Consider the following 72,089-nt stretch of genomic DNA (forward strand, 5'->3'; position numbering starts at 1 on the left):
TGTGTTAGAAGGATTAAATTGAAAGACATTTTAAATTAGGGTTTATTCATGGACATTAGATAGTTAAGTTGAATTTGGTAGGAAATGGAGTAGAAATAAAGTATGAATTGAGATAGAAAAGGAAGTGAATTTAATTAAGACCAAATTGAAATTAAGGTAGAAAATGAATAGAAATTCAATTATTTAATATAAATTAGTATTGTATTAATAGTGTAAATTATTTTAATTTTCGTAGCTAACAAAGAACCATGGACATTGGCACAGAAGGGAAATGAGAAGGTTATCGAGGACTAAAATGAGAAAATTTGGGTTTGTATTACTATAATTCAAATTATTTATTATTAAATGCTATATTGAAATTTATACGTATGGTAAGTGAAATATATGGTAATTATTATTATTAAGTTGTAAGAAAATCAATTGAATGATGAATATATGTGTGGAATTGAATCGAATTTTGACTTAAAATGGAAAAGTGAATTTTCAATCGAATTGCGATTGAAAGTGAAAGAAAAAAGTGGAATTGAATTGAAATGTGAATTTGGAGACCCTATTAACAAGTCGGGCTGATTCGGATATAGTTGGCACGCTATAGGATTTGGAAGAGTACGGGATTTATAGGCTTTGTCGATCAGGCACTTTATGTGTCATATTTTAGGCGCCTCGTGTGTCGTTTCAAGCACTTATGTGTTGTGGATTAATCAGATCCTAAGTACCATTTTAGGCACAATGTGTCATACTGGTGTGTTTGGTTGGAATCCGTGTATCCGCCAAGGTCCGGGAATCCATGTAACCGAAATGGGGAAAGATTAAATGAATTTGATTGATTGTACTATTGAAAATGCGAAGAAGTTGAATTGTAGATTGAAATTGAGATTTGAAATGAAATGCATGAACTTAATGTTCATGTAGTGATTGAAATTGAGACATATGATATGTGAATGGAGTTGAAGAATAGATAAAAAAAAATTATATTGTTATTGTTAATTAATGAAAGTTTAAGAATGAATTGTTATTTGAAAAATTGGTTAATATATATATTTGATAATTATATTCCATTATTATTATTATTATTATTATTATTATTTGAATTATGGTAATATCACTGAGTATACCCATACTAAGCATACGGTTGTTTCCGTGAGCAAGTCAATAGAAGTCAAGAGTCCCGGTCTAGCATTTGAACGATCTCGATTCCAGCACAAAAATTTTGGTGATGTTTTCTTCCTTAAATGAAAATGGCATGTACATAGGTGTTGCAATGGTCACTTTATAATGTTATATAATTTTGGTTGTAATGAATGATATTTGGTGTTTTGGTACTAAGTTTAATAAAATGGTATGACAAATTTGGTAAGCTTGGGTAATAAACCTGGAAAGAAAAAAAATGCAGAAAGTTAAATAGTAAAATTTTATATGATTTCATGAATGTGATTTGATTACATAGTTAAGTTATAAATATAATTTAGGTGTATTTAAATGTGAATTGGATTGATTGTGGTTTTGTTTTGATTAGTTTCGATTGGAATTTGCAGAGAAGGTTAGACATTTATAAAGGGGTAATATTGAGTCGCACAAAAAAAAATCCAAGCGCCCGAATTAGTCCCAAATCACTCCTAACTAGTATTTTGGGCCTTCAGGGTCCATCTAAGGGACTTGAAGCTTATTTTATATTATGTTTGATAATTATTTGTATATTAATTGTAAACTATCCGATAGGTCCGGTAATGCTCCATAACGCTGTCCTGGTAACGGTTTGGGGTTAGGGGGTGTTACATCTTCAAACTGTTTGCATATGGCAACTTCGGTTGGGACACACACTCTGGCGTATTTACTTAATCGAACAAATTCCTGTTCGTACTCAGATACAATCATATTCCCCTATTTGAGCTCTAAAAATTCTTTCCTTTTCTGGTCAAAGATTCTCTGACTAATATATTTCTTTTTGAATTCTGTTTGGAAAAATTCCTATGTAACATTTTCCCTCAGTACAATAGAAGTTATGGTATTCCACCACTGGTAGGCTGAGTCTTTTAGCAGAGATACAACACATTTCAAACATTCATCAAGTGTGCAAGACAATTCGTCCAAAACTTTAATATTATTTTCTAGGCAAAATTCAGCCCTTTCTGGATCATCTTCAACAGTAGCCCTAAATTTTTCTACCTCATATTTGTGGATTTTATCTACCGGAGGCTTACCAGATCTAACAAGCTCTGTACCTTGTGGCATATCAGGAAACGGTTGAGGAATAGGAGGGGGAGATTGTTGTACAGCGGGATTTGTTCTCAAGTATTCAGTGAACCATTCATTCATCATTTGAAAGAAGGATCCTTTAGCCTAGTCACCTTGTCCCTTAGATACGGGCCTTCTACTACTTGATGCAGCTCTTTAAACTGAAGCTTGAGCATTACTCTCAGCTTCCTAGGATTCACCTCGGTTGGACGACATTACTATATGAAAAACATGTTTAAAATGGTCAGGAGATATCACACTATCACAAATTATATAATGACATGTATAGCTAAACTCGTATTTAATAGGTTAGTTCAAGAATCGGCTAAACTGTAGCTCTGATACCAACAAATGTAACTCCCCAAACTCATATCCGTCACAAAATAGGGTTACGAAGCATTATCAGAATTTAGACATTTAATATATTAAATCATACCATTTACTATTCATATCTAAAATCTAACCTATTCAATCATAATGTCATTTATATGGGCCCTCGAGACCCAATTTATGCATTAGAAACAAGTCGAGACTGGATCGAGAACTCAGAGAATTTTTTGCAAAATTTCAAAAGTTTTCTTAGGTGTAGGGGACACATGCCCTGTGGCAAGGCCGTGTAAAAACAAAAGCGGATGGTTCCTTCGATAGATGTCGTGCGCGGTTGGTTGCAAAAGGGTTTCATCAACGACCAGGCCTTGATTACATTGAGACTTTCAGCCCTGTTATAAAGCCGGCCACCATACGGTTAATTCTTTCCATTGCCGTCAATCGTCATTGGCCCATTCGGCAACTTGATGTTTCGAATTCCTTTCTTCACGGGACTCTTGATGAAACTATTTTTATGGAACAACCACAGGGATTTGTTGATCATTCTAAACCCGATTTTGTGTGTGGTCTAAAGAAATCGCTATATGGTTTAAAGCAGGCGCCACGCGCTTGGTATTTTTGCCTTTCGAATGCACTACAATAGCTTGGTTTTCACAGTTCTAAGGCTGACAGTTCGCTGTTTATATATTCCGGTAATGACGAGTATGCATATTGCTTGGTCTATGTTGATGATTTGGTGTTGACAGGATCATCCTCTTCGTTGTTACAACGGCTTATTGCTCAACTTGGGAAGGTTGTTGCGCTTAAGGATTTAGGACCACTATCCTATTTCTTGGGTGTTGAAGTTGCGTGGTTCTCGAGTGGCTTGCAGCTCACGCAATCCAAATATATCAAAGATTTGCTCCATCGTGCGAATATGCAAGATGCCTCGTCGGTTTCGACTCCTTCAACGCCGCAAGCCGACCTCACCGGCACTACTTCTTCTACCTTTGATGATCCTAAGCTTTATCGATAGGTTGTTGGGTCTCTTCAATATTTGGCACTCACTCGCCCCGACATAACCATGGCAGTGAACAAAGCTGCACAATTTATGCATTCTCCTTGCCTCCATCATTGGCAAGCAGTGAAACGGATCCTACGTTACCTCTGCGGCACAATAGATCATGGTCTCGTGCTTCGCTCTTCTCGCCAAGCTTCACTTGTTGCTTTTTCGGATGCTGATTGGGGTGGCGACAAGCTTGATCGAAAGAGCACTTCTGCATATGTTGTCTTTCTTGGCTCCAATCCGATCTCTTGGATTTCTCGTAAGCAAAAGACTGTCGCTCGTTCAAGCACGGATTCGGAATATCAAACTTTAGCATCAGCTGCTTCGGAGGTTTATTGGCTTCAGTGCCTTCTTCGGGAACTCAATTACAAGCTTCCAACAAAGCCGAAAGTATAGTGCGATAACGTTTCCGCTACCTATCTAGCTGCGAATCCCGTTTTTCATTCTCGTAGCAAGCACCTTGAGTTGGACTTTCATTTTGTCCGAGACCAAGTACGCCAGAAGAATCTTCTCGCCTCCTATGTTCCGACCATTGATCAAATAGCCGATGTCTTGACAAAGCCTTTATCGACAACTCGGTTTCTTACGCTTCGAGACAAAATGATGGTGACTTCCCCCATCCGTTTGCGGGGGGCTGTTGAGAGTTAACCAAGTCAAACTAGACTTGTTATCACTCCTATTCTTTAGGACCGTATTCTACTTAAAATTTAAATTCAAATTGTGAATAGTCAGAGATAACACTGATATAATCTTGTATATATTTGCTATCAATAGTCAAATTCAAGTGAGCTGAATTTACAAACCAAAATCACTATTCTTCACCAGCCCGTGTCATACCCGTGTAACTCTCTGACTTGGGTCACACGGCCAGCCACACGCCCGTGTGCTAGGCCGTGTGGACAATTTAATTTTTTAAAATTAGGTGTAGGGGACACATGGCCAACCCACACACCCGTGCGCATGGCCGTGAGTCACACATGCCCGTGTGACGAAAAATAGGCCATTTTCAAGCCGCTTTTCTCACCCAATTTTCCTTTCACCTACAACATCATCCAAACACATTCACAAACCAATTCATAACCCTCAAATCAATGCCAATACCAAGTTTTATGCATGACATATTATCTCATATGTGCGAGTGTTTAAACTTACCAAAAACACATTTATGCTTATAAGCAAACTTTATCCATTATGCTAATTCAAAACCATTCATCAATAGGTTTGTATACTTCCCATCATATCACCATTTTATCACACATCAAACTTGATAAGGCTTTATATAATTATATCAAAATATGCCTTATACTTGTCATTCCTGTAATGGCCTAAATTCAAGGTTATCAAAACAGTGGTTTCGGGACCACAAATCCAATGAGAAAAAAATTATTTTTCCTATGTTTTTATGATCTACGATTTCACAAAATAATTTTGTAAAAATTTCGTTCGAAAATTTCGACGTTTGGGCACTCAATTTAGTCAAAAGGACTAAATTGTAAAAAGTGCAAAAGTTGAGTTCTACATGTTAAAGGTGTCCAATTGTTATGAAACTTCAAATTGGAGGTCTTTATATGGTAATTAGACCATTGGTTGAGTTGGTAGAGATTTAATTTTAGTTGGGTGATAAAGTATTCCTAAAGGTGTCCCCTTGGAAGAAATTTCTTCGGTTCGGTCGAAATGGTAAATTGAGTCTAAGATTTATCGGACCATATTAAATCATAGAAAGAATTGGACCAGTTGCTTATCGATTGGCATTACCACCTGAACTCGATAGAATTCATAATATTTTTCATGTATCTATGCTACGACGGTATCGATCAGATCCTTTACATGTTCTTACTCTGACAGAAGTGGAGATTCAGCCGGATATGACTTATAATGAAGAACCGGTTAAGATATTAGCACGGGAAACCAAGAAGCTTAGAAACAAAAAGATAAAATTGGTGAAAGTATTATGGCAAAAGCACGGGATTGAGGAAGCGACATGGGAACCAGAAGAGACAATGAGGAAACAATACCCGAATCTCTTTACTGGTAAGATTTTCGAGGACGAAAACCTAAAATGGGGGAGAGTTGTAATGGCCTAAATTTATGGTTATCGGAACAGTGGTTTTGGGACCACAAATCCGATAAGGAAAAATTATTTTTCTTATATTTTTATGGTCTACGATTTCACAAAATGATTTCGTGAAAATTTCGTTTGAAAATTTCGACGTTTGGGCACTCAATTTAGTCAAAAGGACTAAATTGTAAAAAGTGCAAAAGTTGAGTTCTTCATGTTATAGGTGTCCAATTGTTATGAAACTTTAAATTGGAGGTCCTTATATGGTAATTAGATCATTGGTTAAGTTGGTAGACAAAAATGGACATGAGATAAGTGAAATAGGAAATTTTTAAGTTAGGGGCAATTTGGTAATCTAGTAATAAAAAGAATTAAAAAGGGAAAAAGATGGCCAAAAATATCATCTTCTTCATAGTGAACGAAATCAGCAAAGGGGAAGCCATAGTTAGGGTTTTCAAGGTTCCAATCTTCATAATCAAGAAGAACGAAACTCAAGGTTAGACAAAGGGAAGAATAAAGTTGAAGACTAAGTTGGTGAATTGGGCTATATTTGGTACCGAGGTAATTTTACGGTAAATAAATATAATATTTTAATAATTATTATTAATATTGTTATTTTCAAGCAATTATGCATTTATTTTATGAATTTATTTAATGTTGACTCAAGTATGAGATGACAGAGAATCGGTGTTAAAAAGCCCCGTTGAAATATAAGGGTGGTATTGGATAAAAATGTCATGACATTTGGGTAAAGAGATCCCATGTAAGACCATGTCTGGGACATGGCGTTGCCACCAAGATGAGAGGTCCCATGTAAGACCATGTCTGGGGCATGGCGTTGGCACCGAGATGAGAGGTCCCATGTAAGACCATATCTGGGACATGGCGTTGGCACCGAGATAAGATGTCCCCCGTAAGACCATGTCTGGGACATGGCATGGGCACCGATATGAGAACATCCCATGTAAGACCATGTCTCGGACATGGCTTTGGAATGTTATGATCAGAAGAGACCCAAGGATCCTTATTATTCCAATGTGGCTCAACGGGCTAGTAAACGAATCATTTACATGAAAGTTCAGTTAAAAAAAATGGCAAGCTTAGATGAGTTATAAGAGTTAAGAATTTATTAAATTAACGATTGATATTCAACGATGCAGCAAGAGAAGAGTAAGTTATGCACACAAGTATCCTAAGTAAACAAGCAAGAGAACTAGAATGAGATTAACTAAAAAGTAAACTAGAGATATAGACACTTGAGTTTAATTATTTGTGTTTAATGTTGTTATTTCTTTGCTAGTAAACTTACTAAGTTTTATGCTTACTTCTTTTATTTCTCTTTCTCTTATAGTATTTCCAAGCTACTTCAAGGATCCTAAAGAAGTCGGTGATTGTCCACACTATCAACCACAACTGCTCGGTATCTTATGATGAAACACGTTTGAGTTATAGCCTGCATAGGGCTTTTGTTATTTTGCATGTTTGTAATTATGATGTTGCTAAAGAATGGTGTGTAAGTATTTGATGATGAATGGTTATTAAAATGGTTAATTATGAAGGTGTTTGTTGTTATAAGAGTCTAGGTGATCAATTATGCATGGCAATCATGAAAGGGGTAAAATTTTGCAAAGAAACAGAATTCAGGAAGCACAGTGATGTGAATTTAAAAAATAACCTAGGATAGCATATAATGAGTTAGAATTTGGATGATATATATATTGAAAGCTTATTGAGTCTATTTTCATGGCAAATTAACGGTTTAACAAAAGGAATTTTATATTTTGAGATATGTGAAATTTAGTGAGACAGGGTCAGATCTATTTTTGGAGTCCCCTGTTCTGAGTTTAGAAAATCATTAAAAATTGTAAAAAAAATGGTTATAAGTTATATTTTATAGTTCTAGATTTCTTATTGAGTCTATTTTCTTTAGAAACAAGTGAAAATTGCATATGAAAATTCTATAGTGAGAAAACTTATATTTAGTGGCAAAAGGGTAGGACAGTTAAGTGGTGCAACAGGGAAGACTTTAACTAATAAACTGTACTAATTGGCTGAACCAAAAATTCTAAAAAAATTTATGGTAGGAATATATATGAGTCTAGTTTCAGGTAAAAGTTACAGAATTAAATTTAAAGTCCCATAGCTCAAATTATTATCAATTTAGTAACTACTGCGCGATTGGACAGATTTGCTGTAAATAGTAAAATTAATTTTCAAAACAAGTTTTTATGCTCCGAATTAGTAAGATAAGCTAAGTAATGCGTCGTGCTCGACTCCGAAAATGGTCTCGGGTAAGGGGTGTTACATTTTGTTGGTATCAAAGTAGGTTTAGTCGGTTCTCGGAAATATGCAGTATGAATAAGAGTCTATCTATGCATGCCATACTTATATATTTTGATAGTGTGACGGCTCATGACGATTTTAAAATATTTTATTTTATAGTTATGGATCCTGAACGAGCTAGTACAGATGAAGTAGAGAGTAATGCGCCTGCTCCCGCAGTAGGGACGGCGTCACCAGATGTTAAGGTTAGTGAAAGGCCTGCATCCGTTAGTCAGGGAGGATGAGCTAGAGAAGCCTTCTCCCAAGCCATGAATGATTGGTTTGCCAAGTTCATTCGTACGAATCCGGCTGTGAGAGCTCCACCCCCTCATGATTCACAAGTTCCCCATGTAGCTTCCCCAAATGCAGGTATAATTATCAGGGTGAGACCACCTATTGATAAGATTAGGAAGTAAGGGGCTGAAGAATTTCGGGCTACCAAAGATGATGATGCAAAAAAAGTAGAATTTTGGCTTGAGAATACCATCAGGGTTTTTGAAGAATTATCTTGTACACCGAAATAATGTATGAAGTGTGTTGTTTCACTTCTTCGACATTCAACTTACCATTGGTGGAAGACCCTCGTGTCAGTATTACCGAGTGAGAGGGTTACCTGGGATTTCTTTCAAGAGGAGTTCCAAAAAAGTATATCAGCCAGAGATTTATAGATCAGAAAAGGAAGGAGTTTCTTGAGCTAAAACAAGGTAAGATGTCTGTGACTGAATATGAATGCGAATTTGCCAGACTTAGTAAGTATGCCCGGGAATTTGTGTCCACTGAGTTAACATGTGCAAAAGATTTGAAGAAGGGCTTAATGATGATATTCGATTAGCAGTGGGTGTCTTGGAAATTAGAGAGTTTGTTGTTTTAGTTGAGAGAGCCTGTAAAGTAGAAGATTTGCTAAAAGAAAAAGAGAAAGGCAAAGCTGAAGCTGAAGCTGAAGCGCAGGATACAAAGAAGAGACAAATGAGTAATTTATTTCAGTCTACGTCTAAGAGGCCTAGGGAGCTCTCTAGCGGATCACATTTTCTAGTTAGATATTCTAGCCGAAGCAGGGGCAGAAGATTCGAGGGTTTTAGAACTCAACCCACTACAGTTGCAAGCACGGGCAATACTCGACCTCCTAGGCCGGAATGTCCTTAATGTGGGAGACACCACCCTAAAGAGTGTAGAGTAGGTGAAAATGTTTGTTTTAGATGTGGAGCGTCAGATCACTTTATTCGGGATTGTCCTGAAACAACTAAAAGAGAAGAGATAACGAGTGCGAGATCAAGAAATGCTCCTACCAGAGGTAGACCGCAGAGACACCCAGGAGGGGGAGCGAGTAACAGGGGTGCATCCAGAGATTCAATAGTTAGATCAGAGGTTAGAGCACTGACATGAACATATGCTATTCGTACTCGTGAAGAGGCGTCCTCTCCTGATATAATTACGGGTACATTTTCTCTTTATGACACTAATGTTATTGCATTAATTGATCTTGGCTCTACACATTCATACATATGCACAAAATTAGTATTTGTTAAAAATTTGTCTGTTGAACCTACTGAATTTGTGGTTAAAGTCTCGAACCCCCTGGGCCAGTTTGTGATAGTGGATAAAGTTTGTAAAAATTGTCCACTGATGGTAAAAGGTATTTGTTTCCCGGTAGACTTGATGTTATTGCCTTTTGATGAGTTTGATGTGATATTGGGCATGGATTGGTTAACTCAACATGATGCAGTAGTAAAATGTAAACAGAAATATGTTATGTTGAAGTGCCAGAATAGAGAATTACTTCGGGTTAAATCTGATCAGACAGATGAATTATTTGATGTGATTTCAGTTATGATAGTTCAAAAGTGTGTTAGAAAAGGGTATGATGCTTATTTGGCATATGTGTTAGACACCAAGGTATCTGAGTCAAAGATACAAGCAGTTCCGGTTGTATGTGAATTTTCTGATGTGTTTCCAGAGGAGTTACCGGGGTTACCACCAGAAAGAGAACTGGAATTTTCTATAGATCTGATTCTGGGAACTACCCCAATTTCCATAACTCCGTATCGTATGGCTCCTACAGAATTAAAAGATTTAAACACACAGTTACAGGAACTTGTTGACAGAGGTTTTGTTCGTCCGAGTCATTCACCTTGGGTTGCTCCAGTTCTGTTTGTGAAAAAGAAAGACGGGTCCTTGAGATTGTGTATCGATTATCGGAAGCTCAATAAGGTAACTATAAAGAATAAGTACCTGTTGCCCCGAATTGATGATTTATTTCATTAGCTGAAAGGTGCCCTAGTATTCTTGAAGATTGATCTCAGATCGGGTTATTACCAGTTACAGGCAAAAGAGTCAAATGTGCCAAAGACAGCTTTCAGAACCAGGTATGGGCATTATGAGTTTCTAGTTATGCCGTTTGGGCTGACTAATGCACCTGCAGTATTTATGGATTTGATGAACCGGATATTCAGACCATATCTAGACCGGTTTGTAGTAGTTTTCGTTGATGATATTTTAGTATATTCTCGAGATAAAAATGAGCATGCAGAACATTTGAGAATAGTGTTGCAAATTCTGCGTGAAAAGAAAATTTATGCTAAATTCAGTAAATGTGAATTCTGTCTTCGAGAGGTGGGTTTTCTTGGACATATTGTATCCGCAGAAGGCATCAGGGTAGATCCGACTAAAATTTTAGCTATTGTCAATTGGAGTCCACCAAAGAATGTATCTGAAGTTAGAAGTTTCTTGGGTTTAGCTGGTTATTATCAGAGATTTGTACAAGGGTTTTCTATGATAGCTTCTCCGATGACCCGTTTATTACAGAAAGATGTTAAATTTGAATGGACAGATAAATGCCAGCAAAGTTTTGACCGATTGAAGGAGTTGTTGACGAAAGCACCTGTGTTGGTACAGCCTGAATCGATTAAGGAATTTATTATTTATAGTGATGCATCATTAAATGGTTTAGGTTTTGTCTTGATGCAAAATATAAAGTAATAACTTATGCTTCAAGATAACTTAAGCCACATGAAAGAAACTACCCGGTACATGATCTCAAATTAGCTGCTATTGTATTTGCATTGAAAATATGGCGGCATTATTTGTATGGTGAAAAGTGTCATATTTATACTGATCACAAAAGCTTGAAATATTTGATGACACAGAAAGATTTGAATTTGAGACAACGCAGGTGGCTTGAATTGATAAAGGATTATGATTTAGTTATTGATTACCATCCGGGTAAGGCTAATGTGGTAGCTAATGCTTTGAGCCGAAAATCTCTGTTTGTTTTACGAGCTATGAATGCCCGGTTGTCATTGACTGATGATGGTTCAATCATAGCTGAAATGAAAGCTAAATCGATATTCCGTCAACAAGTATGTGAAGCTCAGAAAAATGATGAGAAGTTACAGGCTAAACGGATACAATGTGAGTCAGGTAATGATTCAGAATTTCAAACTGGGACTGATGGTTGTTTATTATTCAGAGGCAGAGTATGTGTACCGAAGGATTCCGAGCTTATACAAAGATTCTACACGAAGCCCACAGCGGTACTATGTCTGTACATCTGGGGAGTAATAAAACGTATAACGACTTGAAAAAAATGTATTGGTGTCCAGTTATGAAACGTGATATCTCTGAGTTTGTATCAAAATGTTTAGTATGTAAACAGGTTAAATCTGAACATCAAGTGCCTTCGGGGTTACTTTAGCCAATCACTATAACGGAATGGAAATGGGAAAGAATCACTGTGGATTTTGTATTTGGGTTACCGTTGTCTCCGAGGAAGAAAGTTGACATTTGGGTAATTGTTGATCGATTGACATAGTCCACGCACTTTATTCCTGTATGCATAAACTATTCTTTAGATAAATTGGCTGAATTGTACATATCTGAGATTGTCAGACTACATGGAGTGTCTGTCTCTATTATATCAGATAGAGACCCGCGATTTACGTCTCGTTTTTGGGACAAGTTACAAGAAGCTTTGGGTACTCAGTTGTATTTTAGCACTGCATTTCATCCTCAGACAGATGGCCAATCTGAACGTGTAATTCAAGTATTGGAAGATATGCTCCGATGTTGTATATTAGAGTTTCAAGGTAATTGGGAAAGGTATCTACCTTTGATTGAATTTGCTTACAATAACAATTATCAGTCCAGTATTAAAATGGCTCTGTATGAAGTTTTGTATGGTAGAGAATGTAGAACACCGTTATATTGGACAGAGCTCAGTGAAACGAAGATACACGGGGTTGATTTGATCCGAGAAATGGAAGAAAAAGTAAGGCTGATTCGGGATAGTCTAAAAGCAGCTTCCGATAGTTAGAAGTCATATGCCGATCTGAAACGAAAAGAGATTGAATTTTAGGTGGGTGATAAAGTATTCCTAAAGGTGTCTCCTTGGAAGAAATTTCTTCGGTTCGGTCGAAATGGTAAATTGAGTCCAAGATTTATCGGACCATATTAAATCATAGAAAGAATTGGACCAGTTGCTTATCGATTGGCATTACCACCGGAACTCGATAGAATTCATAATGTTTTTCATGTATCTATGCTACAACGGTATCGATCAGATCCTTTACATGTTATTACTCCGACAGAAGTGGAGATTCAGCCGGATATGACTTATAATGAAGAACCGGTTAAGATATTAGCACGGGAAACTAAGAAGCTTAGAAACAAAAAGATAAAATTGGTGAAAGTATTATGGCAAAAGCACGGGATTGAGGAAGCGACATGGGAACCAGAAGAGACAATGAGGAAACAATGCCCGAATCTCTTTATTGGTAAGATTTTCGAGGACGAAAACTAAAAGGGGGAGAGTTGTAATGGCCTAAATTTAAGGTTATTGAAATAGTGGTTTCGGGACCACAAATCCGATAAGAAAAAATTATTTTTCTTATATTTTTATGGTCTACGATTTCACAAAATGATTTCGTGAAAATTTCGTTTGAAAATTTTGACTTTTGGGCACTCAATTTAGTCAAAAGGACTAAATTATAAAAAGTGCAAAAGTTGAGTTCTTCATGTTAGAGGTGTCCAATTGTTATGAAACTTTAAATTGGAGGTCCTTATATGGTAATTAGATCATTGGTTAAGTTGGTAGACAAAAATGGACATGAGATAAGTGAAATAGGAAATTTTTAAGTTAGGGGCAATTTGGTAATCTAGTAATAAAAAGAATTAAAAAGGGAAAAAGATGGCCAAAAATATCATCTCCTTCATAGTGAACGAAATCAGCAAAGGGGAAGCCATAGTTAGGGTTTTCAAGGTTCCAATCTTCATAATCAAGAAGAACGAAACTCGAGGTTAGACAAAGGGAAGAATAAAGTTGAAGACTAAGTTGGTGAATTGGGCTATATTTGGTACCGAGGTAATTTTACGGTAAATAAATACAATATTTTAGTAATTATTATTAATATTGTTATTTTCAAGCAATTATGCATTTATTTTATGAATTTATTTAATGTTGACTCAAGTATGAGATGACAGAGAATCGGTGTTAAAAAGCCTCGATGAAACATAAGGATGGTATTAGATAAAAATGTCATGACATTTGGGTAAAGAGATCCCATGTAAGACCATGTCTGGGACATGGCATTGGCACTGAGATGAAAGGTCTCATGTAAGACCATGTCTGAGACATGGAGTTGGCACCGAGATGAGTGGTTCCCCGTAAGACCAAGTCTGGGACATGGCATGGGCACCGACATGAGAACATCCCATGTAAGACCATGTCTCGGACATGGCTTTGGCATGTTATGATCAGAAGAGACCCAAGTATCCTTATTATTCCAATGTGGCTCAATGGGCTAGTAAACGAATCATATACATGAAAGTTCAGTTAAAAAAATGGCAAGCTTAGATGAGTTATAAGAGTTAAGAATTTATTAAATTAACAATTGATATTCAACGATGCAGCAAGAGAAGAGTAAGTTATGCACGCAAGTATACTAAGTAAACAAGCAAGAGAACTAGAATGAGATTAACTAAAGAGTAAACTAGAGATATATACACTTGAGTTTAATTATTTGTGTTTAATGCTGTTATTTATTTGCTAGTAAACTTACTAAGTTTTATGCTTACTTCTTTTATTTCTCTTTCTCTTATAGTATTGCAAAGCTACTTCAAGGATCCTAAAGAAGTCGGAGATTGTTCACACTATCAACCACAACTGCTCGGTATTTTTTGATGAAACACGTTTGAGTTATGGCATGTATAGGGATTTAGTTATTTTGCATGTTTGTAATTATGATTTTGCTAAAGAATGGTGTGTAAGTATTTGATGATGAATGGTTATTAAAATGGTTAATTATGAAGGTGTTTGTTGTTATAAGAGTCTAGGTGATAAATTATGCATGGAAATCATGAAAGGGGTAAAATTTTGCAAAGAATTAGAATTCAGGCAGCACAGTGATGTGAATTTAAAAAATAACCTAGGATAGCATATAATGAGTTAGAAGGTTAATGATATATATATTGAAAGCTTATTTAGTCTATTTTCATGGAAAATTAACGGTTTAACAAAAGGAATTTTATATTTTGAGATATGTGAATTTTAGTGAGATAGGGTCAGATCTATTTTTGGAGTCCCCTGTTCTGAGTTTAGAAAATCATTAAAAATTGTAAAAAAATGTTTATGACTTATAGTTTATATTTATAGATTCCTTATTGAGCCTATTTTCTGTAGAAACAAATGAGAACTTCATATGAAAATCCTACAGTGAGAAAACTTATTTTTAGTGGCAAGAGGTTAGAACAGTTAACTGGTGAAACAGGGAAAACTTTAAATAATAAACTGTACTAATTGGCTAAACCAAAAATTATAAAAATTTTATGGTAGGAAGATATATGCGTCTAGTTTCAGGGAAAATTTACAGAATTAAATTTCGGGTCCCATATCTCGAATTATAATCAATTTATTAACTGCTGCGCGATTGGACAGATTTGTTGTAAATAGTGAAATTAATTTTCAAAACAAGTTTTTATGCTCCGAATTTGTAAGATAAGCTAAGTAATGCCTTGTGCTCGACTCTGACAACGGTCTCGTGTAAAGGGTGTTACAATTCCAATGGCTAGTTACAACCAAAATATTTCATCATTATGCCTAACTTAGCTTATGCATGTCATTATACCAAAAGTTAGCTTACTTTATATACCGAGAAGTTCGAGGGATAGTGTAATGTGTCTCCGGCCAAATTCCAACCTTCACGAGCTTCCAAGTATTATAAAATAGAGGAAAGAAAAATCGAATAAGCATTTAATGCTTAGTAAGTTCGTATAACGGAATTTAACTTACCATTCATATTCACTTAAAATAACATAGATAATACATCCAATTCAATATAATCAATAACCTAAACACACAAACATCCTCATCAAACATGTTAGTTACATGATTCATATTAATACCAAGGAATATAGATGACCTCATCAATGTCTCATTTCCACATACATGTGTTTATCATTTCAAGTTTCCAAGGAACATGTACATAATCATATTTCTGCATAACAAGTATTCTCATAGTATTTCATCTTGAATTCATATTATCCCTTACCGGAACGTTACCCATTGAATCATTTAAAATATCGATGGATACATGGGCAGTACATACAAAGTGTACAATATGGTAAATCGTTCAACTCATATTCGGGAGTGCTTATAAAAGCACATAAACGGGAAGCTTATCCGGGCTGAAACAGGAAGCTCATAAGAGCCATATTCAGGAAGTTCAAGTGAGCCATTAACGGGTAGCTCCGAAGACCATTTATCGGGGAGCTCCAGATAATCATATATTAGGAAGTTCAAGCGAGCCATATCGGGAAGCTCACAAAGAGCCAATTAACAGGAAGCTTACGAAGAGCCTATGATCAGGAAGCTCATAAGAGTTAAGGTGTGTCCATAACTCATGTAGGATGACAACCTATCGGGATGCTCCGAAGAGCTTTAACGGGAAGCTCGCAAGAACCGTATAATAGGAAGCTCACATGAGCTAATAACAGGATACTCCTTCGATGTGTCTGCAACATATGCAAGACCACAACCAATACGGAAGCCCTGTATCGAATCGATTTTTATGTATTTAAATGGGATTTCATATTTATCAGGCATTATCAGATTTATAATTAATTTCATAACATATCAATTATTCAACTCACATATACAACATTTCATTCAAGCATGTAAATTTACACAATTTAGTTACACGAACTTACCTCGACACTTGTTCGTATACGAGAATCTACTAATTTGATACTTTTTTTTCTCGATCCAATTCCGTACTAGGTCTATCCGAATCTATATGAGTAAATTTAACTCAATTTAATGAAATTATTATTCAATTCAATCAAATTAACATTTTAGGCAAAAGTACCATTTTGTCCTTATACTTTTAATTAATTCCAATTTCATCCCTAGGCTCGGAATATGAAATTCATGCAATTTAATCCTTATTCCAAGCCTAGCAAAATTTTTCATATAACAATAATAGTCCATGAATTTCACAAAATTAGAAATTTTCAATAAATTTTACATCTTTTCAATTTAGTCCCTAATCACAATTTCAGGAAAATTTCCTTTACAAAAGTCATTTATCTACCAGCAACCTTTCATTTTCTACCATAAATTTCAAAATTTCAGCATACTTGTCCATAGCAAAATTTTAATACTTTTGATAACTTTGCAAATTGATCCCCAAAATAGATATATTAGGTTATTACGATATCGGAAATGTAAAAATTACTAAAAACGAAACATGATTACTTACCCAATTAAGCTTGCTTGAAGTTCTCTCTCTTAGCTAGGGTTTCCATGGAAAATTTTGGGGGAGATGATGATATAAAATGATATTATTTTCTTTTAATTTAATTATTATTTTTTATTTTTCCACTTTCCAATTTAGTCATTTTCTTTTCTTAAATTTCCATGGATTAATCATCATAAATATCTACTAACTTCTCTTAATGGTCTATTTGCCCTATAAGGACCTCAAAATTTGAATTTCATAGCTATTTAATCCCTCTAGCTACTAGAATTTAACTTTTTCATTTCATGCAATTTAGTCCTTACTAACAATTAAACATGCAATCGGTAAAATTTTCTTATCGAAATTTTCATACGTTTTTCCTATCATAATGCACACCATACGATAATATTAAAATAAATTTTCTTTCTGATTCAGATTTGTGATCCTGAAACAACTATTCTGAGTTCACTAAGAACGGGCTGTTACAATAAGAGTTCGCTAAGTGGTGCATACAAAGAATTCTAAACTTAATCGAAACAAAAAAAATTACTTACTCATCTCTACTCTTAACTCACCAAAACACTATAAAGTATATAATCAGATACTAAGACTTCGTTGGGCAGGTTGTTACAACTATTGATATTGCAATGGTATTTGTACACAAAATAGATACCTCAAAATATAAAAGGTAAACAATATCGCTATAAAATTCTATCCTAAGCTAATCAAAATAAAGAGAGATAAAGAGAAAAAAAGAAAGAAAATCAAGTGAAATAGGTAAAGAGAAACTCTTGTAATAATTACAACCAAGTCCCTCATGTTTTCGTACTTATTTTTAAGGACTTCTCCCTTTTTGAATAACAGTATCTGCCCTTGTGCTTTTTAATTTTTTTTTTCAAATTTTGAAATCTTCTTGGAGAAATTTACCAAATTAATCCTTCTACTTTTACATTCTTGTAATTTCCAAAATTAAACTCCTTTTTCTTAAAAAAATTGGTCAAATTTAATCCATTTTTATTTTAATTTGAACACTATCTCAATTTAAGTGTTTGTATCTAGTTCGACCCCATTTTCCTCAGAAAAGTATCCCATAAGTGCAACCATATGGTATTTAATTAAAGTACCAGAATTTTGTTGAGAGATCATCAAGCTAGTTGTAACACCCTTAACCCGTATCCGTTACTAGAATAGGGTTACGGAGCATTACCGTCAAAATTTAACATAAAAACATACATTTCCAATCATAATATATAGTCATGAAATTGTCCAAAACCAAACCATTTCCATCACTAACCCAAACATGTTCCTACAAGCATTTTGTGCACCACTTCAAAGCTTCAAAACCTTACCAAAACATGCATGAAATGACAAGTTCAAAAGACCAAATCCATACAACCAATATGCCATACAAGACACCTGAAATGCATTCATTCATATTTTACCTAAACATGTAAACATACCATATTTCAATCATGCACATCAAGTCCAAGACCTTTCCAAAACATAACCTATCTTGATCATTTTGCAACTATTCCAACACATAGCATATTGGCCATTAAAACATGCATCAAAACTTAGCCACTTTACCACATACCAACAAGGCACCAAAAGTACCAAAAGCACATTGACCAAAATAACATATACATGCCAAACTTATCAACTAATCATCAAACACCAGTCCACCTATACATGCCATTATAACCTTGGCCAAAACATCAAAAACTACCGATATAATTGCTGGATAGTGTGATAGATCTCCGACGAGTTTCCAAACTGATCGAGCTTCTGATTATCTAAAAAAATAGGAAAGAAAACTACGTAAGCACATAATGCTTAGTAGTTCATATAAACTTTAAACATCATATTCCATTTCAATGATGAACTTTATAGGAAAAATATAAACCTATACCAATGCCATAAAATTTATCAAACTATATAACCATCAACTCACAAATGAGTAAGTCCATAAACATCACATATATTTTTCATTCCTAACATAATAGGATTTTATAAGATATATTACACAATCATTAACCTTTTCATAAGACTATTAACCACTTCACTTACATACTTACCATTCCATTTTCTTACTTTCCGTTCCATTTACTTAGCATAAGCTTAAATAGCATTATCAATTCACGAATTACTATATTTAATGACATAAGTAAATTCATTCATAGCATAAGCAAAATTTCTAACATATAAGTACGCCATTTAACTCATCAATCCTTTTATATCATCATATTACATCTCAATTATAAACTTATCGTTTCATTACCTTTTCTTACCCGTTTCATTTGCATAATACAAGACATAAGCACAAACATCAACCATAACCACAAGCTTAACACAAGCCTAAACATCATCATCGATACACAAGTTAGTGCATTTATACATAACTCTTTTTGGGATCAACCGCATGATAAGCCATTTCATAAGAGAATATATATTTTGGTTCATACAACCTTTTCATGAACATAAGCATATTTACATTTGGACACTTAGCATTTCAATGTATATCATTAAGAATAAGCATGATATAATTCAACCATAAGCTTGGCACAAGCCTAAGCATCATCAACAACACATGTTAGTGCATCAACTCATAATTCACTTGAATTGACATAAGGTAAGTCATTATACATGAGCAAATTCATTTGAAATCATCAATTTCATGAACATATATATACTTCATTGAATATTTTTTTTAATCTTTTTCATAGATTCATAACATAATTCATTTGAACACTTACTGTTCCTTTCCTTTTCATGCCCATTGAGCCATTTAGAATAACATCGGATACGCGGGAAATGGGTTTGCTAAAAATATAGTCGTAACATTTCCTTTTCCTTTACATCGTTGCTCACTTGAGCTGTGAAATAGGTCTGCTCACACAAGTTGACAGTCGGAATGTAAGCTACGCAATGCTGCTCACACAAGCTATTGAGTATCTGCAACAAATGCAGGACCTCAGCCATCGGTAGGACATTCAAGACCAGCACCCGAAACATGGTAACCCTAATGACATGTTATTTGTATCCTACGTATTCCTAAGGTTCAAACGGGGCTCGATAATCGTCGTAACATCGTTGGATTTCCATTATTTATTTACATGGTAAATAACACAATAACATATAGATCAAAATAACATTAAAACGTTATTTAATCATACGAACTTACCTGGCTAAATTGCGACAATGACTAAATACAAAGGGCTATTTTATGATTTTCTCTTCTCGATTTTCCACTCGTTCTTGATCTAAATTAACAATTTCATTCAATTCATTAATTTAGACAGCAAAACCAATCTATTTTATGCAATTTATACTTTTTAAATTTTTCAAAAAATTACCCCAACATTTTACTTTTATTCAATTTAGTCCCTAAGCCTAAAACATGCAAATTAGCCATTTTTAATCAAATTTAAGCTTAGACAAATTTATTGGGACCTTACTACAGCCCATATTTTCTATTATTACACATTAAATCCTTCTACTTTTACTATTTCAACAATTTAATCCCTAATCGTTAAATTTATCAAAATCACTTAACAAAATACTTATAAATAACAACTAATACCTCAAATTCATCATTTAACATCTAAAATCACAAAGATTCATCAATGAAAACATTCAAAATCTTTAATAGTTTCAAAAATGAAGGTACGAGCTAGCTGGACCTTGTTGCAACGATCTCAAAAACATAAAAATTATTAAAAATGGACCTCAAAATCTCCCACATGCATCAAAGATTTTTTGGCCGAACCTCCCATGCTCCAAAAATGGAGTTTTTCTCGTCGAAGAAGAAGAACATAAGAAAATATGTTTTTACGTTTCTTTTTTTATTAATTACTTATTATTTACTTTATTAATATTAAAATATATCATATAAACTAACAAAAAAAAAGTCACCAACTTCCCACTCATTTATAATATGGTATATTTTCCATTTTAGTCCATGAATTTACTTTATCATACCTATTAAACACCTTTAGTTAGTAGAATTCAACTTTCACACTTTTTACGATTTAGTCCTTTTTACTTAATTAACCATTTAAACGTCAAAATTTCTTAACGAAATTTTAATACAACCTTAATAAAACTCTATAAATATTTATAAAATATTTACGACTCGGTTTATAGAAATGAGGTCCCGATACCTCATTTTCTAAAATCACTTAACTTTAGGGTATACCACTTGAACTTAATTGTTCTCCCATTTAACCAAAAATAATTAAATCAAAATATATCATTATACTATATATAACTCATAAATATTAAATAGTAATATTTACAGACTCACACAATAGATTTGTGGACCTGAAACCACTATTCCGACACTACAGAGAAATGGGTTGTTACACTAGTAATAGCGGATTGTCGAGTTAAATCAACTTGGCCTCCAAACATATCCTCTATCTTGTCCATCATCTCTCTAATGATTCCATGGCTATTCAATTCCTTTTGTAAAGTACTTGTCACACTTGCTAGTATGTAACAACGAGATATCTCATTAGAATTCTTTCATCGAGTTCTAGCTTAGAGTTGATTTACACTAGGGCATTTAGAGTCAAGGATTCTTTTGTGTTTTTTACAGCTGATAACAATGTAAAAATTTTGTTTCCATTCCTTACAGTTGTTTCCATTCAACTTATTATCAGTAAGGATGTTAATTAATGGAGTTAGTGTTATTTTTTGAACTATAAGAATAAAATTGTCAATCATTAATTATCTTTATATTAAGGAAATATTTTGAGAAAGTTTGCAACATATGATATGCATTTAGCTGATGCATGCGTCTTACATTAAACCTTGAAAATATCTTAATTCCTTAGGCTTTCACACATATTAATGATTGTTTTACGTTTGGCCATTATTCTAACATAAGTAGAGCTTCGTGGGTAGTTACTTAATTAAAATAATCTTGAGTGTATAACTATTAACTCAACATCCATCATAAATATGTACTCTAATATGAGTCATCATACGACAATCTTAATAAGTATCATATATGACTAGTTATCCTCTTAAAGGAAATCTCCCAAATGAAATTCACATGATAATACTTACTATGGGGCACGACAAGGGTTAAACCAGCTCGAAGAATTATCATCTTATCACATAGAGAGAATTGATGGAGGTCATAGGTCTATTGAGGTTTGGCTATTGAGGTTGGGATGCTTGGGCACGACTTTGTCGATGTGCTCAATGATAACTAAATGGCATACATCATTCCCTTATTACCATATTTTCTTTTTCCGGATAGAATTGCCCCTGACCCATATGCCTAAACCATTGCATATATGTTTCAAAGGGTTAGAAATTACGATTCAGTATAATTCCTCCATATATGCAATGTTGAGCTTGTTGTTCCCAAAGCTCAACTAAAGGTGCATGCTATTAGGATCTACTGCCCTAAGTGTAGTGTATTTGTCATTTATACTTGTAATTTTTTTAGCAGATTGATTTAAATAAAATTCCATTATACATTAAATAATTTGTATTTGTCATCAATGATTTTTGCATGCAAAACAAAATGTAAGCAAACATTGGCTCATTGATTATCTAATGTTTAACTAAGATTAAGTTGCATTATGTGGTCGGATCGTAATGCAAGAAGACAACTTATATTAGTAGGTCGTCTAAATAGTCTGTAGTATAATCAAGATTGAGAAAATTTGATTGAAAGGCTATTATGTCATCCATCAAACCCAATTAAGGAGATGCCTTATCCTGGGCATCGAAGTAAATGAATCCCAAAATATAGAGACATATATATCATTGTTTGGATTGACAATACATTGAACATGACCCAAGTTGAATTTATTCTAAATTTGTTTATGGATGTATTCACTTGTGACATTTATAATGTGGCATACCTTAATCTTGAGTGGATGATGGAGTATTTATGTATGACTCATATACTTTGGTGTATTAAAAGCTTGAGTTCAAATAGATAAGGAACCAGAAGCTAGCACATTAGGCATATGACTTCTGTATGATGTAGCATAATTCCACAACAGTGGAATAATAGCCCTGTAAGGGTAAACGATATCCTCTCATTGGTATTACATGATTGATGAAAAAGGAACATGGTCGTAGGTTATTTGTCATAAGGAAAATGATTTAATTACTATTTTATTAGTAATTGACTTTTCATATCAAAAGATGTAATAGAAACCATGAGATAAAACATGACCATATTGGGAGAACAAATTTTATCCCAAAGAGATTAAATATATCCTATGAGGTTAATACACTTATGACAAGGTCATTAAATGAGCACTTAATAAATTAGCTTTTGTAATGGTATATAAGAAGGGAGAATTTAGTCATGGTACTATAGTGGAATGACTCCATGATTAAACAAGTTGTAATTAATAGGCAAAAAGTGAAACTTAATTACAAATTATTTAAGCCCTAATTATATATGTTCAATCAATCTCTCCATTAGCTCGAGATAACCCAAAATGAATTGCATGTAAAATTGATAAATTGTGGAATGAATAAAAGAGATCGATAAAAGAAATAGATTACATATATTACTATCCGCATGTGAATGCGTTTTCTCACTAAGTACAAAATGTGACCTAGAAATTAATTTAATTTGTTTGAATTATTATTTTATTTATTGTAATTAAATAATTGAATTTCGTAGTGATAATTAAATTAAAAAGTCATGATAAAAATATTGAATAAGGTAATTAAATTAATTTCCTCATGGATTCTAATATGGTAAAGTTTTCATAACTTTAACGAGAATAGAAATGGATTGAGAAAATAATTTATTTGAGAAAAATAGTTAAATTAATTAATCACCTCCCTATTGATTGGTAGGTTGGTAATGAAGGTGACATCTTCTAGAATTATTACACTTTTCTGCATGGAAAATGAAATGTATGTGTTTGTGACCTCTATCTTCTTTCCAACAAGTCCAAAAGCAATGCTAGGACAAATTCAAACTTTATCATGGTAGTCACCACTTAGAAACCTACATTCTTCAAGTGGTCTTCCTTATTATGCTTATCGAGCTTTGAGAATTTTAAATTATGTTAAGCACAGACAACTTGATCTTTCCACTATTCAAAATATCACAAAAATTAATATTCAATTTCGCAAAATCATAAAAAAAATTACAAAATAAGAAAAGCTAAAAATGTTACCATATTGACGACATGGTTTGCTACATGTTCTTGAAACCTTAAAGGGGGCATTCACCCCCCCACGAAAAGGAAGTAGAACTTAAAAATTATTTTTGGAGAGTTGGAAAGGATTTTCAATAAGAAAAGAAAAAAGAATGGTGGAGTATTTGTAGGAGAGAACATCAACACTCATGGGTGTCGAGTTCCTTGTACTAAATAACTTGGTTGAGACAACAGATAAATAAATTTTCTAGTCAAAGTTCACAACCCTAAACTTGACACTGATGGGGGCAAAGCTTCTATTGATTGTACTTTGCAACCGTTTTCTCCTAACATAGATGCACAAACTCTTGTAGTAATTTGATCATGAACTGAATTCAAACACCCATAGGTGTGAAATTAGCTCTAAAAAAGGAAAACAATATTGTATTTTGAGAATGAACTTTAAAATATACATATTTTGTAAATAATTAAAATTTTACAATAATTCAGAAGAAAATAAATACTTATGTTAAGAAAACTTATAAAAATTAAAGGAGAATTAAAATGAAATAAAAATATCTTAATTTAATAATTGCATTTTTAATTTATGAAATAAAATAAAAATACTTTAATTTGCAAAAATTTTATCATTATATTTTATAAAATCTTAGAAATTAATTTAGTTGTTGTTAAACACATGAACTTGAACTATTATTATTTTTGCTAATTCATTAAATATATATTATTGAACACATAAACTTGAACTAATCTAGTTGTTAAATTTTCAAAATTTGATCATTATATTTTATAAAAGCTTAGAAATTAATCTAGTTGTTATTCAACCCTTAAACTTGATCATTTATTTTGTTTATTTATTTCATATAAATTATTAAACTATTAATTTTTACTAATTTTTTAAGTATAAATCGTTGATTTTCAAGAGATTTAACAATACTATCTAATTGAACAAACTTTTCATTTTTGATAACTTATAATGAGCAAATATAATTTTGATATTTTTTTTATAATTAGAACCCGTGGGTTGGTTTGATGGTTAGGGTGTTCACTGCCCTAGATGTGGCTTCGATTCGAATTACGTTAATCACATTGATATCAAGGCTATGTGCTTCTCTTATAATTCACCACAAAAAATAAAAAAAACTAATATTTTTATTTTAAGTAAAATGATATTGATGAAAATCATAATTATAACATTCAATCATCACCTAAAGCCTAAATGTCCTAACAAAAAATAAGTTAAATTTCATGAAAAAAAGGGGTCAAATTAAAAAATAAAATTTTCTTTCTGATTGATGGTGAACTTTTTGAGCGATGATGATGGTGGCGATGAATCTCGATCTTTTGAGGATTGTAACACCAAGAAGGTTAGGTTTAAGAATGGTCTCGATGAGGCAAAGGTGGATACGGTTGTAGACCTCGAAGCATCCCCGAATATGTCTTGGAAGGATAAAATTTTAAGGGCAGGATTAACCGGTTCTGACAAGGATCTTATCGAATTTGGTGGTGGAAGCGATGGTGATCTTATTTTACTAGAAGTTGATGTGATAAGATCTTATTTTACTAGAATGTGGATAAGATCTTATTCTGGCAATAGATTTTTCAGACCGAATCAAACAACTTCTTTATAAGTAAATGGATATGATGGTAGTCCTGAAACTACTAGGTCGGAGCATTGGCTATGTTGCCCTCCACAACAGGATTAGGAACCTCTGGAAGCCATTAAAACATTTTCAACTAATGGATATTGAAAACGGTTATTATTTGGCAAAATTACAAAATATCGAAGACTATGAGAGAGTTTTGACCCAGGGGCCATGGATTATTTACGACCAATACCTGACGGTCCAGCCATGGACCAAAGATTTCTCCCCACTTCAACCATACCTGAGTGTTGTAATGGCTTGGATCAGGTTGTCGGGGTTGCCAAGGTTCATGTAAAAGAGAAAGATTCTTGAGGTGCCCGAGAGCATTGTAGGAAAGGTTTCTAAGTTCAAATTTAAAACTAGTAGGACTAGAGGGCTCTTTTCCAAAATGGCGGTGTTTATTAACCTCGATAGGTCACTTGTTTCCCAAGTGCTTGTGAATGGAGAAATCCAATGGGTGATATACGAAGCTCTTTTGACAATATGTTTTTCTTGTGGTAAGTACAGGCACGTCAAAGAGATGTGCCTTTCATTGGCTGTGAATCCTGTTAGCGAGAGTAAAAAAGTGGCGACAATTGGTAATCTAAGAGAGGATAAGATCGAAGCAGGGAAAGTGGTTGAAATGGCGTACGGGTCATGGATAGTGGTGGAGCGAAAATCCTGACGAGGTAAGAGTGATTCACGAGGTCTTAAGGATAAGGGTACAGAAAAGGAAACACTAGGCTCAAGATCTGCAGCCCTTAATGGAATGGGAGAAATGATAGTCGATGAAGGAGGAATTGGTGAGAAATTTTTAGGTAAAACAACTAAAAAGAATGAGGGTGCAGCTACAACTTCTAAGAACTAAGGCTAAGGAAAATTTTAAAAAGAAAGAAAGCTTAAGGCTTGGGATAAGCAAGGGCTTGGATGTGGGCTTCGAGGCCCAAGAAGGGATCGTTCAACAAGTTGAGACACGTGTTGGTACAGAGACAAGTCTGGGCTATGGTTATGCTGGGCTTACATCCAAACAATTGGGGAAAAGGCCGATGCAGGCTTTTGGTTCAATTTATGAGAATTTTGGGTCAATTGCAAATGCTAATTTTAATTCCCCACAGCTGCACCTTTCTTCAACAGGTAACGTGCGCATTAATTCCTCTGATTCTCTTATGTCTTAAGGGTTATTTGTGGCGAGGCTAATATTCATAAAGGTGGGTTGGGTTTTGGAACTGTGACACATTTTAATCCCACCTTTGAAGATACTAGAGGCACAAATGTTACTTTGGATGGGACGGTGCTCGATCCGGGGAAGCATACGGCTATTACCTTTAAAGAAAATTCATATCTTAATTAAGATAGTGTCCTGGGAGAAGCGACTTTTTCTAATAGAGGCTGTTACACCCCAAACCCAGCCTAGACGTTATGGCCGAATCTGGCGATGTCACATGGAATAGGATTCGAAGATAAGATTGTCGAGTTAAAATCGTTACAGTTAGTTAGCTTTTATGTAATTCGGAAAAAATAAGTACTAGTTGATTTGCTTTAAAACTTGTCTCTTAGCAGAAGCTTTTGTCACCAATTAATTTAGGGAAAATCATTTCTATTTACGAAAAACCTTAGTTTTTAGAAAAAAAACGTGTTTTGTGGAGTTGTAGTTTAAAAAAATCCATAAAAATAGTATAAAGTCCCAAATTTAAAGCCAACCATTCCATAGTCCAGAAGATACATCAAAAACCCCAAATAAGTAATAAATTCTAGGCATTAACGGAAAACATTCTAAAATTTTTGTGTGGCCACTGTCGAGTCCTTCGCTGCATCGACCGGTCAAGTCTGGGGATTACCTGTACAGATTAAACAGAGAAAGGGTGAGTTTTCGCAAACTCAGTGTGTAATCCCCACAGAAAACATGCATACAGATAATCAACAGAATTCAGTTAGATACTGTCTCGGGCCCGTGCCCATCACAGAATCAGTTTGGGCCTTAGCCTATATCAGATATAGAATGCAGATATAGTAAATCAGAATCCTACCCACCAGCCTCTACACACCATCTCCGTTCAACCCTACACACTATTTGGGTATTAAATCAACCCACCTATCCCTACACACCATGCTGTACCGAAATGCGGCACATAATCAGAAGGTTGCAGCTGAGCTGCCAGATAACAGGCTTAATAGCCTTTCAGATACTTCCTCCAAATATCATCAACCCAACCCGATGCAATGCAACATACAAAATATGTCATGCCATTATGCAATTAATAGTATTTACATTCAGATATCACAAGTCATGCTCGGTATAGAAATCAGACAGACAGATCACACATATAGGGGTCTAAGTAAAGCTTATCGACCCTATAGTAGGTCTACAGTCGACTTGGGCGACCCGTGCAACCTTACAAAACTTTTAAGAAAAATGGACTCATACACCCATGTGGCCCACTCGGCCCAAATTGTCCTTGGCCATGTGATCTATTTTTAATGTAACCCATGCTAGTTAATTATTCATATATGTTTTCACTATTTACTTATATGTTCCTTCAAAGTTGTCTACTTGAGTCACTATTACTAAATTATTTATATCTTGAGCTACAGAATTCCGAATTAAGATCTGCTTGATGTCTTTGAAACTAGACTAAAATACCTTTCTACCATAAATTTTTATAATTTTTGGTTTAGCCAATAAGTAAAGTAAAATCTTCAAACTTACCCCTGTTCTGATGTCTGACAGCTTCGTCCATTCTTTGCTAAAAATTAATTATCTCTTAGTACAAAATTTGGATGACGTTTCTATTTGTTTTTGTTGAAAATAGGCTCATTAATAATTTAAACATGTAAATTTTCACCCCTAATTATTTTTATCCAATTTTTGATGATTTTCTAGAGTCAAAACAGGAGAACCCAAATTCAATCTGCCCTTATCTCACAAAGTTTATTATCCCTCATGATTTACAATTTCATTACTTACACTGTTTCTTCTATGAGAAACTAGACTCAATAAGATTTAATTCCATCTTTTTTTCATCCTCTAATTTCAATTCCACAATTTATGGTGATTTTTCAAAGTTAACCTATTGCTGCTGCCCAAACAACAAGCAATTTCGACTTTTCATTGAATCCCTTTTTGTTTTGCGTTACACATCTGGTTTTGTTTGATGCTAAAATAGTCCTCGAGCACTTCAAAGCCTATAATCAAGACACTCAACATCAATTTAACAGATTTACAAGCGAATTGACAACCAAGAACGAACCGAAACCCAACTTACCACCAACGATAACCTTTCATTTAACTATTGTTAAGACGAGAACACTGAATTCACCAGTCTGAGCCTCCCCCTACGCCTAAATTGTAAAGAAAAATGTCACTTTAGTCGTTAAGAGATTCATGATAGAAACAAAGAGAAACACTTACCAAAACTAAGCGAGCACTAACCGCGTGCGAAAACGAAGGAAAATAAATGGATTAAGGAAAAATCAAGAAGAAGAAAAAGAAGAGAAAGATGGAAAAACTTAGAGAATTTTGGCAAGAAGAGAGAGAGAATAATAGATGGCAGAATTTGTTTTGGAAAAGAGAGTCAAAATTCGGTTATGGGAAAAAAATAAAATAAAATCCCGATAACCCCCAAAATCCCTTAATCTTCTCCCCTAATTCCCACTACACATCCACTACTCAGAATCCCCCTATTACACAACTCTATCCTGAAATCTGAGCAAAAATAATAATACCCTTGCCTGCATAGGGATTTGAACACAAGACCTCCACCATACTAAGACACCATTTAACCACCAGACCAGCACACTCATTCTAATGTAATTTACCCAACACTCAAATAAAAGCCTACTGAACAATAGTAAGACCTAATTCATTCAAAATACCAAAATTTGCCCAAGCGTAGGCTTAAACTTGGGACCTCCCAAACACTCTAAGAACACATAACCACTAAAGCTGATAGATATTTGTGTCATATTTTCATAATAACGAAATTAGAAATTTTGGGGCGTTACAGAGGCACTGATAATTCTGGTCTTAAAAGTAGAGGTGGTAAAGGTATCCCAATTTGTATTGGATGAAAGCTTAACCAAATTATTAGAAATTAGGAGGACAAGTTCATATTAGTTGGACCCGTTTATATTTTCTTATCAGACTCTATGAGCTCCATGGTCGAGTTAATCAATGCTCAACTTTGTAATAAGGTGGGCAAAGATCATTTATCTTTGGATGGAAAATGATTGGAGAAGCCCGGGCCTCACAAGCAATAAGGTTGATTTTTTTTTATATCTATTTAACTCTATGAACTTGTCTATTTTTTTCTTGGAATTGTCAGGGTTATACCAATATCAAATTTCCCCAATTTTTTTAGCGAAAATAATAGAGAATACAAGCCCGATATTGTTAGTTTGCTTGAAACAAGGGTTAGCAATGGTCGAGCAAATAAAGTCATTACCAGTTTGGGATTTTAATTTTCTCACAAGGTTGAGGCTATTGGGTTTTCTAGACTTATTTGGGTTGGTTGGAAATACTCGGTAATAGTGAAGATAATCCCCAGTTATCCAAAATTCATTTGTATTCAAGTTAATAAGGATACTTAGTTTTCCCTATCCATACTGTCTTTGTTTATAGAAGTCCTGATAGACAAAAAAGGAAGCAGCTTTGGAAGGATCTCTTCTCAGTTTTACCTCTGGAGATATTCCTTGGGTAGCTATCAAAGACTTTAATGCTCCAGTTTCATCCAATAACAAAAAATGAGGTTCTCGTAACAGTATTGGGTGTCCGCTATTTGTTGAATTTCTAGATAAGGCCAAGCTTTAAGATTTGGGGTTTTAGGGTCCTACCTTCGCTTGGCATCGTGGTAGAACCTTTGAGAGACTTGATAAGACAATTGGAAATGATGCTTGGGTTAGAGATCTTTCCTACATTTTTCTTTTGCTCATCTTCCCAAACTTAATTCAAATCAAAGATTGTTGTTCTTTGTTCTCAACCTAATGGTTAACTCTTCTATGGGGTGTCCGTTTAGATTCTTGGCTGGTTGGGTGGAGCATTAGAATTTTTTGGAATTTATCAAAAAGAATTGGAGTTTTAATGACAGCATGGCTGAAACTCTTCATCATTTGACCTCGAACATCAAAGACTGGAATAAGTTGTTCTATAGTCACATTGGTTCTTGTAAAAGGCATCTGTTGAAGGATTTGTCAAAAGTTCAAAAAGCTTTGGAAAAGTCAAACTCTACCACCTCGAGACAATTAGAATTGCATATTAGGGAGAAACGTGAATGTGTTTTCCACCACGAGGACTTGTTATGGAGACAAAAAGCTCGATGTGATTGGTTGTGATTTAGAGATCGTAACACTAAGTTCTTTCATTCCCGCACTATTTAGAGGAGGAAACACAACCGAATTTTTGCGATGAAAAATGATAAAGGTGATCGGATTTATGATGAAGGGGAGCTTCAATCGAAGGCAATTAAAATTTTTCAGAAATTGTATAGTGAGCTACTAGAAAAAATGATGGATTTACCTTTTAACTCATTTCCTTAACTTGATCAAAGTGATGTGCTCTTTTTGAGTAAAGAGATTTCCATCGAAGAGATTAAGGCTGCACTATTTGATATGGCCCCATTAAAAGCACTTGGTAGTGATAGTTTCGACGCCCTCTTTTTTCAAAGTCAATGGGACTGAATTGGTGAAACCATTTGTGCTAGGGTTTAGAGAGTTTTCGTTAGACATGATATAGACAAAGAGCTCAATAATACCTTGATTGTCCTATCCTTAAGATCTCGAATCTAGAAAAATTTCTCATTTTTGGTCGATCAGCTTGTGTTCGGTTCTTTATAAACTGATCATGAAAGTTATTGCAAACCGTTACAAGGTGGTTTTCCCTAAGATTATTGGTCTAGAAAAGGCAAGCTTCATTGCTGGGAGAGGTATCACTGATAATTTCATTCTAGCATAAGAAGTGATCCATTCCATAATGAGCAAAAGTAAGAACAAAAGATGGATGACAATCAAAATTGACTTAGAGAAGTCATATTGTAACAACTCATTTTTCAGTGGTGTCAGAAATAGTAGTTTCGGGGCCACAAATCTGACGAGTAAGTTTGTAAATATTATTATTTAATATTTACGAGTTTAGTATGGTATTTAAATAAATTTTGAATTGACAAGTTATGCTATTTGAATGAATAATTAGGTTCAAGTGGCATGACCCTAAAGTCAAGTGATTTTAGAAAATAAGGTATCGAGACCTCGTTTCTATAAACCGAGCCTTAAATATTTTTATAAATATTTACAGAGTGTTATTATGGTTGTATTAAACTTTCGTTAAGAAAATTTAACGTTTAAATGGTTAATTAATTAAAAAGACTAAATCGTAAAAGATGTAATATTTGATCACTATTAGATTTGAGTGATTAAATGGCTTAAAGATTATAAGTGGAAGGATTAAAATGGTAAATATACCATTTTTAATTAGTGGGACGGAAAAAGAGCTTTAAAATTTTGTTTTATTCATGTATTAATGTTAAAATAATTAAAAGTAAGTAAATAATTAAAATAAAAGATGAGAAATTCCAATTGTCTTTTCATTTCTTCTTTAACAAATCGAATACTCCATGAAAATGTTTCAAGGTTTGACCATGGTTAAGTCCTTGCATGGTAAGCCATTTTTCACTCGTTTTTAATAATTTTTATGTTTTTGAGATCATTGCAACTAGGTCTAGCTAGCTCGTACCTTTGTTTTTGAAAATGTTAAAGATTTTGAATGTTGTCATTGATGAATCTTTGTGATTTCAGATGTTAAATGATGAATTTGAAGTATTAGTTGGTATTTGAAAGTATTTTGTTAAGTGATTTTTGATGAATTTGTCGATTAGGGACTAAATTATTGAAATAGTAATAGTTCAAGGACTTGATGAGAAATTATTGTAAAAATAGACTGAAATGGAAGCTATGAATATTTAGTTGGCATGATTTTTCAATAAAATGGTTAATTTGCATGTTTTAGGCTTAGAGACTAAATTGAATAAAAGTAAAATGTTGTGGGAATTATGTAAAAATGTAAAAAAATGAATAAATTGTATAAAATGAATTAGTTTTACTATCTAAATTAATGAATTGAATGAAATTATTAATTTAAATCAAGAACGAGTGAAAAATCGAGGAGAAGGGAAAATTACCAAATAGCCCCTTTACTTTTGACATTTCTGTAATTTAGCCAGGTAAGTTCGTATGAACTATAATCACTTAATTGTTAATTAAATTTAATGTTTAATGTGTTGTTCTAATGTAAATGAATCAATATATATATATGTTATAAGTTATTATGCAATTTACCATGTAAAGAAACGATGGAATCCAAAGACGTTTCGACGACTATCGAGCCCCGTTTGAACCTTAGGAATGTATAGGATACAAATGACATGTCATCAGGGTTACCATGTTTTGGGTGCTGGTCCTGAATGTCCTACTGGTGGCTGAGTTCTAGCATTTTTTGCAGATACTCGTCAGTTTGTGTGAGCGGCATCGTGTAGCTATATTCCAACCGTCAGCTTGTGTGAGCAGACCCATTTACGGTTCGAGTGAGATTGTTGTAAAGGAAAAGGAAAAGGAATGGTTTCGACCATATGTTTAGCACACCTTGTGTGAGCTTTCCCGCATATTCGATATTATTTTAAGTGGTTCAACAGGCATGAAAAGGGAAAGAAAAGGTATGAAATGATAATGATTTATGAATGTATATCTATGTTTATGGAAAGCATGAATCCAATGGCATTATGCTCATATGAATTTACCTTACCAAGTGATAAATCAAGTGAATTATGTATTAATGTACTAACAATTATTGTTGATGATGCTTAGGCTTGAGCTAAGCCATTGTTTGGATTAAATCATGCTTAATTATAATGTTATATATTGAAATAGTAAGTGTCCAAATAGAAATATGCTTATGTTCATGAAAAGGTGGTATGAATCAAAAGATGTATTTTCTAATGAAATGGTTTATCATGTGGTTGATCCCAAATGAATTATGTATAAATGCACTAACTTGTGTATTGATGATGATACTTAGACTTGTGTCAAGCTTATGTGATTGGTGAATGTTTATGCTTATGTCTTACATTATGCAAATGAAATATGTAAGAAAAGGTAACTAAACGATAAGTTCATATTGAGATGTAATTTGATGATATAAAAGGATTGATGAATTACATGATGTACTTATACGTGAGAAATCTACTTATGCTATGGATAAATACACTAATTCAAGAATTGATGATGTTAATTAAGTTTATGCTAAGTAAATGAAATGGAAAGTAAATAAATCGAATGATAAGTAGATGGAATGGTCCATAGTCTTATGAAAAGGTAAATGATTGTGTAATATGTCTTATAAAATCCTATTATGTTAGGAATGAAAAGTGCATGTGATGTTGAAGAACCTACTCATTTGTGAGTTGGTGGTCATATAGTTTGATAAATCATGTGGCATTGGATTAGATTTATATTTATCTTATAAAGTTCATTATTGAAATGAAAGGTTATGTTTAAGTTTATACGAGCTTACTAAGCATTCATTGCCTACGTAGTTAAATTTCTTTACCTTACAGATTATTAGAAGCTCGATCAGTTTGGAAGCTTGTCGGAGACCTATCACACTATCTAGCGATTATATCGATAGATTCTGATGTTTTGTTCAAGGTTATAATGGCATGTATAGGTAGACTTATGTATAAATTTTAGTTGATGTATATGGCATGTAAAGGTTACCCTGAATTTGTGGTACTTTTGGTACTTTGATGCCTTGATGGTTGGTGTTATTATGGCTAAGTTGATGCATGATAGAATGACCAATTTGGTATATAATGGTATGTCTATATTGTAGCCATGTTAGGTTATGCTTTAAGATGGTTATGAGCTATGTGTATTGGTATGAATATGGTCAATTATGCTTATGGTTAGGCATATTTAATTGTTTGTGTTTGAGGTGCCTATATGGCATATTGGTTGGATGGTTAAATAGCCTATTGAATTGGTATTATTATGCATGATTTGGGTAAGTTTTAAGGTCTTGGATAAATGTGCAAGCTGTTTGTAGGTTCATTCTTGAATGGGTGAAAGAAATGACTTGATTTTGGTCACTTTCTTGTCTACATGGCCTCAGACACGGGCATATGTCTCATCCGTGTGTGACACACAGTTATGTGACATAGCCGTGTGTCCCTTGTATGTTTTAATGTTTATTTTTTTGAAAGTTACACGGCCTAACACTCGGCCTGGCACATGGGCATTTGAGGTCATTTCAAAGGTTACATGGCGTGGCACACGAGCGTGTGGCTTGGTCGTGTGACCCAAGTCAGAGAGCTACATAGATATGGACATAGACACGGGCTAGGACATGGCCGTGTGTCCCTATTTTGAATGTTACACGACTTGAGACACAAGCATGTGTCTCAACCTTGTGACCCCTATAGTGTGAATTTTCCTAGCTTTTTCCTCAATATTTCAAATGTTTCCGATTTAGTCCCGAATCATTTCTAAATTGTTTCTAAGGCCTCTAAGGCTCGAATAATAGACAATTTGCATGTGTATGAATAAATTATACTATGATTAATGAAATGTTTGGAAATGAATGTTTTAAGTTACATTTTTATGGTAAAGCTCTGTAACCCTATTCCGATAACGGTTACGGGTTAGGGGTGTTACATATATGATAGGGTACAATGGGAATTTATTGAAGCTTCCCTATAGGTGGCAAGTATTCCAAACTTCCTTTGAAAGGTCATTATGTCGGCAGTCAATAATGCGACTATGTAGATTCTGTGGAATGGGATTCCAACTCAAACTTTTAGTCCTATTAGGGGTATAAGACAAGGGTGTCCTTTGCCTCCGTAACTCTTTATTTTATGCATGGAATGGTTGGGTCATTTAATCCATTCATCTATCAATTCAAGTAATTGGGTGCCTATTTTCTTATCGAGATTAGGGCCAACTCTTTCACATTTGTTCTTTGCAGATGATCTAGTTATCTTTGGTAAGCTGATTTGGAACAGGCCAAACTTATTAAGGCTATTCTAGATAAATTTTGTGCATTTTCTGGACATCAGATCATTGCCCACAAAATGGATTTCTTTTTTTCTAAAGGGCTTGACGAGGACTTTGGGGCACCATTATGTGGAGTTCTTTTCTTCCGTAAAGTCCATAATCTTAGCTCATATTTGAGTGTTCCACTTTTCCATGAAAGAATCATTAACAACTCTCTGAGGTTTGTGGTTGACAAGGTCAAGTCTAGACTCCAATGGTGGGACGCGAGACAACTCTCTTTAGCTGGAAAAGTCACGTTTGCACAGTCAGTTCTTCTCATTATTCCCAGTTATTTTATGCAGTTTATGATGATTCCTCAAGGAATTTGTAAGGAGATTGACCGCATTGTCAGACAATTTATTTAGGGGAGCTCTGAAGGTAGTAAAAATATAGCCCTTGTTAATTGGCAAACAATTTGTCAACCTAAGGCATGTGGCGGACTTGGTCTTCGACAGCTGAAGGATCACAATACCTTTTTTATGTTAAAATTGGGATATAACCTCTTGTCCAACACTGATGCCCTTTGGGTTCGTGTTCTCCGTTCTAAATACAAGCTGAAGGAAGGTATTCTAAATAGTATTCATCGAGGGATTTGTTCTTTTATGTGGAGAGCCCTCTCTAAGATTTGGCCTATTCTTCGTGATTCTGGTCAATTATAGGAGACAGATCTAGCATAAGATGTTGGAAGGACAATTGGATTCCCAATATTAGCCCCCTTAATCGATCTTCTTCCAACTCATATTAATATTGATGCTGACTATTTTCTCAAGGAAATGGTTACAGATGAAGGATTGTGGAACCTTGACCTTTTCCAGATTTGGCTATATGAAGATATCATCAATTGTATTGTAAGTATTCCACCTCCATTTTCTTCTACAGGTCTAGACACTGTTGCTTGGGGTGGGCACCTCATCAGGCTCCTTTTCCATCAAGAGTGCTTATAGGATGCCTAAGGAAGATTCGTAGAGTTTGAAGGATGAAGTGTGGAAATTGGCTTGGAAATATCAAGTTCCTCATAGAGTTCGTTTCTTCATTTGGTTGGTTCTTAAACAACATTTACTTACACAAGTGAAGAGGCAAAGATAAGGTATTGTTCAAGATGATCGTTGTCCAGCTTATGGAGTAGAGTCAGAGAATATCATTCTTGCTATTCGAGATTGTGGTGCTGCAAAAGGTTTATGGACCCAGATAATCCCATCCGAGAGACACCCCCATTTTTTCTTTAGAAATCTATAGGAATGGCTAGTGTCAAATTTGCAAAATAGCCAAAAGTTTTGCCTTTGGAAAGACTGATTGGCTAGTTTTCTTTGGCCTTGTTACTTGGCAAATCTGGAAGAATAGGAACCTCATCATCTTTCAAGGAGTGACATGGAGTACAGAAGAAATTATCAAAAAATCTTTTAGTTGGGCTAAGCAATGTGTGTCTATTCGTAAAGGCAATTCTGTCGCGAGACAAGCCAAGAGAGGTGAGCCCGATTGGGGTGGTAATTGGGTGAGATTACAAACTGATGGTGTGGTAAAGATTGAATCCGAACATGCTGCTGTAGGGAGAGTTTTGAGAAGTGAGCGAAAGGAGTGGATTCTTGGTTTCAACAGACGTTTGGGGAAATGCTCAATTTTTTATGCTAAGTTATGTAATATTTTTATTGGATTATCAATTCTACACGGAGAACAATGTGACAGAGTCTTGTTACAAACAGATAGTTTGGAGGTATTTGAAGCTATTCATGTATCTAACTTGAAGTCTTCAAGATTAGTATTAATCAGACAGATCAGTATTAATCAGACGCATTAGTCAGCTTCTAGCGATAGTTAAGAATTAGAGACTAGAATATATTCTCAAAGAAGATAACAATGACCAAAATGGCGTTGGATAGGGGAAGAAAGTACTTTGTTTTAGGTTAATTGATTGTAATAATGCTTAAAAAAGAAACAGGGTCAAATTCAATAAAAAACGGAACGAGAATCAAACGGAACACTAACGGATTTTCTGTCAACCCTTACCATAAATAAAGCACAAGACAAACTCTTCCACCGCTTCAAAATTTTAATATTTATTTTCTTTTACAAACATTTTACTTCATATTCCGGGTAAATAAATAAACCACTATAAATAGAGCGCAAATCTGTAGCAGAAGTTATAAACTGCTTGATACATATATCTATTTTTCATCACAAATAAACAGTATCAACTTATCTGGTTAGTGAATTCAATCTCCTTTTTAGTCCTTCCCAAATTCAGAATCAGTAAATGTTTTTTTTTCTTTAATAAAGAAAGTATCATTAAAGATAAATGGATTCTTGTTCTTTTCTCTTTCCGAATTCTGTTCTTTAGTATTCCTTTTAATCTTCTGTTTATGCGTTGATCCTGATTCAAATCACATCTCGAGACTCAATTTTCTAATAAAATTAATGATTTATTTCTTTTTCTTTTTTAAGGAAGTAGATATGGGAGGTGAGTCTTACGAGGAGGCGATTGCAGCTTTGTCGAAGCTTCTCAGGTAGTGTTACGGTCCGTCTTTTGTTTAAACGATTCTTATTTCTGGTCCGAACCGGAAGATAAAACAAAACCGAAGATTTCATTTTCCGGCACCTATACTGATCAGAACCTTAAAGTCTGTAATGATGGCTTGCAGTGAGAAAGCTGATCTCGGAAGTGTTGCCGCTGAAAAAATCAAGCAAATAACAGCCGACTTAGAGGCAGCTGGCAGTTGCGACACCGACAACCGGATCAAAACCGGTTTCCTTCATTTCAAGTCAGAAAAATTCGAGTACGTTCCTATCTTTATATATTTAAGCGATTATGGATAAAATAAAATTTTAATAATTGGTTATTATAAATATTAATTTATGTATATTATCTAAAATTATAAAGTGACAATATACTGAACTCACATTATTCAAAAAAAGAAAAAAGAAAAAATCTGAACTCACAACATTAAGAAAATAATTTCGGAAAACAAAAATAAAAAAGAAAACAGGAAGTTTGTATTTGTCTTTCAGGTCGTAATGTGCCGTATCGTTTTGGTTTCTTCTTATTACCTTTTTATTTGATGTTATGTGACTGCTTTTTGTTTTCTTCATTTTCATGCTTCCATTTTTCTTTCCAATTCGTTAGAGCGTTTATTTCGTTTTTTTCCCTTCTTTTCCCAGTCATATAAAATATAGATAAACACAAATTATTAAGTTGATGAAAAATTTAAGTGTCCATTAAATTATATTTAAATCTATTGTGGTTTTATTAATATTATTTTAATATTTTAATGAAATAATATATTGTTAAATTAATTATTATTAAGAAGAAAGTGGATTTGGAAAAGGTGACAAGTGAAACGGATTTGAGGTTGCACCAAAAGATGAAAAATAAGTGATTGAATTGGCTGAATGCATTTTTCCTTTTTCTTGAAAATGAATTATAATTAGCTTAATATGATTTTTTTTTCAGGAAAAATCCTGATTTGTACGGTACACTTGCCAAAGGCCAAAGCCCCAAGGTTCGTTTCATAATCTTTTTCTTTTTCTTTTTCTCTTATATATTTACTTAGAAGATTTGGGTTTATTTTACATGGTAAATGGATGTCAAAGCTTAAGCTAATCACTTGATTTTTTAAAAAAAATTATCATATATTAAGGGTGATAAAAAAGTATACAATGTACATTCATATTGGATTGCTATTCTTTTACTAATTTAAAAATATAGAAATTAATTTTTTAAATCAAATTAATCCCATTTTTATTTAAAAAATAATAAACTAAACTAAACCGATTTTTTTTTTTGCTATTTTTGAAACCAAATGAAAAAAAAAATCTAAAAAAGCATTAAAGCTTGAACTGATATTCAATTTTTTGGTGAACCTTAAACCTATACTCATGAGTCGAATCACTCATTTAGGCTCGAAGGTCTGCTCGTAAAATGTAAGGGTTTGAAAAAAATACAAGGTTTGAAAAATAAATTTGAGTAAAATGTAAGGTTCATTTTCTATATAGATTAGGTCTTGAGTGAGATTTTTTTAGCTCAAGTCCGGCTAAGTTCGGCCTGAATATATTATGTTATAAAAAATAATTATATTAATTATATATGTAAAATAATAATTATATATTTATATTTATAATAAATCATTAATTCAATAACAATTAAACTCATTCTCAAAACCTAAAACAAACTTATCTCACCTAAAATATGAAATTTTAAAATTACATTTAATACTATAAAATATTTATTATATTTATGGTACTTTTTATTATAAATGCTTTTAAATATCTTTTTAATGTGTTAGAAAATTTTTATTTTAGTGTTTTAATGCATTTAGTGAATTATATATATTTTTTAAATATTTTTAAATAAAAATTAATTTTAAAAAACTAAATATTGGTGAGTCGGATCGAGCTTGGGTTTACCTTTCTTAAATTGAGTCAAGATAAAAAAAAAAGTTCACTTTTTAGGTCAAGCTAGACCTGAACTCAAAAAATTAATCTAAATACCTTAAATGGATCTAATTTGAACTCGACTATACCATGATCAGCTTTGGTGATAGATTTATATTTTGTGAAAGGAATGGTTACATTTTCAACTACGTAAGGCATTAAGTTTTGAACCAAGAATATGCTGACTCAAAATGGTGCCGTGTATGGCCATTTGCACACTTCTTGAATGGTGGTAAAGGGAAAGAAATGTAGTGATCTGTCTTTTTCTTTTCCGGATAAAGAAGACTTTGACAAATTATGAAGTGAAACTGCAGTAGCTTTAACGAGTTGATATCTTGTCATTTTGTGCACTCAACATTTTTGAGAAAAAAGTCGCTTTGGGTTTTTTAATTCATACTAGAATTCTATTATTGGTGGAAAAAATTATCAAAAGAGTAAAATTTATTAAAATTAATTATCTTTTGAAATAAATAATTTAAATTTTAAATATATTTTTAAATAAATGGTTATTTATTTGTATAGATAGAATAATGAAAAGGTAAAAACTTAAGTTTATTTATTTAAAGAACAGAAAAAATAGAATAGGAGAAAAAAAAGATACGATTTTATTTAAATGAAAAAAATCAAATTACTAATCTTATAACATTTTTAAATATATATAATTTATTTTATATTTTTATTTTATAATTTTATTAACTGAGTTAGTATAACAAAATCAAATTATCCTAAATTCAATTAGAAATTTAGCTAATAGTATAGATTTGATTATAAGTACATGATTTAAGTATATATATATCGATCGAGTCTTACCTCGATTGGCATAAGTATTATTGTCAATGTAGTAGGACGCGAGTTCGAGTGCGTTGAAGCATAATATGCTCTTATTTATAGGTTAGAGAAGGGCTATGAGTAATTCTAAATTTTGTGTCACAAATAACAAATATGATTAAAATATATAATGAAATTGTTTAAATATATATATATATGAATATTATTATTCCTTCATAATTTATATTTTAAATACATGTGTTGAATGTTCTAACTAATCGATTGTATTATTATTATTATTATTATTATTATGATGATGATGATGATGCAGTATTTGATATTTGCATGCTCGGACTCTCGAGTGTGTCCGTCCCACATCCTGGATTTCCAACCAGGGGAAGCTTTTATGGTTCGAAACATTGCCAGCATGGTCCCGCCATATGACAAGGTTCGCCTAATTTTACGTTATTTATTTTTAATTGTGTTGGTTTGACTCAGAATAGTCGATAATAAATGTAAAATTGCTTAACTGGTGGACACTGGTTAAAACCTACTTACAGATTTTTTTAATTTTGTTGAATAAGAAGTTAATTTACTAATTACATATTTCTCTTTATATATATCACTTAAATCAGTGCATCAGTTTTTTATGTTTTGATTTGTATCGTTCACTGTAGAATAAATACTGCGGAGTTGGTGCGGCTATTGAATATGCAGTCCTGCATCTAAAGGTGAATTTTTTTTTCCTTTTTTAATGACAGTAGATATTAATTGTACAGTGGATGTTGGCTCTTTGGTGGGGGCAACTTCATCTCTTGTCACTACTCACTAGCCATGCCAAAACTGTTTCAAGGTATCAAGTCCCAAGTTCTTTTCTAATGAATTATTAATTAGAGTTGGATATAAGTATATGCATGGCAGATTTATATGTTTTAAAATTTTTTTCCTATATATTTGGAAATCATTTTTCATGTGATTATTTAAATATTTATTAGAAACAAATGTTAATTATGTATATTGAGACATTTGGTTAGAGTAATTTTACATTATCAGTGGGAATATATGATTTTACTGTTATATTTTCTATAATTTTCTCTTTGATTGATAATATGTTCAAGTAATTTAAAAATAATGGTATTATGCATCAATATTATAGTCAATTCAGGAGGACGTGAGTTTGAATATATTGAAACACATTTTATTCTCTTATTTACAGATTGAGGAGTGATTATGTAATTAAACGTGGAAACATAACACAATGTTTGGTTCAGGTAGAGAATATTGTGGTCATTGGACACAGCAACTGTGGAGGTATCAAAGGGCTAATGTCTATCCCAGATGATGGCACCACTGCTAGGTAAGTCGTTTATTGAATCAGTGTATATATATTGAAGGAAGTTTCTCTTTGCCAAGCCTTTTCTCGTGACAGTTTCTATTGACTTAAAAATTTGCACATGATTTCGGACCCTTCCCTCCTATAGCAGTTATATTGCGATGCTACAATCATTATTTTACGATTTCGATCCTCTCCTTTGTCGAAAATTTATGGTTACGTGTATAATACAAATGGAATGTTCATACGTGATGTATTTAATGTTTGAAAATTGAACTTTGCAGTGATTTCATAGAACAATGGGTTAGCATCTGTGGATCTGCAAAGACCAAGGTGAAATCAGAAAAAAACGAGATGAGTTTCGCGGAGCAATGCACCTACTGCGAGAAGGTTAGTTTCATGTCTGCATCATTACTTGTTTCGGCCAACATTAATACTCAGAGATAGCATTGCAGATATGTTTAACATTTCATCGTTTTTTGTTATCGTAATTAATCAACTATTCACTAAGCAAGGACAAATCACCATAATAAAAATAAAATCAAACACGCATGAGATTACGAACTCCTGGCGTTGGATTACATTTTGTCTCTCTTGACAAATCAACTCATTTACGTTAGATCAAAGAGTAAAACTGGTCCTTTTGTTAAAAATTGTATCAATTTCTAGTGTTAAAAATTGATCCCTCTATATCAGCATGAGGTAAACGTGACATGTCACGTGTTATTATTTGGTTATTTTATCATTCATACTTGTTTTTAATAGTACAAATTAATAAAATTTGTAAGAAAAATTACCGATTTGTTCCTTGATCCAACGTACAAAAATTAATTTATCTATTTTTTAAGTAGAGGGACAAATGCAATTCGACTCCTGGTAGAATATCATCCATGATACTTTAACATTATTAAGGTTAACATGTTCAGATCTTATTGACACCGATTTCTTTTTACATTTTTCCCTTAGTTTTTCATAATCGAGTTTTTCTTTTTAAAAGAAAAATTAAAACTTTTCACACATTAATATTTAATTGATAAGTATGGATTTTATAATTTTATAACAATAAAAAAATATTGTCTAATCTATGCTGTCATGCTAATGTCTTGACCTTTTAAAAGTTGTACAATATCACAATATCTATATCTTTTATTCGTATAGCGTGTTGGTATATGTTGCTATTAAACTTCATGTAATGTGTAATGTTTGGTGCTATTAAACTAAATGCAGGAAGCAGTGAATGTATCTTTGGGGAACCTATTGACATATCCATTTGTGAGAGAGGCATTGGTTAAGAAAACCCTTGTCTTGAAAGGTGCACATTATGATTTTGTCAATGGAAAGTTTGATCTTTGGAATCTCAACTTCCGAATCTCTCCCACCTTAGATTTATGAGCATTTTTTCTTTTGCACTTTCAGCGTATCACATTGAATAAAAATCAATTGTTGGATCGTTATTTTGGACTAAAAAGAAATTGAGTTAGCCCGAGTTTGCATGTTGCAAAACATGTTGTATTTTTTTTTTTAACAAATTAAGGAAGACAAAGCATGAGAACGAGCATGCATTACTCCCCAACCCATAAATAGGAGGACAATGCGTTTTAGTGCATTTGAACTCACATCCTCCTGCATTAGTAATAATGTTCATGTTAATTGAGTTAAGACTCAATTAGCAAAAGTATATATTGTTAAGAATGTTGTTTCTTTTACTATTTTCAAATAAATAAAATTAATTTAAATAAGAAAATTACTCTCGATTTTCGATGACTCGTATTTTTAACTATCAATAACTTTTAAAAGAATATTTTATAGATTTTCTTAATTTTCACCCACATAATTGATATTAAAATTTTATCACGTGTGTGGAACTTACATATTTAGAACACACGTAAATAAAAAAGCGTATGATTGTAACTAATAATAATAACAACATTTATATGCGAAATGAAATATGCAATATGTACAGTGAAAATTTTGTGTAATAATATTAAAACATACAAAAAATCCAAATGAAGTATTGGGAGTGGTGGTAACCTGAGCTTTTAAGCATGATGTTTAAATCTCATTATTTGTAATTTTAATTGTTTTTATTACAATTAAAAATATATATATAACTTATAAGAATATAATTTATTTCAAATACTAAAGGATAATTTTGTAATTTTCTCAATCGAGTTAGTGTTCAGTTGACTCGTAACATCAACTTAGTTAGGGGGTTTAAATAATAGTAAGTGTAATACCTTGTACCCAGCCCGGTCGCGGAGCCTGAATACCAAAACGCCACATCAACCATCACGACGTCATGTATCATACAAAGTCTCATTTGTATGCAACTTCATCTAGGAAATTTTAAGTCTAAAATACCCTAGGTGACATTAAAATCAATCAGATCTACATTAAACGACCTCTTCATCAAGTTGAAACATGCTTAAATACCACTTAATGAAAATTTCCAAAAAGTCACGTGGGTATCGATACACGCTCGATGGTATCAATATTTCTCATAATGGGTATCGATACCGTTTGAAAAATGGGTACCTTTTTAGCATTCTGTTTCTCTTCTAAATTAAAAACCCAACAAATCATCCATAGTCCCAAAAGTATCTATACTTTTACCCGAGTATCGATACTCGAGAATTGATATTGATACCAAAATGAGCTATTGTTTTCCTGCACATTCGAATTAGCTTAGAAGTATCGATACTTATGCCCGATAATCAATACCTCTGTACAAAGTAACAAAAATAACACCAAAACAAGGCATTTAACACAATCATGCATATACCACCTCAACATGGTTATAAATAAAACCTCAATCATTCATCAACAAAATGTCTATATTTGCAGTTTAACACATCATCAATGAACATAACCCAAGCAAACCAAAGAACTAGTATCAAATGTCCACAAATCCTATCAGTGTTAAAATCATGCAAACATCTAAAACATCGTGGCAATAATCAACCAACAAATCTATCACATTGCCTTATTCCCATAGTTTACCAAATGTAACGATAATAACACCTACTCAGTTACTAAACCTAATTTGGATCACTTCCTTGGAATTCCGCACCGCCCACATCGGAAACACTAACTATCTACAAAGGTTTAGAAAAGAGTGTGTGAGCTTAAACAAGCTTAGTGAATGATCGGAAAAACTACCAAATAAATATGATGACATACATTAAATGAGTACATCTAAAGTACAACTTCATACATATTTAACCAAAGTGACATACTAGAATATTCATGCATCAACTGTCAGCTCATCTTACTTTGAAATCACATAATTAGACATACATCACATTTCATAATATTTCATTTACTGATAAATTGACACTTAAGGCTATTAAACATAAAAGTAGGCTCTATCACCATACATTGGATACACGGATCTCCAACACACCAATGGCTCGAAGATTCGAACATATCCCAAAAGCGTAGCATTTAGCTAACACTCTCCAACAGACCAACATATCCAGTGAATGAAGCTTAGCTCACATTCCCTTATCTCTCAAAACTGTCTTAGGCCTCAATGCCCCAAAATCCTATGGCATGCGAACTATATCCAACTGTCTCAAAAAGTCACAAGGCCAAAATATCCACAATAGAACACACATTTACTTACCGTCTTTCTACACACTTTCACTGCACATTTGCACATCACTGTCATTCGACATTTTTAACATGCCCACAACTAACACATTTCACAATAGCTATCACAAACATATATCTCATATCACATTAACACAACATAATACTCAATCCACATCGCATAATCACATATCTCATAAAATTAACAAGGGGAACAAGAACGCTTACACTCAGAACTTAGGTTAAGGGTTTAGCTACTCCTAAGCTTCCATTTAACACTATGAATTGTGTCTACAAGTGTAACACCCCTAAATCGTATTTGTTGTCGAAATAGGGTTACAGAGTATTACCATAATTTACGTTTCAAAACTATCAAAATTTAAAACATTTAATTCACAACATCAATCAATACAAAACCAATCAATGACATACATATTGTCCCTTTTACAAGCCCTCAAGGCCATAAAAATACATTAGAAAAAAGTCAGGACTAAATCAGAAACATATAGAATTTTTCAAAAAAAGATGAAAATTTACAAATCGTAGGGGTCACACGGCTGAGAGACATGCTCGTGTCTCAGGCCGTGTGGACATTCGAATTAGGGACACACGACTGTGTCTGTGCCCGTGTAACTCACTGACTTGGGTCACACAGCCAAGCTACACGCCCGTGTGCCAGGCCGTGTACCTTTCGAAATGACCTCACACGCCGGCGTGCCAAGCCGTGTACTAGGCTGTGTAACAGCCTGACTTGCAACCCTTTGAAAGCTACAGAGGACGCACGCCCGTGTCTCTGCTCTTGTAGACGAAAAATAGGTAATTTCTAAGCCATTTTTCTATCCCATTCATGCATGTACCTACAATAACTTTTTCACAATTAAACATAATCAAGCTAACCAAATATGGTTCATTTGCATACAACTAATATGCCCAAAGGGCACCTCAATCTCAACACCTAAACATGTATAATATATACTCAAATTTTCCAAAAATGTTCACCAACTTCAAACTAAGTTTACATCAAAACATACCATTTGATTTACCTATCAATTAAACACCAAATGGTACAAAATACGCTATTCAACAATTAGCACCAATAGCCATATAGGTCATTTTATAACAAATGTACCAAATCACCACACCATATTAGATTCATGCCATATCTAGTTCAAAAAATTTCCAAAGCATATCATATCTTGACCATGTTGAGGTCAATTCATCATATATCACTTTGGCCATTCAAACATGCTTTAACACATTATCAAATTAACACATATCAACAAGGCACCAAATGTACCAAGGCTATATCACCCAAAATGACATATACATGCCAAACACATCAACTAACATTCAACTAATCGTCAATCATAAGTTCACCTATACATGCCATTATAACCTTAACCAAGACATCAAAATCTACCGATATAATCGCTGGATAGTGTAATAGATCTTCGAAAAGCTTCCAACTGATTGAGCTTCTGATAATCTAAAAAGTAAGGGAAAAATAATTACGTAAGCAATGGATGCTTAGTAAGCTCGTATAAAATTTAGTCGTATCAATCCATTTCAAATATAAAATTTATACATATCAAGAATAATCATATAACAATACTGTAAGGTTCATGAAACCATATCCAACAATTCACAAAGTGAATAAATCCACAGCATCACATATACATATCATCCCTAACATAGTAGGACTTTATAAAACTTGCCTTTCAATTTTTTTTATTTTCATTTGCATTACATTACTTTCTATTGCATTTACTCTCATTAGCTCAAATAACAACATCAATTCAATTCATCATTCCTTTTTTCATTATTCTACACTTCAGGTATGAACTTACTATTTCATTACCTTTCTACACCTGTTTTATATGCATAACACATAAGACATAAGCATATCATTCAATTATAGCCACAAGTTAGTGCATTAAAACATAGCTCCTTTTAGAATTAGTCACATGATAAACCATTTCACAAGAAATTACATAATTTAAACCTTACCACTCTTTCATGAACACAAGCATATTTCCATTGGAGCACTTACCATTTCAATGCAACTTATAACTAAACATAATACATTCAATCAATAGCTTGGCACATGCTTAAGCATAAAAAAACATACATATATAAACCAATAATCATGGATGAGCACAACAATTGATTAATTTTCATATACATGTATCATCCAATTCAATTTTCCATATACCATGTAACAACATTTCCATGTAATTCATATGTGTCCCTGTAATAGTCCATATTGAAATTTTACCATTTCGTATCAGAATATTGCCCGTTGAACCGTTTAGAATAATGTTGGATACTTGGGATAGCTCACACATAGTGTGCTAAGCTGTAATCCATCAGTTCCTGTACATGTATGCTCATACGAGCTATGAATCGGTATGCTCTCACAAGATGTAAATCGGTAAGCTCATATGAGCCGAGAATCGGTAAGCTCTCACTAGATGATAATCGGTAAGCTCTCACAAGCTGAGAATCGGTAATCCCTAATGACATGTCATTTGTATTCTACGTATTTCTAAGGTTCAAATGGGGCTCGATAATCGTCATACGTCATTGGATTTATGTCGTTTCATAACACAATAAATTGCATGCTAACATATATATATGATTTAATCACAATGTAATCACATATTAACATTCAATTTAATCAAAATTATACAAAATACAATTCATACGAACTTACCTGGCTAAATTGCATAAATACTAAAGTTTAGGGGCATTTTGGTAATTTTTTTATTTTCCTCTATTTTCCACCCAATCTTGATCTAAATTAATAGTTTCATTCAATTTATTAATTTAGACAGTAAAAAAATATATTTCATGCAATTTTTTTATTTTTGAATTTTTACAAAATTGCCCTTAAAGTTTTACCTTTACTCAATTTAGTCCCTAAGCCCAAAACATGCAAATTAACCAATTTTCTCCAAAATTGAGCTTATTCGAATGTTCATGGTATCCAAAACAGCCCATTCATGCAACAATTTCACATCAAATCCTTGTACTTTTACTATTTTAACAATTTAGCCCCTAATCGAAAAATTCATAAAAAATCACTTAATAAAATACTTTTAAATAACAAATAATATTTTAAATTCATCCTTTTAACATCTAAAATCAGAAGGTTCATCAATGGAAACATTCAAAATCTTTAACAGTTTCAAAATCGAAGGTAAGGGCTAGCTGAACCTAGTTACAACGATCTAAAAAACGTAAAAATTATTGAAAACCAGACTAAAACGGACTTACATGCATCATCACAAGGCAAGTCGAAGCTTCAAGGTCTTCCATGGAGGTTTTGTCTCCATTCCCAATCGGTGAAGAAAACATTAAGATGATGATAAATATTTTGGTTTTATTTTTATTTTATTTTATTTTATTATCAAATTACCATTTTGTCCATCTAATAAACATCAAATTTTCATGCTTTTAGTTGCCCAAAACCGTCCACTACATTCTTAAATGATCTAATTACCATTTAAGTCTCTTTTCCTTTATTTAATAAACCAATAAATCAATCAAATCAAGTAGTGATCAAATTTTACTTCTTTTACGATTTAGTCCTTTTAATTAATTAACTATCAAAACGTCAAAATTTTCAACAAAACTTAAATATCACCTTAATGACACTTCATAAATATTTATAAAAATATTTACAACTCGATCTATAGAAACGAGGTCCCGATACCTCATTTTCTAAAACCACTTGACCTTAGGGTCAAACCACTTAAACTTAATAAATCACTTATAAAACAAAAATCACTATATCAAAAACCTTTACAAAGTCACAACTAACTCGTAAATATGAAATATAATGTTTACGAACTTACTTGTCGGATTTGGTGGCCTCAAAACCAATGTTTTCAATACCACTAAAAAATAGGCTGTTACAACAAGCAACGATTTCAAACACTCACTGTTCATGCTTTCGCCTAGTTGCCGAAAGCTCGAACTAACTTTTTTTTCCTTTCGACTTGCTCATAAAAGGCTCCAATGGTTTCAATTCTTAACCCAAAATAAATCACACAACAAACACAATTAATATTCAGCCATAGGCTCACCTAATTCAACCAAAACCACAAGCCTAAACTAGTTATTCTTGGAACTGAAATTTTAGACTAGCACAGTCGAACGCCAAAAATCTCAATTCCTACTCGTTCCCAATGCTTAAAATTGATTCCAATCCTCTAATTATTTATCTAAGAATGATTCTCAACCTTCACACTAAAGAAAACTACACAGATTCATGGTTCCAAAATTTTGACATAAAATAGCCATTTTTCATGTAAACTCATTACAACCTTAAAACCTCTTAAGGAAAGTTTAAGGAAAGTTTAGAAACCTTCTAATCACATCAAAACGAGTTGAAAAAACTTTGAAACATCGATTTCATACAAAATCCCAAATTTCACCATTAACGACCCAAATTCGACATTTATTCAAAACTTTTGATTCAATGAATAAAACTCAATTTAAAAGACTAAGTATCATTAAAAACTAATAGGAAAATAAAACATTACCTTAGTTGAAGGAAAAATGAACGTTCAATTGAAAATTTGCAAAACTCACAAATTGAGCAATGATAAAATCAATATTAGAAGCTTTTTATGGAATCCTAGAGAGGTTTAATGCTTGGAAGATGATGGAAATAAAAGGGATTGATGTTTGGAAGATAAAATAAGTGAAGGGTGCTTGGGGGTTGCAAGGGACGGTAAAACAAAAAGAAGGGCAAAAATGTTTCGCGAGTTCCTGTAGGTGGGGGAAAATAGGTTGATTTTAAAGTTTTGGTTTATTTTCTTTTGAACTACTCCTAATTTTAACCCTTTTGCAAAACAATCATCTTTTAAAAATTAAAGATTTTTTCTACCTTATTTTAAAAAATTGATTTAATTTTCAAAAAGTCATAGTCGAAAATATTTTCGGGTTACCACAATTCAAAATTTTCGAACCTATTCTGAGCCAAAATTCGTAATTTACCCTCGAAACTTCTAGACCCAATAAGTATAGATATACAAATAATATGGGTGAAAAAATTTGTGTAATAAATTAAAGTGTATTAAAATATCAAAATAAAGCTTTGATTAAAGTGATAAAAAAGAGATTTTATAAATGTTGGTAGCATTGGTTTAAATCTCAACATTTGCAATTGTTTTATTGGTTTTCTAAATAAGAAAAAACAAAAGTATCATCGTAATAATATAACGTCTTCAAAATGAAATTAATTTACAAAATGGTACCTGCTTTTGGCATGAAAGTTCAATGTGATACTTATATTTTTTTTGTTTCAATTAGATACTTACTTTTTGCTTCATTAAACAAAATCCTATCTAAGTTTAACACTATTAAGTTTTAAAATTTTATTTAACCATCACTTGGAAAGTGTTTTTGATTCAATGTTTTTAAATAAGTTAGAAACTTAATATATTTTTATTATTTTATTATACATAATATAATATATGAAAATATTTGATGCCTTGTCATTGCATAGGTTTCATGCACCATCAATTAATAAAAGATGATACATTGTCAATTGTGTAAAACAAAAAAAATATTGGAGGGTTTAATAATAAATATAAATAACTTTATTTTTCTTAAAATAAATATTAATGATAATTGTTCAAACATAAATAAATACAAAACACATCAAATTTGGAATTTGAAATTCAAACCCCAAATATGTATTTTGAAACCCAAAACCGAACTTAAAATCTAAAAAATCTAAAACTCTAAAGCAAAACAAAATCATTATAATTAATATTTAATTATGTTTCATAAAGTTAATATTATTTATTTTCAAGTACTTTGATATTTTTATTTTGCACCAATAATGATATTATTTTATGGGAATAACTTACATTAGGACGATCCTAAAATTAAGGTTTTAGGTACTAATAAGATTTTACCACATTATCAAATTTTAAAGATATGAAATTATTATTATGCGCTCATCCATAGAGAAATTATTCTATAGACCATTCCCACCACATTATTCATGGCCCCTTTACAATTATTTAAGGACATTCTAACAATTTTTTTCATGTCATTAACACATAATTTTGATAATTTTTTTACCCTAAACCTCAAATATTGAATCCTAAATCTAAAATCTAGAATCTCAACCCCTAAATCAAACACCAAACCTTAAACCCTGAACCCCAAATTTATAATACATAACCTCAAAACCCAAATCCTTAAATCCTAAACGTGAATCTTAAAACTCTAACCCAAAACACGAACCTGAACCCTAAACTTTAAATCCTAAACCCAAACCCTGAACCTTGAGGTTTAGGGTTCTAGGTTTAAGGTTCAAGGTTTGAGTTCAAGGTTCAGGGTTCATGGTAAAATAATTACCAAAATTATGTGTCAATGACGTGAGAAAAATTGTATAAAATTACTATTTTTTTAATTGGATGCATAAAAAGAAAAATATTAACTTATGGAAAAAAATTAAGATTTATAAAAGAAGAAAAGATGTTTGTTTATAATTTTAAAAATTAATTATTTTAAGTATTTTAATTAAAGTTAAATTAAGTTGGAGAAGATATTAGATATAGATGGGTATATAATAATATTATATCATCTTTAAAATTTAATGACGTGATATTATTTTATTGGTGCCTAAAAACTATACTTTTAAAAATGATCCATGAGACCTTTACATGTGCATAAAATATTAATCCATATAAATCGCTCACCATCTCTATTTCACCATCTTTATCTTCATGAATTTTTTGGCACATTCGAGTACTGGTGGACGCATGGTCAGATATCTAATTTGAGCTATCAAAACCTGCAAGTCACCTGTGACTTGGGATCAGTCACACATCCCTCCTCAGAATGCACGGCTGCTCTCGAAGTTGCCGAAGCAGAGGAAGGAAACATCGATCCATATAGCATCTTTAGACAACTTGGTGCAGATACCGCATCGTTAAGGTGCAACTTAAGGGGTCATTACGTAAGTTTCCATCTCTCTCTTTCTCCCCCCTTATGAACACAATTATGGAACTTTTCCCCTTATCTCAATTATGAATCCTTGCATCTTTCTAGCATTGTTTTTAATCTGTAAAATGGCATGGTTTTACATATCATCCATATGTTTCTGTGACTAATATAGATTTTAATCATGGTGTTAACATATATATTCACACAAAGTTACTTATATGTACTTATGGAATGTTGGGAAGAAAATTTGATTTGATCTGAGTTTGGATGACAGATCTCCATTATATTTCAATGGTAGGTGAGCGGCTTCAAACCAGCGGGTGTTTGCTTTTGTGGGAGATGGAGATGGTTAGAGAGAGGGAGAAACGAAGATTGAGAGGAGAGGTCAGGGAGAAAACGTAATGGGTTTTTTTAGACTAATTTATCTATAAAGGCCCATTTCCAAGTATATTTACGGAAATGGGCCAATTTCTGCATTATTTACCGAAAAGGGCCGATTTTGGCAAAACGCGTCCACGTAAGAGCATTTTAGGGTGAAATTTTAGCAAAACGGATCCTTGGGGGAGCGATTTTTCCATGTCAGCACAAGATGTGCTAACATGACATGGACGCGCTTTGCTGACGTGGCAAAATCTCTCCCCTAAGGGCGCGTTTTGCTCCGTGTTTTTTCTAGGTTAGGGCTTTTTCCATGTTTAGTCCGTAGGGTTTTTTAGTTTGGTTTAGGGTTTTTATGGTTTCTAGGGTTAGGGTTTTGTTAAAATAATTTAGGGTTCTGGGTTTTAAGAATTTTAAAAAATAAATCAGGATTTAGTGTTCTTTTTTAAAAATTAATTAAATTAGGGTTTAGGGGTTTTAAATAAATTAAATAAATTAGGGTTTAGTATTTTTAAGAAAATTAATTAAATTAAGGTTTGTTGTTTTTAAAATAATATTGTATTTAAGTTTAGGGTTTAGGGAAAATTATATTGACAATAAGGATTTTTTGTTTTTTTCTACAGTAGTTCCTGAAAAAATAATTTTCAGAATACGATTTTGAACAAATAGTGTGAAAAATGCTTCAAGCAAGATGCACTGTTAGCAAAATTACTGAAAAAAGCTCCCATGTAGATACTCTTTTTCTATAGTAGTTCTTGAAAAAATAATTTTGAGAAGACGTTTCTGAACAAATAGTGTCAAAAATGCTTCAAGCAAGATGCACTGTCAGCAAAATTGATGAAAAAAGTTCTCACGTTGATACTCGATTTCTATAGTAGTTCATGTTTGGCCTTAGGTTATAAATGAGCCAAATTTCATTCTCAAGTTACATAAGTTATAGTAAGAAAAATTAGAGAGGCTAAGGAGAATAGAAATTGAAGATGTGTGAACGTATTAGTGCTGTTATTTACTATGATGGTGAGGTCCGTCATACCGGGAATGGCATTGTTTTTTATCAGAGAACACAACGCGACTGATTTTGAACCAGACTATAGATTTGACAGAATTTTGTAAAAGAATTAGGCACAAAATCTTCGGAACAACGCCAATGAGGGTTTCTTCTATTAAGTATTGATTTTATGCTTTGATTGATCCCGTGACATATGACTCATTTGATATCAAAGATGGTCGTAGCTTTGAGGCGATGGTGCAGACTCATCTCGCTAGTGGATCACTCTATCTTGAGTTATATGTACAATTTTCATCTCCAAATGAAACATTTGCGACTTCAATATCTACTGTTGTTCGAGAGGAATACACGAGCCCTACCCGGCACTTCGTTAGTGAGAGGAAGAACACGAAAGCGCCCGTGTTTGGTGGCAGTATGGAATAGACAACTCCTACACAACACTCGATTAGTGGATGGGGCATGCACATCAGTAGGTCGATGTTCGATGCTAGAAATACGTATTAGGGAATGACATCAACTTCTAATGGTTTGCAATCCACATCTAATTGGGGACGTTACGAAACGTCCACAAGAAGGGATGATGTACTCCCTACGACATCCACCAGTGAGGGGACCTCGTATGTTGTAGATGATGGTGGGTTAGATGATGAGTCCGATGTGGATCCACCTCGAGAGCCCAGCCCCGATGGTGCAGAAGTTGTATTATTTTCTGAACTGGAGCCTGTTCCATCCGAACTTGTAGACGTTGAAGGGGGTTCAAATGAAGAAAAAGAAGATCCGTGATTCAGGGCGTACTCGCCTCCAGCCCACATGCATAATATCGATATATCGGCAAATGATGTGTTGGAGTTTTTAAATCTACCACACAGAAGGTGTGACCATACAAGTTCGTCATTGGATTTGGGTGAGTTAGAAATTGGTAAGGAGTTTTTCAGTAAGGATAGTTTTCTTGGTGCATTGAAGCAACATAGCGTCAATCATGGGGTTAAGTACAACGTGGTTAAATCCAAATTCGAGAAGTTCGAGGCCAAGTGTGAAGTGCAAGACAATACATGTTCATAGAGAATCATGGCTTCTTTTAGGAAAAAGACAAGCTTGTGGGAGATAAAAAAAGTACAAAGGTCCACATACCTGTGTTACCGGTACAGTATTACTAGGTGTTTAGGGTTTTTGAATAATAATGTTATTACTTAATGTTGCATTATTTAACGTACTTCGTTGACAGGTGTTTCACAAGATCATCCCAAGATGGATTTAGGTATGATAGCTAGCTTAATACTACCAATGTTGAAGGTGGATCCCAGGACTTCTATGTCGGTCTTAATTGCCAATATTTGTAGCCAATTGAGGTACACGCCCTCTTACCGCAAGGCTTGGATAGCTAAGCAGAAAGCATTGGAAAAGATGCATAGTGGGTGGGACGCTTCATATAATGAGGTGTGGTAGTGGTGTCAGGTGCTGGGGAGGTATGTCCCATGTTGCATAAGAGACCTTGAAACGTTCCCTGCGTACTACAACGACCGATTGCTCCGTGGATGCCAAGTGTTCAAGCGTCTATTCTGGAGCTTTAAATAATACTGGGACGCATTTGTGTACTACAAGCCATTGCTACAAATTGACGGTACATTTATGTATGATAGATATACCCATCGGCTATTGCTAGCTGTTGTATAGGATGACGGTGGGAGAATCCTTCCAACTGTGTTTGTAATAACACCAGGAGAGTCAAGTGATGACTGAGATTTCTTTCTTTCTAGGTTAAGAAGGCATGTATGCCCCCAACTTAATATCTGCATTATATTGGATCGAGGCACTGGAATACTAGCTACAATTGAGTGACAGGGAAGCCTGTGGGATCGCACACACCATCGGTATTGTCTAAGGCACGTTACGTCCAACTACTATGAGAAATATTGGTCTACCACTGAAAGACGACAAGTGACCAACATGGGTATTTAGTCTCTATTAATATAATTTCGTTTGTAATATTCAATTTATTCTGAATGAAATAATGGTATGTAATTTTTGCTATCAACTTATATTGGCAGGGTATGAGATTAATAAGGACTGTTTTCATGAGATGTTGGGGATTTTGCATTCAGTTAACGATCAAGGCGCAGACTACCTCTGTAACATACCTTTCAAACAGTGGACACTAGCATATGACGACGGCCTACGATATGATCATATGACCACAAACCTAGCTAAATGCATAAATTCTATTTTAAAACGAACGCATCATTTGCCGATAACCTCAGTTGTGTGAGATACATATTTTCATTTGGCGGCACTATTTCCAAAGTGAGTAACAAGTTATAAGGTCAAATGCAGGAAGGCCATGTATGGTTCCGAAAGGTGTTGCAAGAAATTAAGAAGGAAAAGGCGCGGGCCAACACCATGTACACAGAGTGTCACAATCGCGATAACTTATGGTTTTGTGTGATGGAGTTTGACAGACCGAACCAATGTATTACTGGAGAGCAATTTTGTGTACACCTGAGAAAGAGGACTTGCGACTGTGGGACATTTGACGCACTTCGTTATCCATGCACTCATGCAATTGCAGCTTATCAGAATTTCCGTTTGGATCCCATGAGATATGTTGACGAAGTGTACAAAATAGAATACATATATAATGTGTGGAGACACGTATTCTGGTCGATCCCAGATGAACATAAATGACCATCTATATCGCTTGCGCCGTTTAAGTTGTTACCGGATAGAGAACTGCGTCACAAACCAAAAGGTAGACTTTGCTCAAGTAGAATTCATAATAATATGGATATCCGAAAAAAAAAGAACCAACAGAAGTTGTGCGGATGGTGTAAGAACCTAGGTCATACAATTTGATCTTGTCCAAACCGAAATAGTTGATAATTGCTGTAATGAAACTATGTTGCATTGTTTCTATTGCCTTATTCAAAAGAACTTATATTTTATTAAAAATATAAAAATAATTTACTATTAAAATATTAAAAATAACTTTTATTTTATTAAATGAAACAATATAAAAATATTTTGTATACATATTTTAAAAAAATCAATCTATGTGCCGGTCGAAATCAGTGCCACATGGGGATGGTCGATGATTACGCGCTGGATTCCTCCTTGGTTCAGCTTCTGGCAAGGGCTGTGGTTGCTCCAACGAGGGTTGTGGTTGCTCCGGTTGTGGGTGTTGGGAGGATGACCCACCTTGATAGAATAAAGAATGTGGAGGTGTTTGCATCACCCATGGCGGAGGTGTTTGAATCCCATAAGGCGATGGGGATTGGTAATGAGATGAGCTCCCTGACGGTGCCTCGTGCGATCCCTCCGGCGATGATGGCTTATATATCGTCGGTTGAGTCAGAGTCATCGAGAAAGGAGATGCACCGGGCCATGCATTCCAACCTGGTATAGGACTGAGAAAAGAAAATATATAAGGGTTAGGATACATATAAGGGATAGGATACGCACCTACCATAATCTGAAGGGCCTGTGGTGTAGGTGTCGTCGGTTGAGGTGTTGGGCCCGGTGATTGTGTGGGCACTGTTGATGGGCCAGTGCCATCATCCCTTCTCCTTGGGTTTAAAGGGCCCCGTCGTTACCTTTCGACACAGATTTGCCGACGCCTCTACTGTTTCGACAGCAAATATGGCTTGCCATGGATCCTAAACCATGACATGTAATCCAGCATGCACGCTAACTCTGGAACGATGATTGATTTGCGAATAGGTATATGATCATATCAATTTTCCCAAATTTTGATAAATTCTGAGAAGAATACCGACCAATTCGTATTCGTTTGTCGTAAGTTGATTTTGTGCACTTTATCGAGCACCTCAGGTGATTCAGGAATCGGTTGTCGGAATCTAAATTGCCGCAACACTCTATCCATCTGGTGCATCTCGATAGTAGCATAGTTGACCAATGGGACCTTAACATGCCAAATGTTCGGATTTTGAAAGAATTCATTTGAAATTACTGCCCGAATTACCGGATCCTCGTATGGTGTCCATTGAAACTATATGAACCTGATAAAAATATTATTTATATACATAATACTAAATACTAAATATGAAATGACTATTTTATGTATATTTATTTTATTTGGTACTTGTGCTTCCGACCGTTGGTCTAAGAGAAGCCGTATATCTTCAAAAGCGGTAGGTATTCCAACATAACTCGACGGATGGTTCCACCTAATTAAATAAATTTTTAGCATACAATTTTAATTTAAATCTATGTAATATTGTAAAATCAAATAAAAATTTTACCTTGTTATGAGTGGGAATGTATATGGGTGGTTCACTCGAGGACGTAAAAATGCAAGCGAAACCGAGCCCATGATTGTAGTAGTGTTAGGCAACCTTCGATTTTGGCTTTATTTGGTGGTGTCGCCCTGCACATCTCCCAGTACAATGTTACCAACACGGCAGACCCCCAACTAAATTCGCCAGCTATTCTAAAATCAACGAGTTTTAGCATCCACCTCAGATGTACGAGGTTTCGTGACAAGTTCGACATCAAATAACCTCCAATCATCTCAAGGATGTATGCCCGAGCATATCATATTCTTTCTACTTCAGTTGAATTATCCCCTCGCTCCAAGAATGTGTCTCATAACCAGCCCATCTTGATTTGACCTCCGTAAATATTATCCGAAATCGCATCGAAAAGATCGTAGCATAGGCTCCCCAATCAGCAGATTGAACGGACCCGGTGAGTGTAGACCCATCCACCGGCAATCCTAATTATAACTGCACATCTTCCAAAGTGATAGTACACTCTCCACATGGAATATGGAATGTGTGCGTCTCGGGTCTCCACCTCTCTATTAACACACTGATGAGTTTCGGGTCCAACTTGCACCCCTCAGCCTATAGTGGCCACATGCCAAAAACACACTTCCCTCAAGTAATTTTCTATCAACGGTGATAGAGGACTAGACATATTACGAATATAACATTGTAACACCCGATCTACAGACTGTTATAAAAAATTATAAAATACAAATTAATTAAAATTACATAATTGAAAAAATATTAAATAATATTCAAAAATTAAAATTAACCCTTACCATTTTCATTGTTCGACGGAGATATGTTTATGATTGAGACGAATTAATTCCTCGGCCATTGCTAACACGATCAAATATTTTTGAAATCATAAAAAAATAATACTAATTTAGAAAAAATTAAAAGGAAAAAATTAATTAAAGAGGGCTTTGAGATATTTAAGGAGAAATTTGAGAGCTTTAAGAAATTTAGGGAGAAATTTGAGAGTTTTTTTTCCAAAATTTGAAGAAATATTGTATGAAATAATAGGAAGGGGTTTTATACATTCTCTTTTTACCTTTGGAGCCCCCAACGGTCAAAAAATAAAATAGCCGTTGGGGAAGAAACACGGAGCCAAACGCGCCACTAGGGGAACGATTTTGCCACGTCAGCAAAGCGCGTCCACGTTAGTGTGTTTTGTGCTGACATGGAAAAATTGCTTCCCCAAGGGCACATTTTGCTAAAAGTTCACCTTAAAACACTCCTACGTGGACGCACTTTGCCAAAATCGGCCCTTTTCCATTAAATAATGCAGAAATTGGCCTATTTTCGTAAATATACTTGGAAATGGGCCTTTATAGGTAAATTAGTTAGTTTTTCAAATTTTTTTGGTTCCTATACTTAGTTTCTTTTGTCTCTTTAATTTATTAATATTATATCATGTATAATAAAAGTAATAAAAAATATATTAAGTTTTGCTATTGTTTATTGGATATGTATTGTGAAATTAGTTTGGTTAGCTTATAGAAGCTCAATGTGTGAATACCTGTTTTGTGCGCAGGTAGCAAACTTTTTGTGTTCGGACTTAAATCAGCATCTAAGGATAAAGTCTCAGTTCCTTCCTTGAGTTTTTACCCTTTTTTTTGTTTTTTTTTTTTTTTTAGTTTTTAAAGTTTGCCATGTACTTAGGTGACTAGGTGGACTATATGACTTTGGTTTGATTCCTATGTTGTTATGAGATATTTCATATATTTGGTATGTGTTAGTATTGTTTTAAATACTCTTGATCACTTCCGTGTTGATGTTATAATCAGGGATGTATCTAGGGGGTCATCCCTTTGGAATTTTCAGATTTTTGAATTATACATATAAATTATCATATATTTTAGATTTGGAGTCTACATTATATAACATTCGTCCCCTTGGCCAAATTGAATTTCATATAATTTGCCTCCTTAAGCCATAAGGTTATACTTTATATTAACAAAGTATTTTTCAGTTTTTAATTATACAACTTTAATAATAATCAAATATTAATGTGTGATAGGCGTTGAAATACTAAATTTAGAGGCCCAATATGAACTCTAAAGCTGAATTCCAGAATTAATTGATTTAACCCGTACTCATACATATTAGGTTAGTGACTTGTATTTTGATTTTTATGTCTTTCTAAAGAATTATCTTCCTCTGGTAATGTACCAACACTGTCGAGAGAAAAAAAAAGCAGTTTGATGCTGAGACTAATAGCACAAAGTAAAAAAAATACAAATTATCGTCCTCTCGACTCCTTACGCAAAAGACCGAATCTTTTTATTTTTGCATAAATTATATTCTTTATTTATTTGACTTATTATTTTTTCTTTTTCCTAATATGTTGTTGTTAATATATTATTACAGTCTTTAGGTTTTTCGATTAAATTATGGTCAACAAAAAAATCAAATCTCTTTTCAAGAAAAGGGTGTCAGAAAGCAATAATGATCAATCGGTTCCTCAACCTTTTGTTATTAGTGGAGAAAATTCAAATATCGAATCTTCCTAAGCTCCTGAACTAGATATTAGATCTTCTGAATTCCAAGCTCCTGAACACTTTTCAATAGATTCTATCATTAAAGAGTTTGATCTTATGAAAAAGCAGAGGATGCAATTTAGGATGCCAAGTATTGATAAATAGGACTAAGGCCAAGTTTTCTAAATTTAATTTTTGGAATTCTAATAATATTTATGAAAATTTTATTATAATATTAGTTAATCTTTTTTGCATATTAGAAAGAAATATTTAATTTTATATAGTGTGATTTTTTTCTTGTAATTTTTTACAGTTAAAAATCATTGATGCTTTTTAAAAAACATTAAATTGATTTGTTTGATAAGAAAAAAAAGTATCTGAGAAGAATTGTCACTTTTTTACGTTAAAAAGGTCGTTCGAATTTATAAGTTTTGCCCCATTGAAATAAAATCCTAGATCCATCCCTGGTTATAATGAGATTTCTCTTGTTATAAGCATGTTAATATGTGTTGTACTTTTATGGTGAGTTTTTTATTTAATGAGTTGTTTCAAACTAGTGTTAGTATGCCTAATATGTTGGTATAACTTTGGTTGCAGATTGACATTGTTTAGAGACATAAAGAGGCATATTTGCATGACTTAAAATGTTATTTTCTGCAATTTTGGGTAAATGTCTCGAGACATCAAGAAAACTTTGTGTATATTCATGCATTTCCAGATGTATGTCTTAAGACATACTAAGTATGTCTCGAGAGATGAGGTGCCTTGTCTGAAGACATGGTTTCATTGTCTTGAGACTTCAATCTTTAAAGCTAAAATCTGAAAACATTGGACGTATGTCTCGAGAAGATGACTGTAACACCCTAAACCCGGCCCAAACGTTATGGTCAGATCTAGCAATATCACATTATAGGGTGTTTGAAAACCGTGTCGTTGCGTTAAAACCATTTCCATTGAATTTCTTATCTTAATATCTTATTAGTTCCAAAATTGTGTTGCTCATTTAATCGATAGTTTCAAAATGTTATTCGTTTGCGGAAGCTTTTAAAACAGATTAAACAATCGTGTGTTTAGGAAAAATATTTTTTCTTTTGAAAACCGAGGTTTCCTACTACTAGCAGTTGTAATTCATAAGATAAAGATAATTAAAACCCAAAAACAAAGTCCGAAATTCCAATTACAACCCAAAAACATAGCGAGTAAAAAAAGAATAAAAATAAAACCAATTATCAAAAATATGGGTTAAAAACCATGAAAGTCCAAAACCGTGGTCACCGCTGAGTCCTCCGCCGCACTGATCCATCTAGATCTAGGGATTACCTGTGCACATTTAAACAAAAGGGGTGAGTTTATGAAAACTCAGTGTGTAATCCCACAGAAAACAAACAATAGCAAATCACAGTGCATAGTTAAAGCAATCCTAGGCCTAAGCCCTTTTTCAGTATCAGTAACAGTTTGGGCCTTAGCCCATCTCAGTATAGTATCAAATATGCAGTAGGGCCTTAGCCCATCACAGTATCAGTTGCAGTCATGCAGTATTCAGTAACAAAGTCCTACCCAACCAGCCTCTACAAACCATCTCCGTCCAACCCTACACTCCATGTGGGGATCAAATCAACCCACCTATCCTTGCACTTCAGGTAGTACCTAATGCGGCACAAAACAGTAATTTGCAGCTGAGCTGCCAGTATGTTAGGCTTAAGAGCCTTTCAGTACACTTCCTCCAAATATAATTAACCCAACCTCATGCAATGCAACATACAAGTCATGACATGCTATCTCAGGACATTAGTACAAATAACCAGTTTAGTATACAAGCATACTATCATCATGCTCAACACATATATAAATCAAACAGTTAGTTCGTACAATTAGGAGTCTAAGTGGTGCTTACCGACCCTACAGTAGGTTCACAGTCGACTTGGGCAACCCGTGTAACCTTAGCAATCAATTCAGTGATAATGGGCTCATACACCCATGTGGTCTTCCCGTGTGGCCCACTCAGCCCAAGTTGGCCTTGGCCGCGTGGTCCATTTTTAATGTAACCCGTGCTAGCTAAATATTCATATATGTTTTCACTATTTACTTATATGTTCCTTCAAAGCTATCTACTTGAGTCACTGTTACTAAATTATTTATATATTGAGCTACAGAATTTCAAATTAAGGTATGCTTGATGTCTTTGAAGTTAGACTCAAATACCTTTCTACCATAAAATTTTCAAAATTTTTGGTTTAGGCAATAAGTACAGTAAAATCTTCAATCTTACCCATGTTCTTCTGTCTGATAGCTTCGACCTTTCTTTACTAAAAATTAATTATCTCTTAGTACAAAATTCAGATGATGTTACCATTTGTTTATATTGAAAATAAACTCATTAATAATTTAAACATGTAAATTTTAACCCTTAATTATTTTTGTCTAATTTTTGATGATTTTCCAAAGTCAGAACAAGGGAACCCAAATTCATTCTGACCTTGTCTCACAAAACTTATTATATCTCACGATTTACAATTCCATTACTTACACCATTTCTTCTATGAGAAACTAGACTCAATAATATTTAATTCCATATTTTTTCATCCTCTAATTTGATTTCCAAAATTTATGGCGATTTTTTAAAATTAGCCTACTGCTTCTGTCCAAAAAGCAAGCAATTTCAACTTTTCACCGAATCCCGTTTTCTACGTTTCGGGTACACACCTGGTTTTGTTTGATGATAAAACAGTCCCTGAGCACTCCAAAGCCTATAATTGAACAAATAACACTAATTTAATATCACATAACGTGATCCCAAATCGAACTCGTATCGAGAATTTAACCCATAAGCGACTAAACCTTACTGTCAACTGATGAACAGTAATTCCCACACAAACTAAGACTCTGATTGGTGATTACGAGCCCTTGAATCCACCCCTAATTGGTATAAACAAAACACTTCAGAAGAAAGTTAACAAATGGAGACAAATCACTTATCTAAAACTTACCGAACAATCGCAGACAAATATGGAACGACACGAGGCAGGGTGGGAAAAGAAAAATCAAGAAGATGAAGGGTGAAAGAGAGCAGAAATTCGGTAGTAATGAAGAGAAAAATGGAAAAGGGTGGAGGGATTTTGGGAAAAGTAAAAAAAAAAGATGAACAAAATATTTGATAACCATCCCAATCCCTTATTTCTCTCCATCAAACTCCCAACTAAATCCACTATTCAGATTTTTAGTCTATCTCAAACTCTCCTGGACACACGAGCAAAAATAATGTCCACACCAAGATTCAAACACCGGACCTCCTTCACACAAATACTCCACTTATCCACCAGACCAGCAAGCCCATTCTATTAATTATTTGCCAACTTTTACTTAAAAGCCTACTAACCAAAGATGCCCAAGTCTTGGCTTGAACTTGGGACCTCCCAAACACACCCAGAACACATAACCACTAAAGTAAATAGATATTTTGTGTCACACATTCACAATAACCAAAATTAAAATTTTGGGGCGTTACAGTAACTTTACCATCTCGAGACATAGCCCTATATTTTGCTTGTTTGACCTAAGAATCATAACTTGGCTCTGTGTTTGACTGTCTTTGGCCCAGGTTTAGTGTATGTGGGCCCATTTGAGTTCATTTGAGTTAGTTTAACACTTGTAATGACTTTTAATTGAAACATCTTATTTATTTTATTTAAAAAAAATGTGTAACAACTCATTTTCAGTGGTTTCAGGACCACAATTCCAATGTGCGAGTTCATAAATTTTATTTATTTAATATTTACAAGGTCATTAGAGTGTCAAATTAAAGTTTGGTCTAGTAATTTTAATGTTCGAATAGTTAATTAAGGAAAAAGAACTAAATCGTACAAGCTACAAAAGTTAATTACTATTAGCTTTTATGGGATAAATGCGTATAAAAGTATTAATGGATGGATTTAAAAGGCAATTAAGCCATTTTTTCTAAATGGGACTATTAATGCTTTCCATTAAATGATTCTTAAGTTAATTTTTATAATTAAATAAAATTATATGTTATGATTAAAATAATAAAAAGTGTTCATCTTTTTCATTTCTTTCTTCACCAACCGAAACCATAAAAAAACTTAAGGAAGACATACCTTTTCTTCAAGCTTGAAATTTGACCATTGCAATAAGTCCAAATCTAGCCCGTTTTTCATAAATTTTATGGTTGTAGGTCGGTCAATCTAGCTAGCCCAAAGACTATTTTGAAATACTGTTAAAGTTTTAAAAAGTTACCAGTATTGTTCTTGAAGCTTTTTGGATGTTAATTATTTAGTTTGAAGCTGAGTGTTGAAATAAAACTATTTTGTAAAGTGAATTTAGTTAGTTTTGAGTTTAGGGTCTAAAATGTTAAGATGTTGAAATTGACTTGAATTTCTTATAAACTTCATTACTTGCGGACTGTATAGAGATGATAATGAATTCAACAATAGGGATTTCGACTTAAATACGAAAATAAGCTTGTTTTAATTTTAGGGACTAAATTGAATAAAATGAAAAATTTTAAGGAAATTGTGAAAAGTGTTAATGGGAAGTCATATGCATCAAATTGAATGTTATAATGTAATTGAGACTGATAAATTGAAACAAAATTACAGTATAGATCAAGAACCGATAGATAATCGTGGAAAAGAGAAAATTTGAAATTAGTCCCTGATACTTCTATCTTTGTTGTTTGTCCTTGGTAAGTTCATACGGTAAAGTATTTTGTATTTTGTAATATTTATATTGAACTGTGTTGTAACAGCCTAAATTTGGGGCTAGCTGGAATAGTGGTTTCGGGACCACAAATTCTACGAAAAAAAACTATTTTCATTATATTTTTATGGTCTACGATTTCACAAAATGATTTCATGAAAATTTCGTTCAAAAATTTTGACGTTTGGGCACTCAATTTAGTCAAAAGGACTAAATTGTAAAAAGTACAAAAGTTGAGTTCTATATGTTATAGGTGTCCAATTGTTATGAAATTTTAAATTGGAGGTCTTTATATAGTAATTAGACCATTGGTTAAGTTGGTGGACAAAAATGAGTATGGTTAGGCATGTTTCCAAAGTTTTTCATTAAGGGCATTTTGCTCATTTAGTTATTAAAATGAATTAAAAACAAAATTAGAAGCCAATTTTTGTCCATCTTCAACACCTAGGCCGAAAATTGCATGGAGAAACCATGGCTAGGGTTTTTCAAGCTTCCAACCTCGATTGTAAGTCCGTTCTATCCCCGTTTTTAATGATTTTTACGTTTTTAAAATCCTCGTAACAAGATTTACCTATTTTTACCATTGTTTTGAACTAGGGTTTGTGTTTAAAAATTTACCCATGAATGATATGCATGTATTTTTGATGTTTTATGGAAGAATATGAATGTTTGGAGTGTGATAAACGATTTGTACTAAGTAATTTTCGATGAAAATGCCTAAAATGATTAATTAGTAAAAGTTATAAAATATGTCACAAGTGTGTGAATAAGTGAGTATTGTGGACTGCTATGGTTATGAAAATGGTTCAGCTAGGCCTAAAATGCAAGGAAATTGAATAAAAACTATTTTACGAGCCTAGGGGCAAAATTGTCATTTTGTGAAACTTTAGGGGCAAAAACGTAATTTTTCCAAAGTATGATTTTTGGACTGGAATGAATAGTGTGAAGGTTATATAAGTTAAATGTATTGTTATAAATCAAGAAAGACGAGAAATTGAAATTTATCGATAAAAAGAAATGTGAGAAAAAGTGAAAAATTCCCGAATGAACCTTTAGAATAAAAAGGGATACGAATGAAGTGACAGAAATGATCACATGTGTGGCACGGATTGTGTGTAGGCCACTATGTAAAAGTGAAAAAGATGGTCACGTGTGTAGTACTATGTGCAGGCTACTACGTGTACCGGAATGATAGATCGCATGTGTAGTACTATGTGTAGGCTACTGCGTGTATCCGATGGTAATGGTCACATGTGTAGTACTATGTACAGGCTACTATGTGAACCAAACATCATTGATTAGTAAGGTGGTTGCTATGTGCTAATTCCTCCGGACGTCATTGATTAATAAGGTGGTTGCTATGTGCTGAATCCACCGAGTATCTGTTATTATTCCGAAGTGTTCATCGGGAAATTGACTAAGTGTAATTTAATAATGAATATAGGTGTGGAATTGAATTGAATATCCACTTAGAAATGGAAAAGTGAATTTTTAATTGAATTGTGATTGAAAGTGAAAAAGTGAAATTATGAAAGAGTACATTTAGCAATAAAACAATTTAGACAACAACAGTTGTGTGACTTTGAAAAATCACCAAAAATGGTGGAGATTGAATTAGAGGCTGGATAATATATTAAATTGAAGCTCATTGAGTCTATTTTCACATAAAATAAACAGAGCAAGGAAAAGAGTTATATATTTTGAGATATTTGAAGTTTAGTTAGACAGAGTCAGAATGAGTTCGGAATCCCCTGTTCTGACTTTGGAAAATTTTCAAAAATTTTAAAAAAATAATTCTGGGATAAAACTTATATGTTTAGAATCCTCAGTGAATTTATTTTCAAGAGAAACAAACAAAAACAATATCCGAATTTTTTACAATGAGATAATTAATTTTTAGTGAAGAGAGGTCATAACTGTCGAGCAGTGAAATAGGGTAAACTTTAAAGAATAAACTGTACTATTTGGATAAACCAAAAATTATGAAAATTTTATGGTACGAGGATGTAAATCTAGTTTCAGGGAAAACTTACAGATCTTAATTTGTAGTTCTGTAGCTCTGGGCAAAAATAATTTAGTGACTCTGACTCGAATAGACAACTTTGAATATACATGTGAGTGAATAGCAAAATTGTAGTTAATGTTGTTTAAGTGTGTTATACACATTAAGGATTTGGAATGGAGAGGAGGAGGAGGAAAATTGGAAGACCATATGAATGATTTGTGTATATTTGGTCATATGCTCGATTATAATCAGTAAACGATTAAAAAGAAATGATGTTTATAATTGTGCATTATTAGTTATAGTTAAAGTTCATGTGAGAAAATAAAGTTTCATAGTATGTGTATGTGGTATACTTGGTATATGATTTGGTATGTAGCAATGTCAGAAATGGTTTATGAATTAACTCATGTTGATAAGTTTGATACATAAATAAATGTGGTGCTTATCCATGCTTATAATGCTTATACTATATGTTTATTTGGCTAGCATGTTTGGTGTGTATGTTTAGGCTTTGGCCAAGTTGTGGCTGGATTACGCCACATTAAATTTATAAAATTATGCATTGAGATGGTAAATGTCTTGATGAAAATATGCCTCGTACCCTATTTCGACGTCGAATACGGGTAAGGGGTGTTACAATGTGACATCGCCACATTCGGTCATAACGTTTAGACTGGATTTGGGGTGTTACATGTGTATTTTGGGAGTGTTGTATTTAAACTCAATTATTGCAAATTGGTACAAGGTGAGATGAGGACTGAATTGAAAAGTGTTATATTGTTATATGTATTGAGCCCATTGAACATAAGATAGGATACAATTGGTATGCCAATAGGTTATTTTATGTGCCGTACGTGATTGATATGTGCGGAGATGATGATAGATTAAATGTTTTTATACACTAAATGTACTAGAATCCAACATTTGTTGTGGATTACCGAGTTATATTTACAGTGATCCTGGGGTGTTTCTGGGGGAGGATGTGAAGCCTATGGGCTTGGCACTTAGCGCTGAGGTGTTTTATGGGAAGGATGTTAGTCTTCGGGATAGACATTCAATGCCTAGGCGTGTTCTTGGTTGGATTAGCTCGGCTGAGCATTCTGACATGTTTTGGGTGCATAATCGCGTATCTATATCTATTCATATTAGTTCCTCGGGCTAAACCATGGTTTTTAAATGATATAATGACTTGTATTAACGTATGGTAATAATGTCTTCATGGATAACTTGAACATGTGCTCATGCTTATAGGCATTATATCTTGACTTGGTGTTGAAACAACTCATTTACTTGAAAGATTATATGGCTAGTATGTGATGAACTCACCTCTTGATATGGTTGTGGTGACAAAACAACTCATTTACTTGAAAGATTATATGGCTAGTATGTGATGAACTCACCTCTTGATATGGTTGTGGTGACAAGATTAAGTGTTAGTTAATTACTTTTTTAAATTTAAACTGTGACATGAAGGTATGTTATATTGTTTTTCGACCTATGAAGTTACTAAGCTTAATTGAAGCTTACTTTGTGCCATTTTCTTGTAGCTATCGTTTTGCAAAACCTGGTGATTGGATAAACTTAAAGGTCACACTATCCAGCCACCTTTTAGGAGACTTTGAAAACATTTTGTTTTGTTTATGTGGCATGTATTAGGATTTGATATGTATATAAATGTTTGGTATATGTAAAGTGTGCTTGGGGATTTCATGAAATATGTGGACTTGTTGTTATAATGATATATTTGAATATGGTTGAAATGGCAGTCTTGATTTTGGTATTGAGATTGGTATGTGATGGTAAAATAGTTTGAAGTTGTTTTTGAGAAGCTATGAGCATGGTATATGAAATGGTTGGGTGTCAAATGTATACGTAGTTATTTGGTACTTGGTTAATGGTTGATGGAGTTGTTATAACATCTTGATTGTTGATTTTGAAATGTTTTAGTTGAATAAGTGAGTTGGTACTTATTGTCAGATGATACATTAATAGGTTGGCTTTTTGACATAGTTATGATGCTTTGAAATTGATGTCACATAGCATGTTCGGTGTATGAATTGCTTTATTCTAGTTTGGTAGAAAATGAAGTTGAACTTGGGCATTAAATGTTGGTTGTGATGGTGCCTTGTGGCATATTGATTAGGCACATAAGATGGTGATTGGAGTTGTGTTTTGGTGTGTTTTGAATTGGTTGAATGAATGGTTAATGACATGCTTGTGGCTTAAGTAGAGAAATGAATGTATGACTTGCATTTTAAGGTTCATTTGGGCACACACGGTTTGACACACAGTCATGTGCCATACATAGGCGTGTGGCACAGCCGTGAGGTTGTGTAATGCCAAAAAAATTTAAGTTTCAGATGTGTCGAATTCTGTGATTAGTTAGTACTTGCTTTAATGTTTATGTGCCTTGTTTAGGTGATTGGGGTCTTTGGCTCAAGTCTCAATGTGAACAAAGAGGGTTTTATTTTTGCAATTTTCTTTCTAGGACGCATAGGGTGGAGCTTGATTGGAAATCAAATACTAGGTAGTTAGCAAGTTGTGGAATTAGATTGATAATGGATTTTATTTTTTCTTTATTCTTTTGTTATTTTATTTTATTTTAATTTTGATTTTTAATCTTTTACGAAAAGATTTATTACTTTTTTTTGCACTTAAAAAAACTTCCTACGTTTGCCTCAACTTTGTTTTTCACGTTTCTTTCTTTTTATTTCTTTCTCTAGTTTCTTTTCCTTTTTTCAATTTTTCTATTTGGCTTCCTATTTTCTTGTTTCGATTCTTTTGTTACTTCCTGATCGTATAGGTTCTGTTGGTGGGTTTCGATTCTTAGCAGTAAGGTTTTATCGTTTCCTACTCTATTTTCTTGTGGGTTTGTTTGTTGGGTTTTTGGGGGTTGCAAAATTTCATTAGTATGGTATGAAATTTGTAAAATTTTATATTATCTAATTAATCCACTATGCTTTAAGAGAGGTTCAAGATGTGTTTGGTGTTCCTCCAATGACTTAGGATTTGCGTAGTAGTTGTTCATTCAACGGTAAGTGTGTGGATATGTTTTTCAACGGTTGTTCAAGTTTGATTGTGGCTGATTATTAGTTAGATCTCACGAATTAGTATTGAAATTGGTTGTGTTAATTGTCGATTTAGGTGTGGAATTGCTTGTGTTTGGGATTGTCTTCGAAAAATACCAGGTGTGTAACGAAAAACAGAAAAAAACATCGAACGAAGAGAGTGAAAAAACTACACAATCGACGCTACACGATAGTGTGCCAGGCCATGTACGACACATGATCGTATGACAGACTGTGTGATGGACCGTGTGTGACACACGGTCTAGGCTATTTGGGCCGTATGGACATTTTACGACATTCTATTAAACTGGGGTTCTAAGTAATAAAATTTACGACATTTTTCAAAGATTTCAAAAACTGGTTTACAACCATTTTACGTAACATTTCCAAATTTAGCCATAATTTCTAGGCCGGGTTTGAGTTTTTACATTTAATGGTATCAGAGCTAGGTTGTAAAACTTGAGTTGTAAAATTTTGGGTTCAAAATTTTGTGGAATTTTTTTTTCGAAGAAAAGCTATTTTTGTTTTAATCTGAAAAATAAGTATATGAATACCAAGTCTCCAGCGCTGATCTTGTAAGTACTTCTGACTTAGTTAAACTCTTAGTTTGAAAACTCTGAAATGATTAGAACTTTTCTGGACTAGTTAGATTGTAGTAAAACTCTTTAAGTTCTTCTGATAAACTTCTGAGCATAAAGTATATATTAATAAATACTAGAACTGATACATAAAAGTCTGTAACATAGATAAATTAAATATGAGTGCATGTGGAACTTGTGAAAGAGGTACCCATGGGCGTGGCGACCGCCGAAGGGGGCTTGAGCTGAATCGCCCTCGATGGACAGTATGCCTAATTTGGATACAAGTGAGACAACAGGGTATTACTGCTGAGACTGGGTCTCAAAGTCGCTCGGCTGGGGATGACGCATTGTTCCAAGTCATGCTGAGGGTTTTAGAGAGGGTTACTGGGCCCCGTTTTAGTTCTGGGAGCTGTGGGTCTGTAATTGAACGACTCCAGTCCAACGGTGCTGAATTATTTAGGGGTGTTATTGGAGTCTCCCCGACTGAGGCTGAATATTGGTTGGAGGCCATGGAGAGGATTATGAACGACATCGACTGCACCCATGAGCAAAAAAGGAAGGGTGTAGTATCTCTACTTTGCAACGAGGTATATCAATGGTGGTTGACAGTTGATGAGGGTACTCAGCCGGATCAGATTACTTTAGGATCATTTTAAGAGTGTCTTCCAGAGTAAATATGTGGGGGCGAGTTATGTGGATGCTCGTAGACGCGAGTTTATGAGTCTAACTCAAGGAGATAGGATTGTGCTCGAGTATGAGGCTAAATTCTTGAGATTGAACAGATAACTCGTGGGATGGTATAGAATGACTATGATAAGTGTATTCACTTCGAGGAAGGGTTGAGGGATATTCTTTGGGTAAGGATAGCTATGTAGAGGGAGCATATATTTAGTTTATTGGTGGATAATACGAGAATTGCTGAGGAGGTTAA

General features: G+C 33.6%; 1 protein-coding gene across 3 annotated transcripts; it reads left to right on the forward strand.

The window, feature by feature from the left end:
* The first annotated feature begins 37,610 nt into the window (after positions 1 to 37,610).
* On the forward strand, positions 37,611 to 43,587 carry LOC105766025 (carbonic anhydrase 2). Of its 3 annotated transcripts, none has more exons than XM_012585320.2 (9): positions 37,611 to 37,758; positions 37,998 to 38,059; positions 38,195 to 38,329; positions 39,004 to 39,052; positions 41,083 to 41,199; positions 41,429 to 41,482; positions 42,023 to 42,108; positions 42,369 to 42,474; positions 43,312 to 43,587. In XM_012585320.2, the coding sequence occupies exons 2-9, from the start codon at positions 38,007 to 38,009 to the stop codon at positions 43,474 to 43,476; spliced, it is 765 nt and encodes a 254-aa protein (XP_012440774.1). In that variant the 5' UTR covers positions 37,611 to 37,758; positions 37,998 to 38,006; the 3' UTR covers positions 43,477 to 43,587. The 3 variants fall into 3 exon arrangements, with proteins under 3 accessions (XP_012440774.1, XP_052486788.1, XP_052486789.1); XM_052630828.1 differs by lacking the exon at positions 41,429 to 41,482 and adding an exon at positions 41,531 to 41,604 and having other exon boundaries at positions 41,968 to 42,108; XM_052630829.1 differs by lacking the exon at positions 41,429 to 41,482 and adding an exon at positions 41,531 to 41,604 and having other exon boundaries at positions 37,644 to 37,805; positions 41,968 to 42,108.
* The last annotated feature ends 28,502 nt before the right edge of the window (positions 43,588 to 72,089 follow it).

This window comes from Gossypium raimondii, chromosome 5, assembly GCF_025698545.1.
Source record: "Gossypium raimondii isolate GPD5lz chromosome 5, ASM2569854v1, whole genome shotgun sequence".
In the NCBI taxonomy this organism is placed as follows: Eukaryota; Viridiplantae; Streptophyta; class Magnoliopsida; order Malvales; family Malvaceae; genus Gossypium; species Gossypium raimondii.

Excerpts from the sequence above, each read along its gene's own strand:
- LOC105766025 (XM_052630828.1), top strand. The coding sequence starts at position 38,007 with ATGGGAGGTGAGTCTTACGAGGAGGCGATTGCAGCTTTGTCGAAGCTT. Across the intron at positions 38,060-38,194 it reads GCTTTGTCGAAGCTTCTCAG|TGAGAAAGCTGATCTCGGAA; the intron begins GTAGTGTTACGG and ends GATGGCTTGCAG. Across the intron at positions 41,200-41,530 it reads TGGTCCCGCCATATGACAAG|TGGATGTTGGCTCTTTGGTG; the intron begins GTTCGCCTAATT and ends TTAATTGTACAG.